This window comes from Eublepharis macularius, chromosome 5 (assembly GCF_028583425.1).
Source record: "Eublepharis macularius isolate TG4126 chromosome 5, MPM_Emac_v1.0, whole genome shotgun sequence".
Classification (NCBI taxonomy): Eukaryota; Metazoa; Chordata; class Lepidosauria; order Squamata; family Eublepharidae; genus Eublepharis; species Eublepharis macularius.
The window spans coordinates 153,706,544-153,778,191 of record NC_072794.1 but is presented as its reverse complement, the minus strand read 5'-3'; the positions used below and the strand labels follow the sequence as shown (position 1 = coordinate 153,778,191).

General features: G+C 42.6%; 3 protein-coding genes across 4 annotated transcripts in view; 1 reads left to right on the top strand and 2 right to left on the bottom strand.

Annotated features, from left to right (window-relative positions):
* Positions 1–23,074: 23,074 nt before the first annotated feature.
* CSTF1 (cleavage stimulation factor subunit 1) lies at positions 23,075–43,316 on the bottom strand. 2 transcript variants are annotated; one of them, XM_054981539.1, is made up of 8 exons: positions 42,629–43,312; positions 41,596–41,778; positions 39,746–39,941; positions 38,363–38,640; positions 35,999–36,196; positions 33,730–34,120; positions 29,475–29,519; positions 23,075–23,822 (listed from the first exon to the last, which is right to left on the bottom strand). In XM_054981539.1, exons 1-8 carry the CDS (start codon positions 42,746–42,748, stop codon positions 23,563–23,565), a joined length of 1,671 nt encoding a protein of 556 aa, XP_054837514.1. In that variant the 5' UTR covers positions 42,749–43,312; the 3' UTR covers positions 23,075–23,562. The 2 variants fall into 2 exon arrangements, with proteins under 2 accessions (XP_054837514.1, XP_054837515.1); XM_054981540.1 differs by lacking the exon at positions 29,475–29,519 and having other exon boundaries at positions 42,629–43,316.
* A 1,150-nt stretch (positions 43,317–44,466) lies between these two features.
* AURKA (aurora kinase A) lies at positions 44,467–60,041 on the top strand. The gene is made up of 9 exons (XM_054980231.1): positions 44,467–44,526; positions 45,864–45,923; positions 49,313–49,583; positions 51,877–51,958; positions 52,618–52,809; positions 54,432–54,570; positions 57,293–57,441; positions 58,130–58,304; positions 59,385–60,041. The coding sequence occupies exons 2-9, from the start codon at positions 45,870–45,872 to the stop codon at positions 59,574–59,576; spliced, it is 1,254 nt and encodes a 417-aa protein (XP_054836206.1). The 5' UTR covers positions 44,467–44,526; positions 45,864–45,869; the 3' UTR covers positions 59,577–60,041.
* A 3,548-nt stretch (positions 60,042–63,589) lies between these two features.
* FAM210B (family with sequence similarity 210 member B) overlaps positions 63,590–71,648 on the bottom strand; it is a 19,509-nt gene continuing 11,450 nt past the window's right edge. The window contains exons 2-3 of the mRNA XM_054980232.1: positions 66,696–66,871; positions 63,590–63,824 (exon numbers count right to left, since the gene is read on the bottom strand). Coding sequence (XP_054836207.1) covers positions 63,608–63,824; positions 66,696–66,871 — 393 coding nt within the window. The 3' untranslated portion in view covers positions 63,590–63,607. The remainder of the gene's footprint in view (positions 63,825–66,695; positions 66,872–71,648) is intronic.

Below are 71,648 nucleotides of genomic sequence, written 5' to 3'. Positions count from 1 at the left end.
AAATAATTATCATTGGAAAAGTGAAACTATGTTTATAAAACTATGGGTTCTCTACATGGGTTTTTCCATTGTTTCTGGCATTATACTGCTTTGTAGCTTTCACTTTTTTTTAGCCCCCCCCCATTCTCTCCCCCCCCCCCATTCTTTTGAGACCGCTTTTACCCCAATCTTTTTCTGGAAGCTGAGATGATTTTGTCTTCCTGCATAATGTTTCTCTTGGTTCAGTCCCACCCCCCCCCCCCCAAGCCACTTTCTGACGACTGGACATTCATCATCAACGAACCGCTGCTACTCCTCACCTTCCTCCCTTTTTTTTTTCTTTTTTAACCATCATTTTCATAGCATTATACTGACCTACGGTTTTAACAATACATGCAGCAGAAGTCTCTGAATTCCCAGCTTTTATTTTTTTAAAAAAGTAAGTCTCTAGCCCATTCCATTGTGAAGAGATGCCTTTTTCCTTATATCTCTGCAAGGGAAGGGGCTAGATACTTACTTTCAGGGCTTTTTTTCAGGGGGAATGCGGGGGAATGGAGCTCCAGCACCTCTTGAAAATGGTCACGTGGCTGGTGGCCCCGCCCCCTGATCTCTGGACAGAGGGGAGCTTTGATTGCCCTGTCTGGAGATCAGGGGGCGGGGCCACCAGCCACATGACCATTTTCTCTGAGGGCAACCCACTGAGTTCTACCACCTCTTTCCCCAGAAAAAAAGCCCTGCTTACTTTTAAAAAATGAAAGCTGGGAATTCAGATAATCTGTTGTATATATTGTTACAATGGCAGATCAATATAAGATTTTGAAAATGATGGGTTTTTAAAAAAAAATTGCTAAAGCCCTAGGGGCCAGGGGGTACTTCTAGCACCAGCAAAGCAACATAGTTTGAAAAGCACATTGCTGCTCCAGGCTCTGTCCCAACAGGTCAGTTTGCCCCACCAGTGCTGGCATGTGCCTCCGAGCTCTGGGTTAGCCCCAGTGGGGGTTTCTGGTTTGGACCACAGGGGGAGGACTTAGGCATGAGTGGTAGAGCTGCTCCCCTTTTAGACTTTCCCATGCAAATACTTCCCCATGTGTTCATTTTAAACTTAAAAAAAAAAAGTTCAGTCCTTACATCGATGTAACATTATAAGCATTCACAAAAAAATAAAAAAGGGGAGGGTAGGTGCTGTGACATCACAGATGATACCAGCAACGACAACGGCACACTCACTTGAAAATCCTGATTATTTAAGGCAGAACAAATAGAACCACAACTGTAAAAACACAAAGTGGGAGCAGACATTCAGAAGAACCATACCTCAAACCAATTCCAGTGGTTGGGAATAGACTGTTAAGAAATCAGGAATAGTGTCTGGAAAAGCCCTATGAAGCACTGACAAAGCCCTATGAAGCACTGACAATCTCACAGAGAATACCAGGGCTTTTTTTCAACTGGAACATGGTGGAACGGAGTTCCGGCACCTTTTGAAAACGGTCACATGGCTGGTGGCCCCGCCCCCTGATCTTCAGACAGAGGGGAGTTTAGATTGTGCTCTGTGCCACTCGGTGTGGAGGGCAATCTAAACTCCCCTCTGTCTTGAGATCAGGGGGCGGGGCCACCAGCCATGTGACCATTTTCGCCGAGGGCGATTTAAACTTTTAAAAACTGCTCCTTTGTCCCAGCTGACCCAAAGTGACATCATTGTGCGGTCCTGAGTTCCTCCACTGAGTTCCACCACCTCTTTTTCCAGAAAAAAAGCCCTGGAGAATACCATTCTGCAACCATAATTATAAACCATCTCCACAACGATGGAGCCATCAGCAACGTAATCCTAGCGGTACTAAAGCATACTGGATGTCAAACTTTGCCACTGTATCCTCATCTTCTCCAGACTTGGAGACAGAGTGTATCTTCAGATCAATGTAATTTCCATGGACACCCCACATTGCTCCATGGGTGACTCAAAGGAATTCCTTCTCAGGCTGAAGTGCCTAATCTCTACCTGAGGTACATTGATGGCCTCATCATCATATGCGCTCTTGGGAAAGAAGCCTTTGAAAAATTCCACCAGGATGTCCATAACAATCTGCTCCTCCAACAATTTGAGGATGAACAAGTTAATGCAACAAGTTCGGTTTCTGGACACCACCTAAATATGTTCACAAATTATCCTTCACTCTTCTGTTACAGCCTTGGGTAGTAGAACTTTTAGGGCAGCCCCCTAACCAAATCAGGCTGCTTACTGTCAAAAATAGACCACAGAGATACAAATCGAAGCCACATGCTGTCCTCATACCTACTCAGGAAGGATACACTGAGCCAGGATTTACTAACACAGGGACTTACTATCAGGAGCTCCTTCACCACTTCGTCCTCCAATGTGACATAGACCATCAACTGCTGAAAATACCTTCATGTTCTCTGCACAGGACCAAAAAGATCAGTCTCTGCACACACATACAAAAATGGATTGATGCAAATGTGACACGACAATTTAAAACTTGCAGAACACTGGAAGAAAATTTACTTTATATCCCGCTTTTCTCCACAATGGGGACCAAAAGCAGCTTAGAACACCATTCATTCCTCCTTCAGGTTATCCTAAGAACAATCCTGTGAGATAAGATAAAACTAGGAGAATGACTGACCCAAGGTTACATGATGGCGGGCATAACTATATGATAAGTATGACATGTTTTGGGTCACAGGTGTGTAATGGGACTTGCAGTCAGTACATTGGGGGAACTCACCATAAAAAAACAATTTTTTCAGTGCTGCGAGAGGGGAGAAGAAGCTTCCAATTTCCCTCCATACCCCAAAGCAATTCCAGTGCTTGGGAATAGACTGCTAAGGAAATCAGGAATAGTGTGCGGAAAAGCCCTGCTTTTGCCAGTGGAAAGGGTGTAGAGGGTGCTTTTCACTCCTTCTCTCTGGCTCCACATGCCCTAGGAAGGGCCTTGGCTATTGTTTTACATAATCGCAGAAACACAGTTTTGAATTAATTCTGATGCTCTCCATTTTATCCTCACAACAACTCTGTGAGGTAGGTTAAGCTGAAAAAGAGCGACAGGCTCCAAGTCACTCAGCAAGCTTTGCTTTCATGGCTGAATGAAGACTTGAATCTTGTCTTCCAAATCCTACTCCCACACACTCACCACTACATGGGGTTGCCAGCTCTAAGTTAGGAAATTCCTGGAGATTTGGGGAGTGAAAACTGGAGAAAGCAGGGTTTGGGGAGGGAAAGGACCTCAGCATGGTGTAATGCCATAGAGTCCCCCCTCCAAAGCAGCCATTTTCTCCAGGTGAACTGATCTCTGTGGCCTGGAGATCAGTTGTAATTCCGGGGGAGATCTCCAGCTACCCTACCACTACACCACAAGGTATTTTGTGAGTTCTTTGGCCCCAGTGTATAGCCAAACTTTTTCCTCCTCTGAGTCACTGTGTATTTTGTGTATTTGACAAAGTGAACTTTAAAGCTGGAAAGCTAACGCTGCAAGGAACTTGTTAGACTTTAAGGTGCCCAAGGCCTCTTTATTGGTTTATTTTGGTGGGAGATGACTGAAGTTTGCTCAAGTGTTTATTCTTTCAGCAACTCACCTCCGAGCAAACAAGCAGCTTTGGAATTCCTGCTGAGATAAGGCTTGAGGTTCTCAGACAAGTCAGTTTGAAACAACTTCCTAAATTGAGTCAGTTAAGTTTTCACAATGCCCAATTAGATGTAAACTGGCACCCATTAATTTTAAAGGATTGCAGAGCAAAACAGGGTGCGGGGAGGACTGGAATGCTGTAATCACAGGAACTAGTACATTGCTTTTCTTTAGGATGTGATCCTTCACCACTTACTTGGGAGTAAATTTCATGGAATGCTTACTGCTGAGTGAAAATATGCACTGGGTACCTCCATGTAGCTCACAGGGTGATCTCGAATCAATGAGCCTGAACTACCTCACAAGAATGTTGTGAGGATAAAAGTAGGGGGAACCCTACCTGTATTTATTTACCCATGGCATTGTTTATGGAATTGTCCTCGATACTGACTGTACTAATCTCACACTGGCTGATTCCACACGTACCGGCATAGTACTAAACTGTCAGGATGCCAGCGTCTTCCTAGCATGATTTCTGACATCATCGTGCGACGATGCTGCCCTCGTGGCATGGTGATGTCAGAAATCGCGCCAGGGAGACGCTGGCATTCCGACAGTTTAGCGCTATGTGGGTACTTGTGGATTCAGCCACTGTGTAATCCGCCTTGAGTCTCAGTGAGAAAGGCAGACTATTAATGACATCAATAAATAAATAATAAAATATGCCACTCTGGGAGGGAGAGAATGAGAAAGGATAGACTGATGGGTTTGCAGGCTACAGGGGACTCCAGTACATCATCCAAAGCACATAAGAAGTCATCTGGATAGGGTTGCCAGCTCCAAGTTGGGAAATTCCTGGAGATCGGGGTGGGGGTGGGGGCGAAACCTGGAGGAACCTGGAGAAAGTGGGGTTTGGAGAGGGAAAAGACCTTGGGATGGCATAATTCCATAGAGTCTATCCCCCAAAGTAGCCATTTTCTCCAGGTGAACAGATCTCTATGGCCAGGAGACCAGTTGTAATTCCAGGAGATCTCCAGCCACTACCTGGAGGCTGGCAACTCTACATCTGGATAGGAACAAAGGCCCAACTTCTCTGTTTCTCACAGAGGCCAACAGAATGTCCTTGAGAGTCCACAAGCTAGCCATAATGCAATAGCCCTCTCTTGCTTCTCCCCCCCAAACCATGTCTTTGGCAGTATAATGAGCAAGAATAACCTAAACTTTACTCCGCAGACAGCTTGGTGCAGTGATTAGAGTATAGGATGAGGATCTAATAGGCCCAGATTTGTGAACCTCCAATCTATTATGAGGCTTGCTTGGGCCACGCACTTTCTCTCAGGTGAATCTACCCTTACAGGTTGCTGTAAGGATAAAATAAAGAAGGAGAAACTGATATATGCCACCCTGAATTCCTTGTATGGAGGATGGGATAGAAATGTACTAAGTAAATAAATATTACATCATCTATGATTTCCTCAAAATAGTCTGCTTCTACCCATAAATGAGTCTGCTGGAACAGTGTTAGTTCAATAACACTTTTTGTAATTTTCTGGGTAGCTCTGCCCCACAATATCCCACGCTCTAGCATTAGGGAAGACTTTATCATCTTTTCATGAACTGCCCCCTCCAGCTGTCTGAAGGTGGGTAGCAATCTGTAAAGACCATAAAATAAGTAAATGTTGATGGTTTGGGAGCCAGTTTGGTGTAGTGATTAAGAGCAGCAGGACTCTAATCTGGAAAACCGGGTTTGATTCCCCATTCCTCGACTTGCAGCTAGCTTGGTGACCTTGGGTCAATCACAGGTCTCTCAGAGCTCTCTCAGCCCCGCCTACCTCACAGGGTGTTTGTTGTGGGTAGGGTTGCCAGGTCCCTCTATCCTCCTGGCAGGAGGATTTGGACCTGGCACTTACCTTTCCCCTGCTCTGTGGTGACCTCTCATGTGCCTGAGTGATGATGTCACTTCCGGAAGTGATGTCATCATGCTGGCTGCGCGGCGCCGTCACTTCTGGAGTGGCAGCTACAGCGGAGGCTGCGTGGGTGAAAGGGTGCTCCCCATGCTCCCAAGGGGCTGAATTGCCCGCTGCGGAGCCCGATTCTTCCCAAAACGGGCCCGCTTCAGGGTGCGATTCTGGGTGCGGGGGTGTGCCACGCCGCCCAGGGAGCGCACCCTGGGGTGCATGCCCGGGGTGGGGGGATGGCACCCCCAGTTGTGGGGATAGTAATAACATAGTTTATAAACCGCTCTGAGCGGGTGTTAAGTTGTCCTGAAGGGCAGTATATAAATCAAATGTTATCATTATTTCAAACAGTTCCTAAAGCATACATAAAAACAACTGAAGTCCAAAGATTTGTCTCCCTAAAGGCTCTGTCAGGAGTCACATTTCTATTGCACAAACACAACATACTCAGAATTTGAATGTGACTTTCTGAATATTATATGTTTTGAAATTATATCCTGAAATTTGACTCAGAGCAATGCTTTTAAAAAATGACATTGTTACAGTCCAGCAAAGGTGGTACATGTGTGGAAGCAAACTTCCATGTCTTTATCCAATGCCCTGAATAGGGTTACCAGCCTCCAGGTAGTAGCTGGAGATCCCCCGGAATGACAACTGGTCTCCAGGCCACAGACATCGGTTCACCTGGAGAAAATGGCTACTTTGGACTCTATGGAATTATGCCATGCCAAGGTCCTTTCCCTCCCCAACCCCCACTTTCTCCAGGTTTCTCCAGGTTTCACCCCCTAGATCTCCAGGAATTTCCTAACTTGGAGCTGGCAAGCCCAGCCCTGAACACAACCTTGCAGAACTCATCTGGACTCCATCGAACTAGCTAGATGCAATTTTTAATGTGGGATGGGAACTGGGGTTGCCAACAACCTGGAAAAAAGTCTTACCCCCCCCTTAACACATGCTATAAAAAGCTTCCCCTACCCCACACTTCCAACTATGAAGCCTCTATAACAACAACAACAACAACAACAACAGTGCTTATATACCACTCTTCCAGACAGATTAGTGCCCCACTCAGAGCAGTGAACAAAGACAGTGTTATTATTATCCCCACAATGCAGCTGGGGAGCTGGGCTGGGAGGAGTGGTTCAAAAGAGGAGGGTATTTTTTTTCCTCCGGGTTGCTGGAAACCCTAAGAGGAATATGCCAGTAGGTTCCATGTGCAATTAAAATTGGATCCCAACCATAGATTTTACATCTCGCTGATAAATCTCCGGAGAATAATGTTCAAGATCAACAGGCCAAAAGCATTTTTAGTTTATTTCTTTTTCTATCCTGGTCTTTCTACAAGGAGCTCGAGGCAGGGTACAAAGCTCCCCCCTCCTCTGTTTTATCCTGGCAACAAATCTGTGGAGCAGATTAGGCGGTGTTAAGTGACTGGCCCAAGGCCATCAGTGATTTTTATGGCAGAGCGGGGATTTGACTCTGGGTCTTCCTGGTCCTAGTACAACATTGTGACCACTCCACACTGGATTTCTCAGCTTGCTTGATTTCAAATCTCTAAATCCATCAGCAATCCTACTTTGCGTTAAAGGGAAATACATTTTAATTTGTGCTAGAAAACTGGAGCAAGCAGAACTTGCTTGAGAATCCACCCTCCCCGTCCAATTTATTTTAGTTCTTGTGCACAATGTTCTTGCGACTGCTTCCTTTCCCTCTCAACACCGACACGATGAGAAATGTTCCTCTTTTATGTACGCAGCGCCATCCCAATGACATTGATTGGCAGTTGATTCTGGCAGAGATGCTTCTTCATTAATGAGTGGAACTCACTGCCACAAGACACAGCCCAGTCCTAGCTTCAAACCAAGCAATCACACAGTAACAACTCTCAATGGACTGTGTACTACTTTAGACTGCAAACAATGACTCACATAGTTGAATGCTGCCTCTCTGCAGAGGAAAATTCTCTGCACACAGAAAAGTAGCAAGTCAGGGGAAAGGTTCCGCTAGAGCCTTCTGCTCTGCTATACCAATTTTGTAACAATGACAATATCAGAGAGGAATACAGCTGAAAGGAGGGGAGAAGGAGAGACTGTGACAGGGGGCACAGAACAGCATTGCAGAAGAACAGCTGTCTGTATTGAAATAGACAACAACAGGCACAATCCACCAGGAAAATTTCCTCCATCAGCATATGCCTGCATTTCTGTTGCTCCCATTCTGTAATCCGAGTCCTACTGCATTGTATATTGGAGGTCTTTGCTGTCTGAATAGCTTTTCATATTTCGTAATCCACTCCGAGTTTCAAAGAGATAAGCAGGCTATAAATGAAGTTAACAACCACAGTAACTTCCTGGTGGATTCCACTGGGGTAGCTGTGTCAAGCTGCTGCCCACAAACAAAAAAAGGAGTCCTACGAAATTTAAAAGACTGCAATTTACCAAAAGCAAATCGTATAGACTTTAAGAAGCCACATAGCTCCTTTTTATCATTTCTCATGCTCACAGTGCTGCTTCTTGGAGGGAGAGGAGATCTTTTAAATTCCCCCTTAGAATAAGGGGTGAGAGATTAGATGTTTGAGACTGAGCATTTGCCAACAGATAGCCAATCAGAAACATTACATTGCAATTACAAGACTAAAACTCAGAAAGTCTGCAAGACTACATATTGGGGTTGGATCCATAGAACATTTTTCATCAGTGGAAAACCCATTACCTTTCCAATCCATTACCTCTCCAAAAGAGCAAAGAAAGGAATCAAGAATTAACATGTACACTTACTATAGTTTTTGTATCCTCTCACCTAAAGAACGAACATGGGAATGAAGAAATGTGATCAGCGATTCTAAACTTTAGTATTAGCAATCCTTTCCTTTGAAAGCAGATGCACCACCGAGCCAAATGATCTATGGGCCAGATCAAGTAAATGGTCCCTGCAATAGACATGTCCCTTGTTGCATCCCATACAGAGTTCAAAACCAAAACTGTGCAATACTCACATTGACTTTCATTTTGCTGTCTTCACCTAAACCTCTCACTTAGTCCATCACCTAATCACACACTCCACAAGGCAAAAAGGGAGACAAACAAAGGACGGTTGAAGCCTTAGAAGGTTGGTTTGCAAACCCTGGAAGTTGAATTGTCTCTGCAGCTCTTGCCCAGCATGGGGAATAGGGGTGGTTTTTTGGTTTGGTTTTTTTTGAGAGAGAACAGCCGTGGTGTGTGTGTGTGTAGGATCCTCATTTGCATAGCCCATTCTCTCCAGCCTTGCAATTGGCCTAGCCTTATCTCCATGCAAATGAGGACATGACATATGGATCTGGGTGGCCTCCCCTCTCAAAGGGGAATGTAAAAACAAACGAAAAGAGCATTATCTCTTCTCACCTATGAAACATTAAGGGAATGTAATGAAAGAGGCAGCGCATTCTGGATTTCTCTACATTTTCTGAGGCTGGGTTCCAGATTCTCATCTGAGAATCTGCAAGAACAATTTTTAAACGTATTCAGCAAGCAGGATTAGAATTGCCACTTTGCAGTATCTCTCCTGACCCAGTATGCGCTTTGCAAAAAAGCAGACGTAAGAGGATAGCCATGACATATTTTGAGAGGCAAAGGGAGAGAAAAAGAAAAGGAGGCAGAACCGGAAAGAACAAGGCTGGACAGGTCCATGAAAATGAAATACTTTCACTGGGGCCTGACTATTCAAATTGGCCATCTGGTCTTCCTGGCTGGAATCTGCTGCTTAATCGCTTTTTAACATCCTGAGTTATTGCACAATGGTCCCTGGTTCCTTTACCCATTACCCTTTTTCTTTGTCTTTGTTGTCCCCCCACCCCCACCAGTGCTTGAATTAGTTCTTCCTCTTCTTCTTTTCTTTTTTTTAAAAAATAGAAAACTCTCTTGAGAATAAAATTTATGTCTCTTAGGATGAGTTCCTTTCACTGCAGAAAGTATGTTAGCTTTAAGAGCCGGTGACAGTAAGTTGAAAGCTATGTTAGATTTGGGCCTATGTGTTTTTTAAAAAATGCAGTCACATTAGAATTATTCCCTCCATTTTACCAACACAACACCCCTGCGAAGTAGGCTATATAGGCAAACTGGCCCAAGTTCAGCCAGTGAACTTTAGTGGCTGATCCAGAATTTGAATTCAGTCTTCCACAATGGAAAAGCTGAACACTCGATCTGCTATATGAAATTGGTTTCCTTATTGATATTAATATGCACCACATAAACATTACATATCAGCCAATGTTCCTTGCATTTAAAATGTTGACTGGATGGGGGGGGGGGGAGGTTTTGCATGTTAAAAGTATTATTTTAAAATGGCCCTCAGCCAATCATTTTGATCTTGGCCACAAATCATTACAATGTCTAGATATAAACTAATTAAATATCGTACAAGACTCCTGAAAAATCTCCAGGTTATCTCTATTTTGTCAAAAGAAAGCAGTATTTTGTCCCTTCATCTGACTGACACTATGCCCGTACTCAAAAGAAAGTCTTTAGCAATTCTTTGGGTCTTACTCAGGGTCTTTTCTGTTATGAGGAAGATTTCATGCAGTAGATTTGGGAGGGAAGGGCTAAAGTTTCTGGTCTCACCCACCCATATCCTCCAGAACTGAAACTAATCTCCTTATCTCCTTTTCCCCTCAAGCATCTTTTAAAACACCACAGCAAGCCACATGTGCCCCACAGAGCTTGCCAAATTCTCAGTGGATCCCTCCTGCTCAGAAGAAATAAGGTTACAACAACAACATTTGATTTATATACCACCCTTCAGGACAACTTAATGCCTACTCAGACCAGTTTACAAAGTATGTTATTATTGATGGTTGTTGTGGATTTTACGGGCTGTATAGCTGTGGTCTTGGCATTGTAGTTCCTGACATTTCGCCAGCAGCTGTGGCTGGCATCTTCAGAGGTGTAGCACCAAAAGACAGAGATCTCTCAGTGTCACAGTGTGGAAAAGATGTTGGCAGGTCATTTATATCTACTCAGGAGGGGTGGGGTTGGGCTGAGTCATCCTGTAAGAGTTTCCCAGGGTGTGGAATGCTAATGGAGGGAGGCTTCACTGTATCCTGAGGAGGTTCTTTTGCAGATGGATTGGTGCTTAATGTGCTAATCTTCTCTGTAGGGCTATTGTCGGGCATAGAGTGTTTTGTTAGCCTGGTGTTTTTCAGGACTGGAAACCATGCTCTATTCATTCTTAAAGTCTCTTCTTTACTGTTGAAATTGTGCTTATGCTTATGAATTTCAATGGCTTATTCCACCATTGTCTGACAACCAGTTACTTCCAATGGGATAACAAATTCTATGAACAGATGGATGGGGTGGCCATGGGAAGCCCTCTCAGCCCAGTTATAGCAAACTTCTACATGGAACATTTTGAAAAAACAGCTCTAGAATTAGCACCTCAGCTGCTGGGGTGCCATCACCCCAGCTGCTGGTGCAATGACATCACTACCAAATGTGATGTCATCGCGATGACCCACTTCCAGGTGCCCAGCTTGCTGGCCACTTCTGGGCAGTGCTGTGCAAGTGCAGGAGGCCACCAGGCCTCCCGGGCTGCTGGCCACCCCTGCCATCATTGTGCGGTAACAGGAGCCTGCCTGAGCGCCTGGCCACTCCTGGGCAGTGCTGCGCAGCTTCAGGAGGCTTGGTGGCCGGGCTGGGCAATGGAGGAGGGGCTGGGCCAGGTGTCTGGTATTTGGGGAACGTTTCCCCGGGACAGTTTCCCCAAATAACTGACTGGGTAATATATGGCAACTGGACATATGGCAACCCCCCCCCCCCAAATACCCGACTATCTGGGTAAAAGCTGGACATATGGTAACCCTACCTTACCAAAACTTCTAAGCCTTCTGAAAAATTCTATTTTTCAGAAGGCTTAGAAGTGAGGTAAAGGTGGATAGCTGTTTAGCCTTGCAGGTGGAGGCAGGGTAGGGGTTGCCAATGTTCAGGTGGGGCCTGGAAATCTGACATGACAACTGATCTTCAGAATACAAAGATCAGTTCCCCTGGAGAAAATGACTGCATCGGAAGAGGGAATCTGTGGCATTATACTCTGTTAAGGTCCCTCCCCAAATCCCGTCCTCCTTAGGCTCTACCTCCAAATCTCCAGGAATTTCCCAACCTGGAGTTGGCAAGTCTAAGAGGGGGATGAGAGCAAACTAGCAGTGAGTGCCCTCAGGCAGCAACGGACTGAGCCTGCCCTTGATTTACTTGCAGATAAATCTCCAGAGAAATGCATCTTTTAATGCTGCAGCATTTTTCACTATTCCATAATGCCCATCTTGCATTCTACATGGATGGGAAGCATCATTACTGTTCATGGGATCGCCACTATCACGAGATCACCACTATCTATAAGGATCAAACAGTGCAATCCTAAGAAGAGTTACTCCAGTCTAAGTCCACTGATTTCAATGGGCTTAGATTGGAGTAACTCTTCTTAGGATTGCAGTGTAAAAGTCCCACCTTTTTGACAGCCTATTTCCCTCTGCCAAAATCATGCAAGTGGCGCTAGTCCACACTGAGGTGACAATGCAAAGCACAGCACTTGAGGATTAGTTAGCCCCACTGAACTCAGTGAAACTTGCTTCTTAGTTGACATACAGAGGCTCCAGGCTGCACATAGGTTGTTTCATGGATCCTGGAATGTATAATGCCCAAGCAACTGGTCGAACATCAATTACCCTGAGTGAACATGGTTAGAAAAATCCTTTACTCCAATGTCTAGTGGATTTCCGCAACAATTTAGGATGGTGACACCTTTTGGCATGATCCAGCCAAAAGTTTAACACTTTTAAATCCTGTTGATTTCTATAAAGCAGGAGTTCCCAACATGGTGCCCATGGGTACCGTAGCACCTTTCCTTGTGCATGCCAAGTTGTGACAGGGTGCCAGCCACAGCAGGTCATCAATATACGGCAAGGGGAATGGAGAAAAATCTGGGAAGACCCCTGCAGGACGGATGTGGCTGGACACCCATTTGAGAGGGCATTGGTGGTTGGCCACCTCCACCTTGGTAGCGGGCAGAGAGGGCGTGCCACTGGGTTGGAGAGAGGAAAATTGAGGGCAGAGCTTGGGGTAGGATCAGAGACCCCTAGGTAGGGCCTGGTTGTTAGAGGGAGCTTTAAGGCAGTCATGTGGCTCTCATTGGGGCATCCAAAGGAAGAGGAGGAGAGCAGAGGAAAGGGCGAGTGTAACTGCTTCTCTAGTGAAGGCCATCTGACTTGTAATGGGACTTAGCAATAACAATAACAACAACATTTCATTTATATACCGCCCTTCAGGATGACTTAACACCCACTCAGAGCGGTTTACAAAGTATGCCATTATTATCCCCACAACAACAAACACCCTGTGAGGTGGGTGAGACTGAGAGAGCTCTGAGGGAGCTGTGACGGACCCAAGGTCACCCAACTGGCTTCAAGCAGAGGAGTGGGGCATCAAACCCAGCTCTCCAGACTAGAGTCCTGCAACCACTACACCAATAGTGTCCTCCTAAGTAGGTAACTGTAACATATGTGCCTCTATAACTCTGCACCCAATGGAGCCACACCCTCTACTTAGCCTGCTGTAGGCACCAATGTGGCAGATACTGAGGGAGGGCCTAGCCCAGGCCACACAACTGCTTTTAAAAAATGGGCAGGGCCAGGTGGGGCTTCTTGAGTTTTTCATGTTTATGGTACAATGCAGGCAGTGGCTTTATGTAAAGTACTTTACCTGTGCAAATTGCATATTCTAAAAACACAGAGGGATTTGATTCTGACTAAACATGAGGTAAAATGCTTAATGCACATCTACTGAATTCATCAGATCTTCCCAGTTTCAATGTATTGTTACTGTATAATTCAGGAAGAAGTTGCCAATAACACCAATATGTCAAATTTTGTTCACTTTTCAAAAATCATTTATGCCCCATGAAAATCTGGTCAGAACGTCTCTTTTACTGTATTCCTGTGCACAGAACTCTCACCAGCCTTTCAGTACCATCATTGTTATAAGCAGGGCTTTTTTTCTGGGAAAAGAGGTGGCGGAACTCAGTGGGTTGCCCTCGGAGAAAATGGTCACATGGCCGGTGGCCCCGCCCCCTGATCTCCAGACAGGGGGGAGTTTAGATTCCGCTCGGTGCCGCTGGCAAGCAGAGGGGATCAGGGGGCGGGGCCACCAGCCATGTGACCATTTTCAAGAGGTTCCAGAACTCCGTTCCCCAGCATTCCTGCTGAAAAGTAGCCCTGGTTATAAAAAATAGTGCAAGTTAAAAATGACTGGGCTCATGAGAGATGAGCTCATGCAAAGGGATAGCCAGGAGAAGAAACATTTTTTTTCTTTTCTTGTTCCACTATTGTGTTGGATGCCTGCAAAATGAAGACAGATACTACCAGTCTCAGATGAAGGTTTCTTAGCTAGCCGAATATGTATTTTGTGTGTGTGTGTGTGTATGAAAATATTTTAAGCAATATGTTAATTTTTAAAAGCTTCTCATTAAACAGAGATTCTGCCTGGACATTTTTATTTATTATAGTCCTCCTTTCTCGCTGAGACCCAAAGTGGATTACACAGCAGTCAATATGATCAACAGCCAGGATATTCAGTGTACAATACAATAGGGTATGGGATGCAGAAATTTAAAAACACTCCAAAACAAATTACAAACATCGAAGGTTATATGTTAAATATATTTTGTAAATATAAAGAACAAGATCATACAGGTTTTCATAGCCCAATCTTGGAGATTTTCCAACTGTAACTACTAGGAAATGCTGTCATCTGAGGATATTTATAGTTTTCAAGCTCCACACAGATATTAACAGCTTTGAAATAGAACAAGAACTAAGAATATATAGTTTACAACTCTGGAATTTGGAATTCAAAGTGGACTGGAAGGATTGGACGATTGATGAATATTTATGATTATTTATGAAGGTTTATTAGCTGTATGTTTATTGTAGTATATTTATTGTAGAATATTTATCACATTTGAGCACTTGTACTTTTGTAAGAATCAAAAATATAAAAATTTACAAAATATATTTAACACATAACCTTCGAGGTTTGTAATTTGTTTTGGAGTGTTCTACACTCGGAGGACCCCTCTTATCTGGAAATTTAAAAACAAGCACAAACCTGAATGCAAGAGATGAAACATTGTCAAAACAAAGCATAGGCAATTAAACAGAGTATATTTAATGACATGGAAACTACCCAGTAGGAGCCTATCTTCATCAACAGACAGTACGCAATAGTATAGTCTACAATTCCTGTACTTTACCAAAGGACCTCTCTGAGCCCTTTCTTACAGTACAGTCTTATTACCTGGGTGGAAAAGCCCTCCTGAATAATTCAGTTTTGCATAGTTTGTGGGAAATCAAGAGAAAATGTGTTCGTCTTTAAGGTCTCGCTGGATTTGTCACAGGCAGAAAAAGGCTGGGGACCCGAGTTATAGAGGAAGAGATTTAAGCGCCTGCTTAACTTTCTGCCGCCAACACTGATAGGACTAAACAGTTTGAAAACTTTGCCTGAGTTTTATCTTTGGGATCTGTGAATGAGTCATTCGAAAGCTGTTATTACAATTCCCCACCTGTCACATACCTATCGTACCCTTTCTTGAGGAGCTCTGGATTCTTTGCATGGCTCTTCCTTTCTCCATTTTATTCTCACAACACCCCTATGAGGTAGGTGTTGTGTGTGTGTGTGTGTGTGAGAGAGAGATGTCCGAGGTCACCCAGGGAGCTTCCCTTTCGTGTGATTTGAACTTTGGTCTCCCCGGTGCTAGCACACTGGGAACTGACTCATTTTCCATTATGACTTTGGTGCCTTTTGTGTCTTTTCCCTTCTGAAACTAATGTGGGAACAATTAATGGTAGTAAAATGTTCCAGCTACTCAAGGAGAATTTCTTCATCCGTCTCCTACACACACCCCGTGCCCATCACCTCAGCAACAAAATAACCAGAAACAAATACAGCAAAGAAGCTGGGCAAAGGCAAAAGTGTGCTCTGTCTTAGTTGTTTACAGATATAATGGTTTTCTCCTAACCCTGACTAGTTGAATCTCACAGCTCAGAAGTCAGGGACCTACCTTGGTTATGGTGAAAGGTCCACTGTTCCTATCCATTGTTGCTCCTAGTAACTGGGGCCACTTCCTTTATCATCATCAGCACTCACTGTGGTACAGCTCGGTTGTGCAAAGTCAGAGTATGCCAGGAACTCTTTCTCAAGATAGAAGCATCCGCTAATTGCATTCTCAAAAAGGTATTTAGAGAGCTGAAGAAAAACGCTTGTGGATAAAGGGAATTTCTAGGAATGCCAATGCATGTCTAGTTTGCTAGGGTCGAGAGAGGAGGCTTCTTGTTTGCAAAAGAGCAGTATCCTCCTGACTGGTTGCAGACTTTCTGCAAATAACCACACACAGGAAAAAAAAGACTGTGCTGCTTTGCTTCATCTTCCTGTAGTTCCTATTTTAGACAACTGATAGGAAGAATGGCATGACTCCGTAGCTGCAGACATCTTGCAAGTATGTGGAATAGGACTTTCTTTTAAAAGGGGAGATTGCTTTAAAAAGAAAAAGCAGGTTTTGACCAATGATCAAGCTGGGCAATCTTTTCTGCGTTGTGGACCACACTGGTCTGAGCAGGAGATGGAGGATATAACTTATCATCTGTGGATTATCGGTGAACAACATCATTCACTGGGACTGTTGTATCACCTGTTTATAAAAATGTATATGCTGCCCTTCGGTCAGGCATCTCCTGGACAGCAAGCAATTCATATTTATTTATACTATGCATTTGTCCCCAATCAGGATCCAAAGTGGCTTAAAACATCATTCTCCCTCTCCTTTATTTTATTTTCCAACAATCCTGTAAGGTAGGTTAAGCTGAGAGAGAGAGAAACAGGCACAAGATCACCCAACAAGGTCCCATGGCAAAGTGGCGATTTGAACGTAGATCTCCGAAACCCTTGTCTGACACTCAACTACTACACCACACTGATTTTGCTAATATAAAGTCATCAATAAAATATCAAAGGCCAAAGACAACACAACAAAATGAAAATGTATAAAGGCAGAACCAAAGAGCAAAAGCAATTTAATGAAGAGGGGGAAAAAACAATATGTTCAAAAGCCTGGAGATTTATTTATTTACATCATTTATACCCCACTTGGGACCCCTGTAGAGCCTGTGATACTTGAACACAGTTTAACTTCTTTTTGTTTGTTTGTTTGAACCTAGGTGACCAGATGTCTAGGTCTCAGGAAAAGTGAAACAAACACACACACAAAACTTTCTGGACACAGCCAATATATCTAATCTAAATGGTGGCAGTGTATAAAGGAGAGAAATACTGACTTCCCTAACTTTAACAGCCCTGGGCATTCAGTTGACTGAGGAGTAGTGAACTGAGGGAATGGACTGCTCGTCTGGTGAAGTCCCTGGAAAGATTAGAGAGGAAACCTTGTGTGAATTTGGGTCAGGGCTCTCTATCTGATAATTAGGAACTAGACAGGTGGCATATTCTGACTGCCTGTGAAGCCCCAAACCTGTGTAGGGAGTTTTATGATGGGTGGCAATGTGTAAGAGAGTCACACCATCAAAAAAGCCAGGGGTAGAAAACAGTGTTCAGGAGTTTTAAGTGATATTATAGAATCATAGGGTTGGAAAGGACCTCTAGGGTCATCTAGGCCAACCCCCTGCAAAATGCAGGAAATTCAGTTACCTCCCCCTTCCCCCTACACACCCAGTGACCCTTACTGCATGCCCAGAAGATGGCAAAACACTGTCAGAATCCCTAGCCAAACTGGACTGGGGAAAATTGCTTCCTGACCTCAAAGTGGTGATTGGCATTACCCTGGGCATGAAAGAAGGGGCCACGAGAATTAAGCACTGATGTAACCCTTCCTGCCCTCCCTCTCATGATCTGCTTAGGTTCACAGGATAAGCATTGCTGTCAGATGGCTATCTAGCCTCTGCTTAAAAACCTCCAAAGAAGGAGAGCCCACCACCTTCTGAGGAAGTCTGTTCCACTGAAGGGCTGCTCTAACTGTCAGGAAGTTCTTCCTAATGTTTAGCCAAAAACTCTTTTCATTGACTTTCAACCAGTTAGTTCTGGCCCAACCTTCTGGGGCAGCAGAAAACAACTCCACGCCATCCTCTATATGACAGCCCTTCAAGTACTTGAAGATGGTTATCATATCACCTGTCAGTCGTCTCCTCTCCAGGCTAAACATTCCGAGCTCCTTCAACCTTTCCTCATAGGACTTGGTCTCCAGACCCCTCACCATCTTTGTTGCCCTCCTCTGGACACGTTCCAGCTTGTCTATATCCTTCTGAAATTGTAGTGCCTAAAAATGAACACAATACTCTAGGTTGGAACCTTCAGTTAAAATTCGGGGTAAAAAGAATTTTTTTGGATCTTTTGCCTAAACAACTGTGTGGTAGTTGCCAAGTGCTCCCCCAAAATAAATAAAGACCCAGTGCCCATAATGAAGGAAATCAAAAGTGGAGCCCCTACAGAAAAGGCCAAGGATCCATGTTTTGACACATCAGCGATTTTCTAGGCAGCTGCTATATACACACAGCCGATATTGTCCTCTCTCAATGTTTATGTGCAAACAGAAGGCTCTAGTTTGGTGCTCCCATTTGTCTTATTTGTTACCAACTGCAAATTGGGATATTCCTGGAGATTTGGGGGTGAAGCCTTGGGGGGGGGGCATTGGGCGGAGGAAGAGACTTCAAGCAAGGTATAAAGCCATAGAGTCCACTGTCCAAAGTGGCCATTTTCTCCAGGGGAACTGACCTCTGTAGTCTGGAAATCAGTTGTACCACTGGGAGCTCTCCAGGCCCCACCTGGAGGTTGGCAACCCTACTTCTAGCCATTGATACTGCATTCATCCTTTTCCACTATTAGAACCAGAATCCTGTATTGTGCTATAGAACAGTACACAATTGGAAAACTCTCTTTTCTTAACTAGGTGCTATTTATTTTCCAGAACTATGTGGATGATGCTGGACCAAACTTTACACTGGTGCAGTCATATTTACAATCTTACTTGATTCCAGGTTTCCTGTTGGCCCTGTTCTGCCTTTTAGATGAAAAACAGCAGTTGACTATTGCCTGAAACAGTTAGGGGATTTGGGGAATGACAGGGTAGCAAAACTGCTGTAAAGCTGCCAGAAATCACACTGCTGCTACAAGACAGGAGTCCCCAACGTGGTGCCCATAGGTACTATAGCATCCCCTGCCACCTATCTTGGTGCCTGCCAAGCGTTTTTTGAAAGTGGGTGGGCTTCTGTTTGGCAACTGGAGATTTGACTGGCTGTGTAGATTTTTTAAAATGTTGCCTTCAGAACAGCTGCCACCACAGCACAAGGATCTTCACTGTATGACTGAAGGTAAGCTGTCTGTACACCAGAAAATATTTTTAAACAATACGTGCAGTGTAAAAGGCATCCCATTAAACCGAGCTTCTGCCAAAAACATTGAAGGGTTACTACTAAAGTTATGCATAACTTTACTCTGTGGCATTTTGTGGTTAAGCTTCGCCCTCGTGGCAGCCATTCTGTGGTTGCACCCACCGCCTTGTGTTAGGATTCCAAAGATGCCCACAGGCTCAAAACAGTTGGGGATCCCTGCTGTAAGGCAACATCACGAGGACTAAAATGCCTGCTGGAATGAATGAAATCAGGTCATAGTTGGCTTATGGCAACCCCTGGTGTGGTTTTCATGGCAAGAGACTAACAGAGGAGATGTGCCATTGCCTGGCTCTGGTCTTTGTTGGAAGTCTCCCATTCAATTATTAACCAACCCTGCTTACCTGCTCTCCTGGGCTATCCAGGCCAGGTCCCTGTAAAAAGAGCTAATTAGAAGTTCTACACAAAATATACGGCAGGTCACGCACACACAGATACTATAAGAGCTTTAGGCAACTTTGCATATGCTGAAACAGAAAAATATGTAAGCAAGTACAGTGGCTGAGTGAGCTGTGAACTAGAAGTCCCCGACGGACATCAGAGCTGGCCTCTGGCTAGGTGGCCTTAAGCAAGCTGCCATCTCTGTCTCAGCTCCACATCTGTCGTAGGGGGATAATGATGCTGCCTCGGCACATAGTGCTGATGCATAGATCATTAAAATAACATATGAAAAGCACTCAGAAGGAACACTAAAACACTATATAAAGCCTCTTTATTGTCTCACTGCAGGTCCAGAAAACCTCTTGGGGAGAGGACCGCTCATTCATATGTAGACAGCACCAAACCTCAGTAATCAATCAAGAAAGGTCTCCAGCCAATTCTCACATGCTCCATAAACTCCTTACCCCTTCTGCCTTCTTCCATACAAATAGGTGCAAATCTTCCAAAGCAAGTTCAGGTTTGGAAGAGGCATAGAAAGCGACTGTTCTGCTGCACAAAGTAACATACATTTTTACCTTGATAGGATAAGGAATCTATCACAAGTCTTTTTCTTTTTTAAAAACCGCCACCATTTCTTGATCTTACATCTCCTCAGTTCTACCCCCCCCCCCCTTACTGGGCACATCTGGTTAAGCCAGACTGAGAGCAGAGAAAGCAGCAGGGGAGAAAAAGGAACCAGCTGCTGGTTTTTCTAATTTATATGCAGGCAGAACAGCCAAGAGAACAGTTAGATCCGTCACCTGGAGCAGCAACCTTGACTTCCTTAGCACTGACTTTATACTATAGGCTACGTAGGTTTTTTGATAGGGGCAGCACCATGTTTTGCTGGCTTTAATATAGAAGGCACTCTCTCTCAATCATCCAAAATTATGCCTATTGGAATTTTCTCCATCAGTTCCCAGGTAATTCGGCAGACTTCCTGCTTGCAGACCCCAAGTAGCCCAGCTAACATTGCCTCCTAGTGACCCATGATCTCCTTTTCTTTGTTAAGCAGCCATGAACTAAGAAGCAGGACTGGCCTATCTGGTTCACACTTGCAAGAGAATGAGGTGGCGGAGTGGGTTGTACAATTCCAGGCTGGTGGTGCAGAGTGTCCTTTGCATAAAAAAAAAAATACTTCCCTGCAAATAACTTGCTGTCCTGATCTGATTTACAAAGGAAGCGGAACATTCCAAAATGGGATCCTTCGTGATCTTTCATCTACAGTCTGGCAGAGCAGTCTATCCCAACCAGACATTCTGCCTACTAGCTCATTCTCACCTCTATCGGCTTCCCGTGTAAATGAGTCTTTTACACCTATCAAGGGAACCCACATGGAGATGTGAAAACGTGTCCCCCCTCCCCACCCAGCAGCATCAGCAAGTAGAAACTGGTAACAAGGACCACATAAGGCATTTTCACAATGGTTGTTGTGGGTTTTCCGGACTGTATTGCCGTGGTCTTGGCATTGTATTTCCTGACGTTTCGCCAGCAGCTGTGGCTGGCATCTTCAGAGGTGTAGCACCAAAAGACTGAGATCTCTCAGTGTCACAGTGACATTTTCTCTGTCTTTTGGTGCTACACCTCTGAAGATGCCAGCCACAGCTGCTGGCGAAACGTCAGGAAATACAATGCCAAGACCACGGCAATACAGCCCGGAAAACCCACAACCATCGTTCTCCGGCCGTGAAAGCCTTCGACAATACATTTTCACAATGATTACTGTAACACCTGCCCCCTCACTCTTCCCCCAGCCAGATGATCAGGCCAGCCCCCCTCCCGCCCCCAACCGGCAGGACCTCTTTCCCCTCACTTGAGGATGCACAGTAGGATTTGTTGTGTCATTTTGAAAGTGGAAATTAGCTTCACAGCTCCTCCCTGTAAAGGCAGCTTCTCTGCAGTTCCCCCTTATGAACCTGATGATTTTCTTTGATCTAGGTTAATGGGGGAAGCTCATGAGTTGTGCCTAGTGGTGTTCCCTTTAAAGGCAGAGAAATCCTACTCTTCATGGGGAAAACCATGTGGAAACAGCTTGTTCCACCATCCATACCATAAATCAAAGCTCTTCCACCTTATGATGGAATAGGTGACTCAGCATGCCTTGGACATTGGGGGGAACTGCATGTCTGAGTTTATGTGTAACTCTCTTGATAGTAAGGCGCTTCTTTGTTTAAGGCAAGAATGCCTCCTAACTCCTCCTCTGTCTCTGTGTCGCCTGGGAGATTTTTTTCTTACCTCATGGCCTTCCAAAGAAGGATGTCTTTCTCAGAGCTCCTGCCGTGAAGACCTCGTCTGTAGCGAACACAAACTCACTGGCAGCCTCACTGCCAGACTATCTGACCATGGTATTTATAGGGAAAGTGACTCTTTAGACTATGACTCTGTTTCTACTCCGAAGATAATGCCAAGAATGGAATCTACCTCAATAAACTAAGTTCTTTCTACAATTTGATTGCCTGAGGATTAGTTACTGTATGTAGGGGATCCAGAGGAGTTAGCCGTGTTAGTCTGTAGTAGCAAAACAGTAGAGTCCAGCAGCACCTTTAAGACTAACCAACTTTATTGCAGAGTAAGCTTTCGAGAGCCACAGCTCTCTTCATCAGATGCAATCTGATGAAGAGAGCTGTGGCTCTCGAAAGCTTATGCTACAATAAAGTTGGTTAGTCTTAAAGGTGCTACTGGACTCTTTACTGTTTTGTATATAAGGGGAAACACTTTTAAGTAACTCTGCTACCAAACAAAATAACTATTTCTTATAGCTTAGACTGACACTTTTGGATTTTGAGAACAGGTAGTGGGCACCACAATTAAATGGCTGTCAAGATAGGGGGCATGGCCAACCACAGGGCCTCGGAGGTTCCAAGCCAAGTTTCCTCTTATGATGGGAGGCACCTGTTTCTCAATGCGTACTCTCTGCCAATTCAAAAGTGATGCCTTCTGGGCTTTTCTGAAGCATACTACTACTGCTACAGGGCAATTGCTGTGCTAGACTGTGGAAGTTCAGATGAGGAAAGCGGGAAATCATTTATCTATCCCTGGAACTCAGAACTTCCATGCTATTTAGGGGGAAGTGGATATCCAGCTGTTTGCCCAAAAGCCCCACATTTAATTCTTTTCAGTAACTTGGCATCTTATCTTTTTCTTTAGTTAAGACTAAATATAACTTTCTTAGGGGCATCCACTCAATTTATGAGAGCCTGAAACAAAAAGGCAAGTTACATTTAAAAGCAATGCAAGAATATCTGGGCAAAATGTAAAACTGATCCAAAACACAGTATCTGATAGCAATCCTCTTGTGAGCCTTTCCCCTCAGAATGTACATCAAAAAATCCTTATTAGGAAGCACCACCAGGCTGTTTCCTCCCTGTCACTGAAGAGATTTTCTAAAAGAAGATTGTTCCATATAAAAAAACCCAACAATTTTTTTTAACTAGGATCTGGGAGATTCCAGGTTCGAATGCCCACCCTTTCGTGGAATCTTTACTGGGTGACCTTGGGCCTGTCACACACTTGCAGACTAACCTATCTCACGAAGTTCTTTTGAGGACAAAGTGGAGCATACGAGAACGATGTAAGAAGCTTTGGGCACCCTCCTTGAGGAGAGAGGTGGGGGATAAATGAAGTAAATAAATAAATAAATGGCAGAAAATTAACACACACCATTTCAAAATCAAGATTTAATAAGAGAACTTTCAGTTAAATTTGTCTACATTATCTGAAAAATAGCCATTTTTAAAAAGCCCAGAAGAATGGCACAAAAATCTATTTCATGGCTAGGTGACGAGAAGGGACAAAGGATGAAAAAATGAATAAAAAGATACAAAATGGCAGTTAACTGGGTAAATCAAAGCAAAGGAGGCGAAGGCTTCTTAAAAACAGAAGACCCAGCCTGGCTAGCAAATGTTGAGTGCAGCCTTGCTTTTAAAGCCAGCGTAGGTAGACCACAAAAACCTGCTTAGCTGTTTTCAACATACGGACTCAACTTTGAAACTATCCTTCTAATAAGGCTTTTTTTCCATTTCTTGTTTGTTGAGAAAAATTAGTCCAAACTGTTTAAATTCAGCCATATTAAAAACAAAAAACAAAACAGAGAACAAGTTTAATAGAAAAAAAGGAATAAAATCCAGGCTGCTATTTCATAAATATAGCTCTAGTCCGTGGTTGACCTTCGGTACCAAAACCGAGCTCTGTAGTCATCACTGCATGTCATGAAGCCAGGATTGGTAGGGGAGTGGACGATACAGCGAACTATACTGTTATGCCCCAAGGAAAGAAGATTCCTCCGTTCAGCTGTTCTCGAGTCCCAGCAGCAGAGGCTGATGGTCCTTTCGTCAGGAAGAAGCACATAGTCTTCTGTGTGGTTGAAGACTGCCTGAGTCCTATGAACCTGACGTCCACTTAAACCAGCTCCTGCAGATGCAGCAACAGACATAACACTGTTAAAACAACTACAAAGCAAAGAGGAGTTTCATGCTTCATCATATCCTAGCAAGTCTTACTCTGCTAAGTATCAGATTCCAATAAAACCAGCAGAATAAGTTTCCCCTAATCATCATCAGCATGCTCATCAGATAAAGTCAGCTAGGACAAAGGAAAGCCCTTCCAACTCCTGCACAGATAAAGCTCAGGGTCCATCACAGGAGATACTCTGCTCCAAATTAAAGGTAACTAAGAGCATGCGGATAGGTTGGCTTCTCAATATGCATGCATAGGACTTAAGACATTTAGGACTTCAAAAAGGTCCTCACCAATATTTCAAATTATAACCCAGAAGCTAACAGATAGTTAGTGCAGTTGCTCAGTACCCAATGTCTTAAGTTTTACTCCACCATAACTTAAAGGAGGCAAGCTGCTGCATTCTGTACTAACTAAACCTTCTGAATGCTCTTGAAGGGGTAATCCATGTACAGCTAATCAACTCGAAAGGTTATAGTAGTATGAATGCTAGGTGATCGACTTCCAACTAAAGTGGCTGATGGACCAAATGCCAAGTGATACTACGCTCTCTTGGTCTCGACGTGCACTTAATGTGTCCAGGACCAAAACCAAATCCAAGACTCTCCCTGCTTCTAACTGTTCACTGATGAAAAGAGGACAGGCCCAATAAACCCATGGGTACTTTCCCTTTCTCCATAACCCAGGGATCATCAATCACAGATCAACAATCATTATCGCATTCACCTCATTTGAACTTCGGCATTCCAGCTTCCTCATCCAATTAACCACAAGCATGAGACATTGTCTCTGTGTCAATATTAATGTTCCATGGACAGTCAAAATAAAGTTAGGTGCTATCAACATACTGTTGACCCCTCATTCAATTCAATATGGAACTCTCTCTCAACAGCCTCATATAGTTATTAGTAAAAAGTTACATAGAATGAAAGCTAGGCAATCTATAATTTGTCTCTCTACAGTATTGGCCTACACATGCCTCTCTTCAAAATTTTTGGCCACAAGCAAATGAACTCAACAGGGTTATTTACATCTACCTAGCTCCACACAAGATCCAACAAGATTTGATTAGTAGTTAGTACTATTAAAGGCTGCTGAGAGATCCAACAGGATCAACGCAAATTGTCTACCAGGACTATGAAGGCAGTCTTGGTCCTGTACCCAGGATGGAAGCTACACAGAAAACTGAAAATAATTTACCTCACATTCAACCCAGAAAGCCCAGAGTTATGATGCAACTGTCTGTTCAATTGTCTTCCATAAAAAGGCAAAGTATAGGAATGGCCAGTAAGTGTCAAGGTTGGCAATACCATTCAAGAACTTTAAAAAAAGATTTCATGTTGAGAATCTACTTTGTTATCTCTTTGTAATGAAGTTCTTACAACAGATTGTCAACTTTTTTGTCAGCCCTTGAAATCTTAACGGCAATTTGATTTGAAGACATCCATAGGTGTTCATATTCATTCCTAAAAGCTCCTCCTGCTGATCTCTACAGATCAAGTCCTTGTTAAAGGTATAAGTAGAGGGGTCTTTTGGGTGGTGAGCTGATAGTCCTATTTAACAATTTAGATTAGCATACAGCCTTTCATCAGGTGTACTGGATAAGAACCTAGACTATACAGTGTTTCATGAGCTTCATACCATACCTTGCAAGAGTGATAGATCAGCTGAAACCAATGCAAGCAACTGTGACAAAAAACACGGCACAAAAGGTATCACAGCAGGCTGACTCAGTCTTGAAGTGGGAGAGTCTAGCACCCATTATACCAATGAGAGCACATCTATGGAAAGATGTCACACGGAAACATGGTGGCAGAAGTGTCATCTTTACCACCATCATTCAAATGGCTTTTCTGCCAAGTTCTGTCAGATTTGCCGCAAGTCTTTCGCCACTTGTACTGAAGTTATTCTATGTTTCAGTGCTCATGCACCAGGATACCAGTAAGGTACTGTGTCAACATTCAAGAGCTGCTTCCACACACGTTGGATAATCCACTTTCAATACGCTTTAGTGAACATTTGTAACTGCTTTTGCATGTGTGGAACAAAAAATCCACTTCCAAAGGATTGCTAAAGTGCATTGAAAGAGCATTATTCAATGTGTATGGAAATGGCCAAGGTCAGCCTCATTCCAGACACTGACAAGGTTACTGACAGAGCAGCCACTGACAGAGCAGCCAGTGGTAACAGCTGGAGAGAGTTCTCAAATCCAATTAAGATTCATACATCCCCGAATGAAGACCATCCTAACTGCCCCATCAACCTTGTGAAAGCACTAAGGTACAAGAGTCTGTGTCTTTCACAGGTAGTGATCTACACATAACAAAAAAGTGCCAAGTAATCCTTTCTACACCCAAAATACAAGTTGGGGAACAGTACTTATTGCACTGCCCTTTCTAGCACCATTGAAAAGGGACAGTGTTTGAAACGAGAGGAGGAAAATGGGGCTGTTATTGTTGACATAGCTGAATGAGGGAGGAATGAGAGGTACCGCTGAAATTAATTTATTTATTCCAGTTTATTACTTTTATAGTGAACAGCCCTCCACCTGCAAATTAAATATTTTAAAATATATTGATATGATATCCCTGGTTTATTATATATGAAAATATATAAACATTCAAAATTATTTTGCTATCCAAAAAAATACTGTAGGCCAAACCTCAGTTATTGAACAAGTTACAGAATATGGAAAAAAAAGTTTGAGAATAAATTTATACTAAAAGTAGTTCTAAAAATGAAGGAGTAACTGAAAGGTTAAAAGGAAGTCAGACAAATGATAGTGACACATTTTGAAAGAAAGCCAAGAATACCCCTAAGGGGGTGTATAATACCTAAAGCGACGCATTTCTTCTGTTACAGGGTAAATCAGCTTTTCGCCCACCTTCACAGTGCAAACAACAAATGTAGTTGTCCCCAAACTGAAGGCTAATTTCCTTTATCAATTTTGCCCCATAGCCTATGCTTGATACGGGTCTACCCTACCCATTGTTTTAAACTTCTGGAAATGCCACTACTACATCTATGCATTTAAAAGTTCATTCAGTATCTCATTGTCCTCCACAACATAATCAGATCTTTAAAGTCTAAAAAACTGCTCTGGGAAGAGCAGGGCAGATGTGTGATATCATAGCCTGAGGTAGATTTGTGATGCTATTAAGTGAAGGCCAATCAGTACCAACTACAGCCAGTTTCTGCTGACAGCTGGCAGAACCAGTTTCCTCTGAGCTTGAACCTGGAAAAGAACACTATATGCCTGACCAAAATTTGGTGAGTTATCTTCCACGGTGGTCCCTACACAGACAGGATAGAGACCAAAGAGCAGATTTCAGGAATGCAGGAGTCAGAAAAGGAGGTTTGAATGAGTGAATAGAAATGGGCTCACAACTAATGATAAATATTTCAAAAAGACTTGAGGTTAGGAAAAGGAAGCTTTGCCTTGTAAATTCTAACTACAGTAAAATTGTAATTCTAGCAAGATAATCTGAATTTTGTTTTTACCAACGTTTCTTTGCACAAAAGGAGGCTAGAATTAATGCTGCTAACATTGCGGGTATTTTCCTTTCTATAATAAATAGATTTGCCTTTGGACTGTATTGAATGCCGGGGAAGAAAAAGAAAGAACTTCAATGGCGTTACTTATTTCAAGTGAGTTAGGTCACAAGATGTAAAATGTTTTGCTATCATTTTCAATACAGACTTCATACTTTAAACTGGCTAATTAGATCCTAAAGAAATGCATATTTGGTGGTCTCAAGCATATTTGGTCCTACCAATCAATTAATGCTCCCCCCCAATCAGTAATCAAAGCAGTGTACTTGATTGTAAACAGGCCATAATTTCTGGAGCTTATGTTACCATCAAGTTGGAATTATTAATGTTCGTATTTCCTCCTTTCGTCAATGCCTATTCTGTTTCTCCTCACAACTCAGTAAGGCAGGTTTGGCTGAAAGATCGCAGCTTTCCCAAGACCACTCCATGAGCAGCATGATGAAGAAGGGGTCTGTAGCCAGGTCTCCCCAACCCAGCAGTTTCCCTTATAACACAGCTGGAATTAGGTGATTCCAGATCAGCCATCCTGGTATTTAAATGAACATTCCATAGCTGGATCTAATACCCAGTTACTACAAAATTAGATCTTCAGAGGTGAATATAAACATCTGTTATTTTGTCTACTTTCTTAGCTTTGAGGGGAAATGCTGCTTTCATAGCAAAGTTTTAAAAATAGTTGGAAAGAAATTATTCAGTTAAAACGTGTGAAGGATACTAGAGAAAAAAGGGGAGACTGTGTACATCAGTTCCAATCAAATGATAAAGTGTGTTAATCATTATGTTTTTTTAAAAAAACGAGTCATGGTAAAATCAGGAGGCAGAGCTCTCTGCCCTCCTATGTTTCTATTGGGGTAGCGGGACAATTAGATTGGTGTGCCCATGGATTTGACGGAATCTATGGAATTCCAAAACTATTTGGAGCATTTTTCCCACTGACTTGGCCAGCTTACTCTATTGATGAAATAGCAGATTGATATCAGCCATCAAGACAATTGCACCAAAGTGGCCTAGGATTAGAACATGCATGGCACTTGACTTGCGCCAAAGCTGACCAGTTATGACATACAAATTTGTTAAAACCTGTAGCACTGGCAAGTAATTCATTTTTCTTGGCTGCTATCACATATACAAAGTGTTGTATGAAACTATTCATAGTAGTGAATGACTGAACATGGGCTCTGCCTCATCTGAAATGGATCCATCTATAATGCCTGATAAGTTTGCCAACACATTCTAGAATTTTTTTTTTTTGCTTGAATTCCATTCAAACTAGTAGCTGCCATTTCAAAAGCAAAGTCAATACAAAGCAATGATTCAGTTTCACTCCCACCAAAACAGACTATGTAATCGGAGCAATAATTATCCAGCCAGACTCACACCTATACTGATTGGTCAAAACTGCTGGGAGAAGTAGGGTTCTTACTAGTTAAGAGTAATCACTGCCTCATTCAGAGAGAATGTTAGCTTTAAGCCTATAATGGCTTGTCTTCTGCGCAAAAAAAAAAAAAGACTGTTGGATGTAGCTGGATAGACTTTTAATAATTCCTTTTTGAAAGCTTGTTGAGCAAATAGTTGCCCTCCAATTCCAGTTGTGATTGGATACCATTTTCTGCACCCTCTGCCAATTGAGTTTTTCACCTGTGTACAGCACTCAGACTGCCCTTATGAACCTGAAAATTTAACCTATGTATCACTAGGGGGCAGATTTATAGCCTTAAGACACTCCTTCCCTATCTAGTCAAGAACTAACAATTATCACATATTAGTAATCTCAAGGCTAAACTACTAAAATCTACCCTATACAGAACTAACTTGAGCGACTGCCAGTTTCATCTAGCTCATGGCAAACTGTTTGGCTTGCCTTTCATAAAACAATGTTAAGCAGGAGTAGGGTGGTGTTTTATATATTTTTTAGAATCAGTTATTCTTGTTTCTTTACATAAAAAACTGTAAACTGCCCCAAGACCTCACACTGGGATGGGACAGAAATGGAAATCAATCTAATTTTGTCAGAACTGGTTAAATATTATTCACAATTATATAGGTCTGACTCACCCCAAGAAAAAGAGGTTGATGCCTTTCTTTCTAACGTCCAGATTCCTAAAATTTCAGATGAGGAAAGGAATAGGATGAACCAACTAGTTACAGTACAGGAAGTAAGGAAGACCATTAAACAACTTAAGAGTAGTAAAACACTGAATCCTAATAGACTTTCATAAAAATGACAGATTGTTTACTGGGATCATAGCAGACCCATTGGCTGAGGAAATGAACAAATATATTTCAACCATTCAGTTGTCACCTTCTTGGAAAGGGGTTAAAGTTACTTTGATCCCCCAAGAGGGCAAATACTTTTTTAGGCTGCAGTCATATCACACTGATTCTCTTCTAAACCTAGATTTTAAAGTATCTTTGTTCCTAGCATGGTACAGTGAATTATTTCAAACCTCAATATATTTTGAATGATATAAAAGGGATTTATTCTCAGAATGAGATTTCAAAGAAAGCCTATTCATAGTAATAAAATTAACTAACAATAGACTGTCCTCTAATCATCACCTTTTGAGACAGTGCAATATCAAAGTTGAACTTTTAGTTTTCTGAAAGTTTCAGCTGGCCTCCGTATTTTCTAGAAGGATAAAATGTGTGATAACAAACCAGTTTCAGTTCTAGTAAGTGGAAACTTGAAAACCGATACATAATAGGTGTAACTCTTTCACCTATTTTATTATTATAGATGTTTTAGCACTTGTTACTGGAGAGGATACAGTTATTATAAGTTGGGAAGGAACAGCGAGAAAGCCTAGTCAAACTGTGCCATCAACCAGCATTACAAAGCACAGTAGGAACTAAAAATTTAAACAAAAGCACATAGCTTTGTATAAGGGATGGTTTTTCAACACTTTTTGGTCGAGAGTGTTACCCCTTTAACATGTCATGATCTCCTGCTGAACTCCCAAGCCCCTCCTCTACCCTTCAAAGTAAAAAACTTGAAATAATTTAACAATTACTAATTTCCAAAACACAAATGTGGTTCAAATAATTATGACTTGAGGAAAGTGAAGTGCCTGATTGAAAAAACTCATGGTACTTGTGGGGAATACTTAAGGACTCTGGGGTTCGATGGAACTATGGTTGGAGAAACTCTGGTATAAACATTACCCCAGTGAAGCTAAGGCAATCCTATGTATACTTATTAAGAAGAACCCAAGCAAAGTAAGTAGAACTTACTTGTTTGTAAACATGCCTAGGTTGGGACTGAATATTTCTGAACTTATGCGGCTGTTATACAAGTGAAGCAGATAAAGCAGGTGTGACACTCCCACTGGAATCATCATTCCATCGACAGTTCGGAAGCAGAACTTTGTCAACTTTTCAGAAATCACATTCAGGCCTTGCTAGCTTACAGAGCACAATGAAAAGTATTGCTGTGTAGATCTTAACGTCTTGATGGTTTAGAAGAACTGTTCTCATAAGCATAATTAGTTGATCTCTTTTTCTTGTAACTATGACAAGATATATTTTATCTAAGTTTTTACAGCAGGGGTTGATCCATAGATTTATATGGAAACCCAGGAGGCTAGGATACAACTAGAAGTTGCAAACCAACAAATATATAAATACTTTTATATATTCCCGCCCCACAAAATAGGATTCTTAAAATTATACATCTTCCACATTCTACTGGATCAAACCAAATGTCAATTTAATTCAGTATTATGGTTTCCACAGTGACTACTTAGATACTTTAGAGAAACTTCCCAGCAACGCATGATCGAAAGAGCCCTCCTCCATCTGGCCTCAGGTATCCAGTTCAGAGACATACTGCCTCTGGACGTGGAACTTCTGTTTACCTATCAGTTCTAATCACTGTTTATGGATCTATTCTTCATTAATCTCCTTTTAAAACCATCTAAACTCTTGGACACATTATCACAACTCTGTAGTAGTAAACTCCGTAAGTTAATTCCATTTTGGTGTATATTAAGGAAGAATCAGCCTGGGTAATTAATACACCTTTGGATGGGATGAAGCGAGGCACTAATTACATCACTTTAAAATATTTGCTTTGAGGAGTATCAAAAATTCATGTAGCTTCAGTTGTACAAATTTAAATTAAGGCTTAAATTAAACTCAACTGACGAATCCTTTCTTCTTTGCAGGTTGCTCTCTCAGAAGTTAGGTATTAAATAGAACCAGAGTCCAAAAAGATTAACTGATTACATCGACAGATTGTTAGTAACATGAATGGCTATCACCCACTATATACAGAAATACACTGGGTAGTATAACAAACTTACGGCACTTTAAAGGTCAAACTCAAACTAAGTCCATCTTCGTCAGATGAAGAGAAATGTGGTTCTTGAAAGCTTATGCTACAGTAAAGTTGGTTAGTCTTAAAGGAGCTACTGGACTCTTTTCTATTTTGCTACTACAGACAAACACGGCTAACTCCTCTGAATATAAGAAACTGAGGAAATTCCTCAAGCATCACTTAGAAGCAACATTACTTCCTTCAGAAGCTCTACCTTCCCCAGGCACGCACGCCCCACCCCCCGTGCAAATGTCCCAGCATCTGCCAGCAAAGGGCTGGGAATTTTAACTGGGGTAATATTTTGGGGACAGCAGTTTGGAGGCACAGTTGGCCAACGCAGGGGGTGAGAAAATTCTGTTCTCGTAGAACTATGGATCCAACCCAAGACATTAATAATACATTCTGCCTTTTCATTTCAAACATACGCCATTCAAGTGAACCAAAATATTTGCTGCTTTCTAGGTTGGATTCAACCACGTTTTCTGCTGGTGAAAAAGAGAGAAGGGTTCCCCCCCCCAACCACCACTTTGACCACTAAGGCTATGCTGTTGAGCATCGTGCCTGCATAGATAAAAGACACACAGGACAGGGGGCTACAGATACAAGGAGAATGGAAGGAGATTTAACAAAAAATTGGGCTGTATCCAACCCATTATATATGAGGGCAATAGAAAGCATGTTCTCAATTAGACATCTAACCATGCATCAGGTAAAGTAGCTTAGCAGGCATGTGTTTATTTAAAGACACAATACAAAGGCTAAGAATATTTAAAAATCAAGCTATTTTCTCAAAGGGAAACTGCAATATGCGTATATGAATGACCTCTGGAGAGTGGCTGTGGCTCAGTGGAAAAGACTGCTTGGCATGTAGAAGGTCCCAGGTTCAATCTCTGACATTTCCAGTTAAAAGGATAAGGTGAAACACCTCTGCTGAGATTCTGGAGAGCCACTGCCAGTGTGAGTAGATAGTAATAACCATGATGGACCAATGGTAAGGCAGCTTCATGTGCGACCAACAGTTTCCTCCAGCAACAAGAGATATTTCAATAAGCTAAGATTTCGCTGCACCCTGCTGGTCTAACACATACACTGATGTCTTAAATTACAAGGTAGACAGTCAAATTCTTTTAGAAAAGGAAATTCAAAGAGTTTAGGTTTTTTGGAGCTCTATCTCACTGCAGCAGTATCTGACACTGGAAGGGAAGAGATAGCATACCAAACAATTATGCTTTGATGTTGCTTCTTCAGACCTAGTGATATAACCAAATGAGCAACGCTATTTTTGTACCAACTAATATTGGCGGGATGCAGATCACTGCGTAACCCTCCAAGGAATGTCTCCTGATCTAAGAAAGAGTTATGCAAGAGTCAAAGGTATGCTGCTGGGCAAAACTGCAGACCATACCTTAGATTCCGCCCCCCTTACATCTACTAGAAGACATCATTTACTTACTAGAGCTATTATTCTTCATGAAGTTATTGCTCATGGATAAAAGAAAAGCATCTGGATTTTTTCCTGCTTTTGAAGACCTTACAGAGAGCCCTTTCAAGTTTTACAATTTTTCTTACGACAATCTCAGAAGACAGACCCTTATTCCCATCTTATAAAATGAGGAGACTAATCTAATGATAGTGACTGGAGACACAAGGCAGACATATAACCCAAGTCTCCCAAGTTGCATGACAGTATTGTACCCAATGAAAATACTATTCCGCTCTAGACAACAGGACTGCTTACAAACTAGTTTACAGATTGGCTCATCCCCTCCTCAAATAAGCATCCAGATTTGAGAAAATGAAATTAAAAATTCTCAGTTCACAAGCAACTAGACTTAGGATGCGAAGCAAAAAAATTCCCACAAGTATCAAAAGGAAATATTAACACAGCTAGACGCAACAACCTGTGCGATAACAGATAAGTCTGTATGAGAGAAAAAGACTGCATTACCTGGATCATTCCAAGAACTCTTTTTGTTCAGGTTAGCTTCTACCCACCTGTATATTTGACCAGCGTTCTCCCTGTGGATATCTCCCATAGTTTAGCTACAGAGTCTTTTCCACTTGATAGAATATATTTGGAGTTTTTGGAGAAAATGGCAGAACAAACTTCAGCTCCATCATGCGCTTTCTCAAAAGTAGTGATACAGCGATTTGAAACACCGTCCCATAGTTTGATGCATCCATCTTTGCTGCCCGTGACATACATGTTAGCACTTGCATTGTAATTAACTGAGCATATGGCATCAGTGTGCTGATCTTGAGGGTTGCAAGATACAAAACACTGGAAAGTATTAACGTCATATAGTCGCAAGGTAGGATGCTGGGTACCAACAAGTATGAAGTCTCCAGAAGGATGGAAAGAGATAGAACGCAGCATTTCTGCTTCCTGTTTAGTTGAAAAATAGGCAATCAACATTAAAATAGGCACCATACTATTACTACTATTCCAGATCTAAGAAGTTTCAATAGCTTCAGCAATTAATTCATTTTTAGGGGCCTAATTTCATGCTGTCCCAGATGCTCCCATAAAGATTATTTAGGTTAGTGGTCCCCGATATTGTGCCAGCGGGACCCCCCTGGAGCTTGTTGCCATGCCTTTCAGGAAAATAGGCCCATTGAGAAAGCAGGACTAGTGACTGCCCTTATTTGTATGATGGGGCTTTTCATCATCTTTCCTACCACTCAATGGACTAGAGAGGGTCCAGGATCGGCTGAGGCAGAAGGAGAAGTTAGCAACCAAGGTAGCAGGTGTTCAGTACCTAAATCAGCTGTCTGGAAGGGGGGAGCACAGTCATCAGCAATGGCTTGATCAGATATCCAGTGTGTGGGGTGGTGCAGTGGCAGCTGTATCAGCTTTCTAGCAGAGGGAAGGAGCATGGGTCCACAGCACCTGGCTAAGCCACCCAAGTACTTCTCAAAGCTGGGGCAGACAGAAAAGCTTCAACTACCTTTGGTAAATGTCCTGACCTGCATAGCCCAGGTGAGCCTGATCTCGTCAGATCTCAGAAGCTAAGCAGGGTCAGCCTTGGTTAGTAATTGGATGGGAGGACTATGGGACAATGAGGACTAGGGTTGCAGAGACAAGCAATGGCAAACCATCTCTGTTAGTCTCTTGCCATGAAAACCCCGCCAGGGGTCACCATAAGTCAGCTATGACTTGAGGGCACTCACACATGCACACTCCTTTGGTAAATAACTATTATTCATTTTCTGATATAGCTGTAAAGGGAACCTGAAAGTTTCAAATAGATCACTACGTAAAAATGTATCATGTGTACCTTTTAAAAATGAAAGCTGCATCTGAGTTGTGAATATGTATAAGGCTGTAACAGCTAGCAAGAACAAAATTTTATGTAGGAAACCATGATTTAAATTAAGTCTTTCTGACTAGTGATTTAAATCATATCCAACCTGCAACAGAAGGCTTCGGCTGTCGTAACAGAACAGAGAAGACATAGTTTCTGCAAACCTGTTATCAAGCAGTGTGATAACAGGGAATGCACAAAGAGAGACTATTATGGCACAAGAATAAATTTCGAAGAGAAGGAAGCTAATTAAAAAGGTATGCCACCTTTGCCTAATACATCCCATTTTGTACATTTCTATACCCAAGCTCTCACTAAAAGAGTCATGCTTCTAAGAAATTGGTAATAACTAACTCGTTAGTTTTAGGGGGGAAAGAGATTAAGAGACATTGATCATCAAGGTCCACGAACATCTATGATTGACCTAGGTCTTCAGGGCAGGACATGCATGTCAGAAGACCCAATTTCCCAGACATGACCAACTCCCTGGAGGGTGGTATGTCAATTTCTTAAATAAGTATCTTCTCTCCAGGAATGGGAAAACATTCAGGAGGTGGGGGGTGAATCAGAGCAAATAAATGTTGGATGGGATAGAATTAAGCAACCCCTTTCCCAGCTATTCTTGATTCTAGTGTTGGAGATTGAATTTTAAGTTTGGGTCCAGGGTGTGTGTGTGGGGGGGGGGGGGGCACACATGAAATTTCGCATCATGTCTATGTTTGGCCTTTAGGTAACTGAAAACTTAAGCAGTTCATAGTTGTAAAAACAGAGATGCAAGTTAATGTTCTTTTAGTTAGGAAACTACGGAACTGAGGTTTCTTGAATCAGGATGGTGTTGATTCTGCGAACACTTGCATAGATAAGTCAATAAAATAAACAGGTCTTCGAAAACAAGCATTTTAAAATGAAAGCTGGTTATTTCTATACTACTGTATAAAATTATAGTACAAGTGTCTAACCTGGATATATTTGAAGGCTCTTTTAGCAGATGGTTTTGAGTAATCGAACAATTTAAGTGTGTAATCCCTCGATCCAGAAGCAAGGATCTGTTCAGTAGGGTGGAAAGCTAAACACGTCACCTCATCCACGTGATCATAAAGAGTTCTAATAACTGGGTGGTTTTCCATGTTTTGCTGTGCAGTTTCATTCATCATGACCTGAAAAACAATTCACAATGCTAGAACCACAAATTTAGGTGCAAGGACTAAAACATACTCTGAATACCCTGTATTACACATTGATCTGAATGGAGTTATCTCCCTGGAGGCCACAGTGGCTCAGCAGGTTCTATGGACTGAGTATCTTTTCAACATAGGTTATACAGCCCTTTTGGAGAGCTTCAGGAACTTTCTGGTACATTCTCACAGACTTTTCTAAGGAAATTAACTATCTATTCTTCAACTAGGAATTGAAGTTGTAAGAGTTTTGAGTAAACATGCATAGGCTTGTACTGCATGTAAGATAGCTGTGCAGTGTGCACCCAATTTTGGATGAGTTGATCTGGCATTTTTGTTCCCACCCATATAATACCCTCTTGAGATGCTACTGCTCTACCAAGGGCACGGTAACAAGGTAGCCGAGATTCTCCTACTGCATGCCTTACAGCAGTGTTCCACAATGTAGTGGTTGCCATAGCGTTCCACCAGCATGCTTGTTGGTGCCTATTTCCTTATCCCTCAAAGCAAAGAGCTATTCCTGCCTTTCTTGCATCTTACTGGTGCAGTCAATACTGTTCTGTGTCTACTTGGAACATGCATTCAGAAACAGCTGCCTCCATCTGGGGGGAGAATGCTCGATTTGGAACTTCCCAACATTTTCTGATTAGACCAGCCTCCATGGCAGTCATTTTGTGCTTCCCTATGCTTTCCCCAGCAACCAATTTGTAATAGTGACAGCTACCTGTTTTCAACATTTCAAAATTTGTGAATCTGTGATTTTGCTAGCATAAGAGGAGCCATTGAGGATGAAATCAGTGATCCATCTTGTCCAGTATTCTGTTTCACATACTGGTCTACCAGTTGCCCTGGAGTGCCAGCAAACAGGGCGCAGAAGCCAATGACTCACTGAATGTTGCCTTCTAGCACTGTTTTTCAGATGTTTGCTGCCTCTGAATGTGAAGGTTATCTTTAGTCATTATGGCAAAAGGACTGTTTTGTTTCAGTATTTTTTTCTTTCAGCTCTGTATTAGATTTCTGCTTATTTTCAAAGTTCTGCTACCCTATTATATTGTTAATTGAATGTCCCAGCCAATGTTCATATTGACTTATACTATATATTCTGCCTTGAGCCTCAGTGAGAAAGGCAGACTATAAATAATGTAAGTAAATAAATAATAAACATAGCATTTGAACTGCAGTCTGACACTCCATCCATTGGCTTGGATACCAAAGAAAATTTCTGCACATGGAAGAGTGATAATTTTCACTGACTGCCCCCTTGTGCTGTAGCCTTAAGAGTAGCCGAGCGGGGAGGAAGGGGGGAGCGATGATGGCAAGAAAGTAATGCTTGCAGACAGAAATCCCTTCCATCTGTGGAAATTTCTGATGGCTCCAAGTAACTAAAATCATCCCCATAAAAGATGCTGGTGTCAAATACTGATGTATCAAGAGTGCACCTTGGCATTCGAAAAGTGTGAAATTAAGAAACGTGTTACCATACCCATATTATTTAAAGAGGAAATGAGCATGATATGAGTACCTGAAGACAGCATTCCAGGTAAACACTTGCAGCAAGACACTTTATCAAAAAAAAACCCCTGCTCTAAACAAAATTGTTCCCAAAGATAATTAGGAAGTTGCTCCCAAGAAACTTTAGACAAGTCCAATGGCTGTACGTTCTCCTATAAAATCTGCCCCATTCAATCTTGCAAAATATGGGAGATTGTGGATGAAGGACAAAGCCAAACAGATGTGTAGGCAGCAACAGCACAACAAAGAAATAGAAATCAGATGCCTAAGTGCCAGTCAATTAAAGAACTGGTTTGACTGAAGCATGCTCATTTTTCAAAAACATTGTAGTAAAGTTTACTCAAGAATATTCTCAAAAGTAAAGCACATAAACATTATAAAGTTTACAGAGTCACATTCAACACATTATCCTTCTCTGGATCAAAGTCAGAACTTTCCCCTTGTTGGCCTTTAGACTGCCCAACATAATCTGGGCTACTATCAACACAGGCCAAAGTGCATCGCAGGACATAAAGCAAAACTCAACAACAGGAAATTTTTTGAAAGTGGGGAAATGGGCTATATACTGTTAAGCTCAACCTGGTGAAATAAAAGCAAAAAATAAAAGCATTTCTGTATTACTGTTTCAGCCATTACCTCAATAGGCATAGCACTTTTTGCCAACATTCTTTCAGTATCAAGTATTTTTATTGAAGCATCAGCTGATCCTGTAGCTATTAGTTGTCCATCTCGGCTATATGTGGCTACACGACACGGTCCTTTGTGAGATGTGACGTAACACGTCTCGTATTCAGAAGCTTCTGGGGACATAGTTTGTACATCTGCATCAAATTCTAAGTCAATTCCTGTGCCTGGAGCGACTGTGTCAGAGCGCCCAATGGCATATTGAACTGCACTGTCGTCATTCTCCATACCTGGAAGAAGAAAGATTAAAGAGTCTATTTTCCTAAAGCAGTCAGACTCAAACTTTGAGCAAGTAAGACATCAGTGAAGGATAACAGTAGCAGTTCTCAAGCCTACTTTGGAGATCTGGCATAAACAGGTTATCTATGATGTTAATCCAAAGATGCTTCACATCTGAGTTCAACAGTATTCTTATAACCCACTCTAGCCAAATTGTAAGTGTTGCAGCTCAAATGTTCACTTTCAGATAATTTTCAGTGCAATCCAAAGCAGACGCAAACCTTTCAGTAGACTTTCAAAGGTGTAATTCTGCTTTGGATTGCACTATTAGTATCATGTATTCTGTATTTGCCTTTCAAATGACTTCAGTGAAGAACTGACGAAAGTAACTGAAGTTGAACAAAATCACTCAGTTGGTAAACACTGAATTATATTATCAAAGAAAAAAGATATCGATGTATTGTCGAAGGCTTTCATGGCCGGAGAATGATGGTTGTTGTGGGTTTTCCAGGCTGTATTGCCATAGTCTTGGCATTGTAGTTCCTGACGTTTCGCCAGCAGCTGTGGCTGGCATCTTCAGAGGTGTAGCACCAAAAGACAGAGATCTCTCTGAGAGACACTGAGAGATCTCTGTCTTTTGGTGCTACACCTCTGAAGATGCCAGCCACAGCTGCTGGCGAAACGTCAGGAACTACAATGCCAAGACCACGGCAATACAGCCCGGAAAACCCACAACAACCATCAAAAAAGATATCGGCACACATTAGACTGTTTTCATTTAAAGAGATAGAAGAGTGAAAGCGTCTCAGAAAAAGCTCCCTACAACTCCTCTGAAAACCTTAGAAACAGTAAACGATGCAAAAGTAGATGAATGTCAGAAAACTTGAAAAAGGTTTATTAGGTTCTCTTCTTTTAAGTCTGGGGTATTTAATGGTTCTATTTGGTCAGCATAATTTCTGGAGTGTCTAGCAATAATACAGAAAGCCCAGAAACAGAAACAGTATGACTATCAAAATACCAGCTACAATAGCTGTCAAAGTGTAAATAATACAGAACACCAGTGTCACATAGCTGATCTTAAGCACAATGTTTTAAATACCTGGTATTACAACTTACCCAGTTTAATAAGATGCAACAGTTGCTCAGACGGTGCACACACAGACTGTGGCTTTACCTCATTTATCAAACCGTTAGCAATGTTGATGTACCCATCATACAACAATTGGCTAATAATGAGCTTGTAAAGCTGTTGCCTGTCTTTCAGGCTTACTTTTGGTCTATACATTGTGTGCAAAGTTTGTCTTCCAACAGTCTGAAACAGAAAAAAGAATTGCATACAAATATAGTGAGGCAACATATACACTCAAAATCAATGTATACAACTGTTCTAGCTTGATAGCCTGTTAATGAATAGCATGGAATAATAAAGTAAAACAGTGTATATATAAAGAAGCATTCAAAATGGCTTATTTTAAAATTAATTAACTACAGATCCACTGACCAGTTTAATTCTACACTTCTACTGCAAAGAGCTCAGTCCTATATATACAAGTAATAAACCTAATTACAAACTCTCTCTCTCTCTCAATTACATTTATTCACCTTAAATATTTTTTTACATTGATAGTCTTCACACCTTAGACTTATGTATTATCTTTTTATTATACCTTTAAAGTATTATTAGTTTAAGAAATCAGTTAACAAGAGGTAAGAACATCAAATATAATGTATACAACAATGTATATAATAATGTAACAACAAATAATTATAATGAAAACATGTTCAATTAGACTTACTTTTTTAAAACAACTACAAAAATAAAAACACAAAAGAAGCAACCATAAAACATTTCGTCCATTAAGAGGATGCCAATAAAGGAATAGAACATTTTTAACATAGAGAATTTGCTACTGTAAGATATGATGATGGCCAGTGACTTTGACAGCACTGAAAGAGTATTTAGGACAGATTAACAGAGGGTAGAGCTATTGGAGAGATCCAGTGTTGTGTACTAGTTATTGTGTCAGACAAAGAGCTGGGAGACCCACGGTCAATTCCTCTCCCCGCTCTGCCATGAAAGTTTGCTGGGTAACCTTGGGTCAGTCATGTACTCTCAGCCTAACCTACCTCACAGGATTGTTGTGCGGGGAAAATGGAGGAGAGAATGACATAAGCCTGGGGGGGAAGGAGGAGGTATATAATACATAAATTTATTATAAATTTATAATAAATTATGAATAAATTCATAATAAATAAATGAAAATTTTCTGGAAAGACAAACAGGGAGGGCTTTGGCTTCCATACCATCTTTGCTGGGTTCCTAAAAGTAAATCTTTAGCTACTGATGGAACCAGATTACCAGACGAGTTAGCTTCTTGGATCTGGTTTAGCAGGTCTCTTGTGTTCACATGATCAGCAGCGTTACTTAAAACGACTTTCTTTAATGACATACTTTACATATGTCAACAAATGAGTGACTCTGTCCATTCAATTCAGCTTCCCTATTAAGAGCCTTTAACCTCCCCACATGGCCCACGCGCCTCCCTCTGAATCCAAGTTGCTTCCAAAATTTCACCCGTTGCCCCTTTCCCCGAATCCCCCAGCCCTTTCCCACCCACCAAATTAACATGAGAAGGATGCCGACCTCCAGGTAGTGGCTGGAGATCTGGAATTACCACTGATCTCCAGACCATAGAAATCAGTTCCCCTGGAGCAAATAGCTGCTTTGGAGAAGGGTGGACTCCTTGGAGCGACCTCATTATACCCCACTGAAGTCCCACCCCAAACCCAAGCCACTTCAGGCTCCACCCCCCAAATCTCCAGGAATTTCCCCTCCTGGAGCTGGCAACCCCTCAGGAGGGGGGGGCAGCTCAGCTCTTGAATAAAGGGGAGTGCCCAGTTTTTTGGGCTGCTACCCGCAAGAGGCGGCCTTAAACCCAACCGACAAAGCAAAGCCCAATACTCACTAGCCCGTCTTTCAGCCTTGGTCTTTCTCCGCTTAAAATGGCTGCTGGTGGAGGGCCGACTGCATCGATCAGTGGCTGCGCCGGCAAAGGTAGCCGAGCAGGAGGCGGCAGCTGCCTGGGCCGAGGGAGGCTGCGCCGAACAGGCGGTGGCATCGAGCCCCCGCACATCGATTGCAACCGCAGCTGAGAGGGAGAACCGAGTCGGGCGGGAAGGAGGGAAATCACAGAGGATAAGTGTGCGCACGCGCTGTCGGCAATCTCCATTGAAATAAAATCCTAGAAGAGTTGGAGTGTTATTATGGCGAGGTCAGCTGCATAAAAATGGATGGGGGTTTGGTCCCGTCAAGCAAGAACAGGGTTCCCAACTCTTTAAAGAGAGAACATAGGCATTATACCACGATCTGAGTCCAGTGGCACCTTAGAGACCAACAAGATTTTTTTCAAGAGTATAAGCTTTTGAGAGTCAGCTCCCTTCTTAAGATACCTGAAACTGTTTTCAGATACTATAGTATCTGAAGAAAAAAGCTTTGACTCCCAGAAGCTTATATATAGAAATTTTTGTTGGTCTCTTAAGGTGCCACTGGACTCAAATCCTGCTGTTCTACTGCAGACCAGTATGGCTACCTACCTGACCCTATGGGCACTATACATTCCCCAAATAATGGATATTGCTGAAAAAGGGTGTTTTCTGGCTGCCTTACTTAAAAGCCAGATCCTAAGCACATTTCCTGAAAATTAATTTAGTGAGTCTTACTCTTGCTTAAGCATACACAGAACTGCTGTGGTACAGCCTAATACTGTACATGTTTACTTGGAAAGAGGTTCTACACAGTGCTGGGGCAGGGGAGGCAGACTACTCTCATGTAAGTGTGAGCAGGCTTGCAACCGTGTATATAGTGGTGGAAGAAAATGAGCACTTTTCAATTATAATAGATACTAGTGTACTTGACAGCAGTCTTAAGCATTTCCTGCCTATGTGTCTGCAGAACTAAATCAACCTTCTCCCCAAGTCTCCAGGAGCAGTTCTACTTACATCAGCCTCAAGGAATGGCAGTCGCACTGGCCAAGATTCATTGGTGGGTGAGCCCATGTTATTCATGGCCCATGGAAACTGCCGCCTATCACATGCTGGCGAAATATGACGATTCGACATTCTTCACTAAAGAATTAACAACCACCTATTCCATGTTCTTCATACAATCCTTTAAAATCTCCTTGTAACTTGTAATTCTCATGAAATCAACACCTGTTTTGAAGGATTACACAGCAGTCCTACCAGTTCCTGGGCCCCTCAAAATCAGTCTTGAAGCCCTTTCACCCAATCTTTCTAAAAGCACAGACAGTGTACTTCTTCAATTCCTCAAGCTGCCGCTACCAACAATTGCTTGCCGTGTGGCAAAATGATTGACCGCTAACTCGATAGAACAATTGGCAAGCCATCCACTTCTTACAGAAGTGACTTTTATTGGGGGAAACCCAGCCAGGCTCTCTAGTCTTTCACACTTCTGTTGACAAAAGCTTCAACTCATTGCAAGTTGCCTCAAGTTTGTGCTCGTAGACAAATGTCTGTACTGCCCATAATTTTTTGAGAATAAAACACCACAACGTGGCAATGTCCTGTTCAGACATACCCTTTTGGACCCCATGCACTGCAGTCTGACATCAGTGGCCAAACACAATCACTGTTTCCTCTTAGAATATGTCCGGAGACCTACATACCAGGAAAAATAGCTCCTGTCAACCCGAGATACCTCTGCTCCGATGGAACTCATGGGCTGTAGCAACAACATACAATTCACAGCTGTCGGAGATGACAGCCAGGACCACTTCCTATTCCATCTTTGCTCTTTGTGCTACAAAGTTCAGAAGACTTCTGAGCCTTTTTCATACTCAAGTTGTGGATTGATGCCTCTTAGCGGAAGTCACAAATGGCCCACCTAAGAGCATCATATATTCTTGGCGAGCCCACAATACCTCACACTTTGTATTTCCATTCACTTTGCATTTCTATTTGGGAAACAGCAAACTGAAAATGGCTGGGTGGGCTTCCACTTCTTGGGAGAAAATTCTTCCTGTAAGTGTAATAATTATAACCATTCCTTTTCCTATCCTATGAGGTAATAATTGCCCTTCTTATAAGTCAGGCCAAGCAGCACCCTCTTTTCTGTCTACCACACTTGGCACAAACAAGCTGCAGCTAACCCTGGCACATCTGAACAGCGCACCGCTACTGTGCCAAGCTAGCTTGGGGTAGCTTATTGCCCCTCAACTGCCAGCCCAGCATCCTTACTGCCCTTCAGGCTAGCCAACTCCCACCAGCTTACACCTGCCCCATAGAAGTGGCCTTAGCTGGAGGACCACAGGTAAGACCCCTCAACGTGCACCCTCCCTCATGAAGGGCCCTGAAGCTGCCTCGTTTGAGAAATAGGCAGTTCGGCGCTTTCCCCTCAACTCGCCCGAACCCCGCGCAGTCCAAAGAGGCTGATGCTCTTGCGCGCCGCTGCTACGGTCGACTGCGCAATGAGGCGATACGCCACTAGCGTAAGCGGGAAAATCAGTTTAGGCTTGCGCAGCGGTGGGCGAAAGCGCGCCACGTAACGTTAAAAGCGCAAACGGATTGAAACCATCCACCTCATAGATGCAATCACTATAGAAGAACGAAGAGAGGAATTGCGCATGTGCAAAGCTAGGCAAGGAGCCCGCTTGCCCTCAGCAGTCGCAATCTTTCCTCCTCCTCACCAGGAAGCCAATGAAACTGGCGTAAAGTAGCCAATAGGCGCGCGAAGAGCTCGGTTACGGTACTTGAAGTGGAGAGATACACCAATCAGAGCGCGGCGGCCGTTTAAAGGGGGTTGGAGGGAGGTGGGACAAAAGGAATTTGAATTCGGGAAGCGTTAGCGGCCGCTGGAGAAGAGCGAGGGGGCGGGAGTGGTGAGTTTCTGAGGGGAGAGAAGCGAGATTGGGGGTGAAATGGGAGGAATAAGGGGCGAGTCGGGGGGCTAGAGCGCGATGAAGTAACCCTCAGGAGCGCTGTGGCTACGCGTCGGGTTGGCTGAAAGAAAAGACTTCAAATTGAAATTGAGTTGGGGGGCAGGTGTAGATGCCTTGAGGCTATTATTTGTTTTCATGGTCTGAGAATTGCTGGCCAGGGCTGTAGACTTCTATTTATTTATTTATTATACGCGTCATTTATATCCCACCTGTGTACTCACTGGGGACTCAAAATGGCTTCGGTTGCTCTCCTACGTTTTATCCTCGCAACAACCTTATTAGTTAGGCTGGTAGTGTTGCCAGCCTCTAGGAGGTGGCTGGAGATCTAGGATTACAAGTGATCTCCAAATGACAGAGATCAGTTTCCCTGGAGAAAGTGGGTGGATTATATGGTGTTATACTCTGATGAGGTCCCTCTCCTCCCCCAAAACCATCCTTCTCAGGATCTGCCCCAAAATCTCCAGTAATTTCCCAACCTGGAGCTGGCAGCCCTATAGGCTCAGTGAGCTTCCATGGTGGCTTTCACGGTGGGGGTTGCGATTTCCGGTGTGTTAAAGTGGTCTCGAGGTGCAGGTAACTTGATCGTTGTATCTACTGTATTGGTCAAATACTACAAAGTAACAGTATCATGGCACCTTTTCTGCTTATCTATTTTAATCCTACCCTTCTCCCAAAGAACTTGGGGTGGTGCACATCCCTTTTCTTCCTATTTTACAATCACAGGTCAGATTTGGATAGTATCATTGGCTCAGAATCATTTTACGTCAGCACAATGAGCCTAAAGTTTAATTTTAAAAGCAACCTTGCAATGACACATCTATCAGTTCCTACATTTGGCCCATGATTATCGTGTATCAAGCTGCATTGCATGATGCCTGGAAAAAATGTTATTGCAATTTTCCAGAAGCTTCCAAGTGAGTTGGTTGAGGAAAGAGGAAGCTCCATGTCAGATTTCATTAGCAGTGGGGTGAGTTAGAGCTGAAGAGAGGGCAGTACAACATATGGTTTAAGCTTACTTTATAACGAAGGCTGTCTGTATTTGATCTGAAGAACTGGGAAAATGTTTTAAAACAACTTGTGGGGCTTGTTGCAGTACAAGATGGGAAGCCTCACTCAGAAAAAATGGAGTCTTAACTTTTTGACGGCAGTCTAGTTTGGGAATTGGAAGGAGGTGGAAAAGCAGTTTCAGATGTCTGGAGGAGTTTTTAGTACAGTCTTCAACTTATTTGTAACCCCCACCCATGGTAAATGACTGACTAAATTTCATTTCTCTGCAGGCAATAATGGACAAAACTGGTAAAGAGAATCTGAGTGGGCTTCCAAGTCATAATGTCAAGGTAAGTGTCCTCCTGCAGGTAATGGCAGAATGCATATTACAATAATAGAAGGCATAGTTCTCACTCCTGGCCTGAAATTAATGTTGATGATAACATGAAGTAGCATCTGTTTTATAGTTTCAGCAGATAATTGTTTTTGTTTTGCATTTGTTGTTACCCACGTTGGCTCCTGACTGCATCATAGAAAGCTGAAATATCTAAACATGGTCCAAAATTATTTATTTATTTTATTCGACTTATATTCCGCCCTCCCTGCATTAGCAGGCTCAGGGTGGATTACAATTTATACAATAGTATAAAATACATATAACTTTAAAACCAATAAAACTCCTTAAATATTTAAAAACACACAACAAAACAGTGTAGCAGCAGATTTTAAGGCCACATAGCAGCAGATTTCTCCAGCGACCATCACCTGACCACCTCCAGAAGTATTTGGCAAAGGCTAGGTGGTAGATACCCTTTGTAGGGGCACAGCTTCCTCTAGGTGGCCGGCAGGGAGGCCCAGGGGCGTCAACCGTACACCTGGCGGAACAGCTCTGTCTTGCAGGCTCGGCGGAAGGATAGCAAATCTGGCCGGGCCCTGATCTCTTTTGACAGAGCGTTCCACCAGGTTGGAGCCAGGACCGGGAAGGCCCTGGCTCTGGTCGACGCTGGGCAGGCCTGCCAGGGGCCAGTAACAACTGTTTGTCACTACATCAAAGTGTCCTCTGGGGCTTATATAGGGAGAGGCGGTTCCATAGATACACCGGTCCCAGTCCGCAGAGGGCTTATAGGTTAATACCAGAACCTGGAATTTGGTCTGGCACTCCACCGGTAACGAATGCAGCTTGTGCAATACCAGTGTTATATGTGCAGTAAAAGGCACTCCGGTGATGACCCGCGCTGCCCCATTTTGGACCAGTTGCAACCGCCGGATCAAGTTCAAGGGAAGCCCTGCGTGGAACGCGTTACAGTAGTCTAGCCTAGAGGTGACCATTACCTGGACCACTGTAGTTAAGTCGCGGGTCGAAAGATAAGACTTGTAAAGATATTGGACATAGATGAATAGGGATTAGGGTATTGGCTTCCCACAGCCAATAGCCTTTGTTGTTCTGTGTTTCTCAAAAGTATGCACCACCACAACTAAGACACCCTTTCATTTCAGATGCCCGATATCTGAGCTGTGTTCCCATCCAGACCAATACATTGAGTGTTCTCCCAGAGTACAGAAAGTGGATGTGACAAGCAATGCAGTTCTAAGCAGTGTTGCATGCATCTCAACCCATCAACTCCAGTGACCTCTGGAGGGTGCATCTCTGCTTAAAGTTGCACCACATGACTTTCAGGGGCTAAGCAAGTCTTGGTTGGTTCTGTTTTCAGTACTCTGAGAGGGAACTTAGTGGTATCAGTTTAGATGGGAGTGCAGCTGAAACTAGGAACTTGATATGAAAGTGACTAAGGCATGCTCTGTGAAAGCGTACACCTTGAAGAAATGTAGAACAAAAAAGAGAAATAAAGTTCTTGCTGGCTGAGAGCAAGAGAAGAAGAGGAGATAAAGGAATGCCACTAGTTGTACGTGCAAAAGCAGCACATGCAACTTACCTTCACTACTTAAAAGAGTCATCCTATGATGACCTGGGATGCAGTAATCAAACATGCCTGCTGCTTCCCAACCTGCTTCTGTGCTGAATATTACCACTGCAGTTGCAAGCCTGCTCAAGATACTGTTCACTTTGAACTATAAGCAAATCTTTGAAGCGATCTAAAGAGACATTTGATTGAATAAAGCACCAGATATTTCAAGATGGATAATAATTCCAGAGGGGTTAATCTACTGCAGCAAAAATAAATAGGAATCCAGGCATTTGAAACGCTAACAAGGTTTTATTCTGGCATAAACTTTTGTAAACTAGAGCACACTGCTTGAGGTGCAAAACCCGTGGCCTCACTAGGATGGAAAACAATAAACATCAAATTCAAAACGGCTGTCAGGTGCAGGAAGTACAGGGTTAGATGTATTTGTACAAAATTCAAGAACAGTACATAGATTATTTACAGTAGCAGTAAATGGCAACTTTTCTAGTGTTGTGAAGCTCGCTAATGCCAGAAAATATCTGTGGCATCTGAAGTGTTACCAAGATTGTTGATAGCTATAATAAAGGAATCTTGAGTCATGCTCAGTGGATTTAGGATACATTGGTACTCAGTGGCCACATTAGCATTTACTGTTAGCCAAGAGTCTCATGATTACTATGTGCCACCCCACCAAACACATACAATATCAAATAGAACTACTAATATTAATTCAAAATGTTATAGTAGTATATTTACCAGAGTGCCTCTAATCACGTAGGGTTGCCTCTACCCATCTCAGTTGAACTTTAGCCAGCCCTTGTACATCTGAAGTGAGGGGAAAGGATTCCTTTTAGCTCAATCAGCATGACAGCTTAGGCGAGAGGGTGGGATTTCCAAGGCATCTGAAGGAGAGCAAGCTGGCTGTGGAGAGAAATATTACTACCCTCTCACTGTGGCCAGGTTGTTCTCTTCCCGATAGCTATCTAGGTGCTGGGATGAGAGTGTGGAGTCTACAAAGGGGGGGTGTTGGAGATGATGGGGTTTGCAATTTACGCGTCAACCACTTGTATCCTCCTTTTTTACAAATTTAAGATAAATGTTTTATGGCACTGTTTTTTCACAACATTGCAAAAGGTAAGAATACAGAGCAAGCAAAGTAGATGCTATTGACTCATTTTTATTTAAGAGCACATGAAACTTTTATGGGAACTGCCCACCAGCCACAAGCTCCATTGGAAAACGGCCTTGCTCACTTCCCTGGACTATGGAGCAGTTGCCACATTAGTGGACAATGCTCAGAAGAGCCATTGGTGGCTCCCGAGGCATCACCGCCTTAGTCATTATAAACTCCACGACCTCTAGATTCTTGTGCATTTCAGTCAAAAAGCTTGGGTATTTGTGGCTTTTTAGCAAAAGTCACAGTATTTCTAACTCTACTGAGTGTTGATACTTTTACAATGAAATCCTAAGAAGAGTTACTCGAGTCTAAGCCTATTGATTTCAATTGGCTTAGACTGCAGTAACTCTGCTTAGGAGTTCACTGTTAATACCTGTTGTTGGGTTACTGTTTTATAAATGCCCTTTGGTGAAACAATTTTTTACTTCTCGTATGGGCTGCCTGTCAACATTTCATGTTTGAGCAATAAAACTGAGATATATTTAATGCCACCTGTGGTCTTTACATTATTATTAATGTGTTTCAGTTTTCTCATACCATGTGCAGAATAGGGTAACAACAAGTCTAATTAACATTTTCTCTTAATTCATAAGGAAAGCAGATTTTTGGCCTATTATACTTGATAGCTGCAGATAATGTGTGCATTCCTTATCAGACAGCTGTTGCGGATGGTCCAAAACGAGTTCCTGTGAGTCAAAATCGGGCACCTGGAAATGTAGTCCAACCACAGCGTGTTTTGGCTGCTTCAAATGTTCCCCAGCGAGTGCCTATTCAGTCAAAGGCACAGAAACCTGTTTCCCATCCAAAACGTCCCAACCAGTTAATTCAGCAGCAGCAGCGTCCAACAGCAACTCAGGTTCAACCAATATCTGCAACTAGAGTTCAAAATAAACCAACTGAAACCTCTCAACAGACCTCCCAGACTGGTAAATACTGCTGCTCGACTATCTAACTTTAAGACATGCACACAAATAAATGTTATACGTGCATACTGTTTCACCTAAAATCAGGGTACATGTACAAAACTGGCAAAGTAGAACTGTAATCATCTTGGAGTAGACTAGGAAAAGCATTCTCTTAAGGTGTATTTCACTGTTTATCTTTCCCCTTGTAGTTCATGATGTTGCTGAGGAATTAGGGCCTGTTTCCCCGGGTGGTCTTAGGAATGGGGCATCAGGGCAGCTGCCATGGCTCTGAGCTGGGTGGGGTGGGGTGGCACCACCCTGCAACCAGCTGCCCCACCACTCTGAGACTTTGCAGAGCAACTGCAATGCTGGCAGGAAGCTGACTGCTGTAAGCGTGATTTTCTTTTTATCCTTCCTCTGTTTGGTGGGGCTATTTTGTCACCCTGGTCAGGGCCTGGTGGGGAGAAGTAAGTTAGCCCCTTGATACAGTTCTTCAATCCTGCCTTCACCACCTCTGGCACCTTGACGCAGTGCTGCAGAGATAAAGCCCAGCCTGAGGAGGCAGAGGGAGCAGGTGGTCAAGCTGGTGAGGAGGGACTGGGGAGAGGAAGAGGATGCCATCCCCCAAGCATGCCCACCATGCAGTGACTTCAGCTGTGTGGTAGTGAGGGGGGACATCACTGAATTTTCCCCAGGGCACTAGAATCTCTAGATTGCTCCCTGATCCTAAACATGTTGCAGCGAGTTAGCTAGTGCTGGCTGTGGAGGTGGGGAAACTAGCTGTTTTTAATAAGTGCCCATCCATAAAGCTCACTAACAGATTTATTTTGAGGAGGACAGAAGGGACAACCCCCTGACCTGGATAGCTCAGGCAAATCTGATCTCATCAGATCTCGGAAGCTAAGCAGGGTTGGCCTTTATTAATAATTGGATGGGATCCTTCCAACAAACACCAGAATCGCAGAACCAGGCAATGGCAAACCACTTCTGTTAGTCTCTTGCCGTGAAAACCCCGGCAGGAGTCGCCATATGAATTCACCGATGAAGGGAGAGCATTGTATGGTACTATAATAACTTGTATAGGATCCTTGAGTGTTCAATGCACTCATTATGGTAACTTTGGTAACACAGGCCATATTGCAAACTGAGGGAGCTTAAACTCAGCTGCTTTCAGTAAGGCACTGTTATGACCTGTACTTTCTTTGGGGTAGATTTTTCTTTTAATCTTCCCCTTACACCCCCTGGGTAGTTTGCTGCCACCAGGAATATATTATTCCAAAATATTTTATTCAAATTTCCCCTTTGGTAACGTGTTTAAGCGTCAGGCTCCTTCGTGGTTCTATGCGGCCCTGAGGATAGGAATGGGATATAACACTGACAGCTACTCTGGGATATAACAAAACAAAATAAATGTTTATTTTTCAAGAAGCATATTGGTTTCATAAAAGTAGTTCTTAGTTCTTAATGTTACTTCATTTAAACTCATTCACACAGATCTCTTGTAAGGCTTCATACACACTTAGCCTCTTTCTCTAGGCTCTGTATTTCTCTCACATAAAACTCCTCAGGCAGCACACAGCTGGCCTCTCTTTCCCTGACTGAGTGTCCTTTCACAAACGTGCTCAGTTCAGGTTCCACACAGGTTATATTTTTCTCATAAAGCACTTCAACATACTCAGGCAGCACACAGCTAGCCTGCTTTCTTCTGACTGAAAACTTTCTCTGTCCACTCTCAGTCTAAACTGCATTCACTCTGCCCACACTCTCAGTCATCAACCAATCACATCACTCACTCTTCCCTCTCTCACCCCCACTCTTCACCTAGCTCAGACCAAGCATTTAAAGACACATGCACACATTTACTTGGAATCATTACAGGCACTTTTATGAGATTGTGACCAATATGATTCCTCTGTGCGGTTGGAAAGTGATTGGAGGGCTTTATTGTACCTTGTTTAATGTTTTAAATTTGATTTGTAAGCTGCCTTGAGCAAAAAGGGAAGGAAAGGAATAAATATTTTAATCAACGAATGAATGAGGGTTGGACCAGGAACTTCCCAGCTTACCACACCAGCTCTGGAGAAAGTAGTTCAACTCTAACAAATCCAGTGGAAATAGGATATTACTTAGCTTGCCTTCAATCTTGAATGCTAAGTTACTTAAATTCTAATGTTATAATTCTGAACTGTCTGTGAAGCATAAAGATGTCCCAGTCTTGCAGGTGGATGGCTTGTGTTCTTCGGCTATTCTTGTTTTAGTGCTATTTTATAAGGCATCAGCTTGATACAAAATGTTCAATTTTTTTCACATGCAGCAAAAAAACCCGAAGCAGAAACTGTATCGAATCAGAAGAGTGAAACTACGGGGGTGTCAAATACAAAAAATGCAGCCAAAAAGTAAGCTCTGTCTTTGGCTTGTCTCTCCATAAGGCAGAATAAGTTTATGCATAATGGCTTTATTTCTTTTACCCTAACAGCAAATCCCAAGGCTTTCTAATCTGAGCATGCTTTCATTTTAATCTTTCATCTTTGTAGCCTGCCTGCTCTTGCCCCACCCCCCCACTGTAAGAAGCTGTGAGATGAGCTTTCTGATCAAGGCAATTATTTTTCTCAAACTGAAGTGCTTCAAATAAATAGGGAAGACACTATGGAATTGCATGGTAGTGTCCCTGTCTTGTCCCTCTCTGCATTACTTGCCTATCTGTCCCACAGCTGTTTTTTTTTCACTGTCTGCAGTTAAATGTGGGCTGGATGAAAGGGAAATGAAATGTCAGATGGAAGCATTAGAAAATCCTAATTCCCTATGTACCTTGGTGTAGTAATCCAGGAAGTAGTTTTTGAGAGTCATGATGGTTAGTACAATGAAACAAAATTTGATGTGAAGTGCTGGTAGTTTAAAAAAAGGCATGTTCCATTGTATAGATGATTAGAAAATGAAATGACAATAAAAGGACCAGTACCATAATATTGAAATGATCAAGGGGTTGGAACACTTTTCTTATAAAGAAAGGCTGAAATATTTGGGGATAATTTAATTTAGTTTCTAATTCTTTTAGAAAACAGTGGTCTCTTGATGATTTTGAAATCGGTCGTCCTTTGGGAAAAGGAAAATTTGGAAATGTGTATTTGGCACGTGAGAAGGAGAGCAAATTCATCTTGGCATTGAAGGTCTTGTTTAAAGTGCAGTTGGAAAAAGCAGGTGTAGAGCATCAGCTGCGTCGGGAAGTAGAAATACAGTCTCATCTTAGGTAAGATTGATATCAAATAGTACATTGCATATGTTGCAGGATTGCTAGTTCTCAAACTAATGTTTAAAACATGTACAGCTAGGGTTCAGTTTGGGGTTCTTTCCATGTAGCAATCCCTGAAGTCTCCCTAAATAAATGGAATTGGTTGGGTGTAGCAGATTCTAAGTATTTAAATGTGTACTTTTAAAAGGGCTTCCCTTGCTGTTATCAGTTAATTGGTACGAAATGGATAAGTAAATTATGTGACAGCAGTGTGCTGGTAAATGGATTTTTTAATCTTCTTCCCCCAATGGTGTCCCATGGTGCCCCAGGAGGACAATACTGGAAAATAATAAAATATTTAAGGAAACATGTTTCTCTTCATATTTTATATATTCCGCAAGTGCAGTGGGGGTTGGTTATGCCCTATTGGTAAATTTCCTTCCCCTTTCCTCAGGTTTTATTTTAAAAACTGAGGTTACAATCTGTTTGAGGTAGTATTTTCATTTATAGGCTGCCTTTCCCACTGTGTCCCAAAGTAGATTACAAGTATGATAAACATCAGTCTCTCAGAAGACAGATTATAAAATACGACTTTTGACTCTAACAGCACAGCTTCCTGATAAGACACAATGCAGCTAGGCTGAGATTGTAGAACGGGGAAAAAATAGAATGTTTACAATAAGACAGTCAATGTAAGAAACTTTTCCCCCTAGCAAAAGTCACTTCCTGAGCTACACTGCAGCTTTGCTTTTATAAGAATGCCTTCCTGCTGGATTTCCTGTTAGAATGAACTGGAAAATAAATGCTATGTAAATCCCAAAGCAGAGGTCATATTGACCCTGAACAAAGTGTGGAATTCCTTTTTAATATATTATTTTTTGTATTGTACTTTTTACAAGTGTATTGGCTGGTAACACCCCAAGTGCAGAAGTTTGACTACAGAGTTATACATTTTATTCATCCATTGTATATTCTTTACACAGCGGTTAATAGTGAAGCTACCAGTGGTTCAAAGCAGAATACTTGGGATGGAGATGGAATATACTTGCAGAGGATTTGAATATATTCAATACATAAGATGATAGTTCTCAAATAGCAAATTAAACTTCTGGATTATGGCCTGGATTGGGCCAATGGGCAACAGGGGCAGCTGCCCAAAGCCCCATGCTGGGAGGGGCCTTGTCCACTCGGAGCTCTGCCCCCTCCTCTAAATAGAGGGGAGAAAAGAAAAGCAAGCTCCTGCTGCCACTTCTACCCAATGTGTCTGGTCCTCAGGCAGGAGGCTTGCAGTGGCAGCTCCTGCCCACATAGCATGGGGTGATGGCTACTCCTTGCTTGACTGCACTGGGGTAGTGGCAGCGGTGGCAGTGATTCTGGGGCCCCATTCTGGACTTCCCCAGAGTCATTAATACCTCCATTGAACTGAAACTGAAGCAGAACAATACAACGCCTGCTAAGTAAAGTTACATCCTTCTATGATAATTGCCTTAAATTGATTTAGAAAGACATCACTTTTCTTAGGATTGCACTCCTGATTGGTCAGAAAATGTTCTATTACAGCCTTGGAAAAGGAGAAAGTAAATGGAAACTCTACATTTTATGATGCTGCACTTGGAAAACACTTGCACACTTTCTTGTAGGCATCCCAATATTCTCAGATTGTATGGCTATTTCCATGATGCTACAAGAGTCTACCTAATCCTGGAGCACGCACCTCATGGGGAAGTGTATAAAGAGCTTCAGAAGCTTACCAAGTTTGATGAGCAGCGAACTGCTACGGTAGGTTTGGCTTGGATTAAGCTTTCCTCGTTTTCTCAATACACCCCCCTCTGAAACATAAAACGACATTTTAAGTCTGATGTTTTCTTGGTGGTGATGAAGATAACTGCTCCAAGAAATTCTTCTTCTGTTGACAGGAGGCATGGCTATGCAAAATAAGCTTTGTTCTTTTTTTGGTGAAGTTTCTTCTTTCTACAAATTCTTTACTTCAGGGCAGGGCAAAAAAATGTGGGTTCCAGTTTAAGATGTAGAGCCCAGTGCTGTATTTACTCCAAACCACCATCTAAGCATAGCTGCTGGGCAGAAAAGAAAGGTTTACAGTCTTTCCAGTTGACAACTGTATTGAAATGTGGGATTGCTGTGCCCTTGGGGTCTTTTAGAGGGTTTTTACCCTGCCACTTTAAACAGCTAGTTGGTAAACCTGAGGAGATGGGTGTACAGCACCTCTAGTTTTACTAAGAGCCAAGCTACAAGAGACGAATTACATGAAGAGGAGCACGTGAAGGGAGTCCCAATGTTAGCCAGGAAGCTGGGGTTTAAAAGAGACATTAAAAGAGAGTTTTAATTTCCCCTCTCTGCAGAGCCAGGGAGATCCTTGCTCAGAGGATTAGTTAAATTTGTCTTTGCCTCCCAAAGGTTCTGTCAGTTTCATCCCCCCCCCCCTTCTAAGAGGCCAAGAGGAAATAAACAAACCTTGATCTCCCTGGTTCTGTAGAGAGGGGAAATTGACAAAGCCTTCCGATCTCTTTTAGAACTCAGCTTCCCAGCTAACATTGACTCCCTTCTCATGCTCCTTCTTGTGTAATTCATTTCTTGTTAGAGCAATGGAATTTCTTAGTTATGGGTGAAGGGTCTGATGGGTGGCACTGAGTTTATAACTCCGCACGCTTTTAAATTTCTAACCGCCCACTTCCCTTAAGGACAAACATATTCTTCCTCAGTAACTTTACATGGGGTGTGAGTATTAAGTAGAATACCCCCACTCTAATCAGAACACCAAGTTTTATTTCTACAAAACCACAACAAATAGAATTGCAGTCAGAAATAATGAAGAAAACCCTTTCTAGCTCTAGTATACTGGTTAGAGCATAAGAGCAGTAGTTAGAAATTGGAGGCTCTGCCTTCTTTGTAGAACATGAATGAGGGAATCTGACATAGCGTCAGCTAACTCAAGACTGAAGATACTTAAGAGGAGGCTTGGCTATCTGGCTGATAAATTGGGCCAGAACACTGGTACAGTAACAGAACCTGCTTTAGGAAGGTTCCCTGGGTTTAGGATATAGGCAGAGGCAAAGCAGGGCTTGTCCTAGGTCAGGGGTGGGCAATTGTTTTGGCTCGGGGGCCACATTGTGGGAGCGGAGGTTAGCGGAGGGCCGCACCTTTTAAAATGATTGCATTCATTAGTTAACTTTGCATTTCAGAAAAGGTATAAAGTGTATCATAAAAATCAATAAATATAAATTAAATAAAATAGTGGTAGTTTTATTCAATTTATTTATTGTGCTAATTTCATGTCATCTATAGCTGCAAGCACATTTAATTTTAGAAGGAAATCTCGGTTCAAGGCAGATTTTTCTGACTGTCTTGGCGGGCCACAAAAAACTCTGTAGTGGGCCGCATGTGGCCCGTGGGCCACAATTTGCCCACCCCTGCCCTAGGTAATACACAAAGTTTTGTGTACATTGAGTTTTTCAATACAGGTGAATTGAGGTTTATATGCAATTTTAAAACTTTGATAACTTACTGTACAGTGGATGCTCTGATGAAATGTTGGCTGTAGTTCATTCAGCCAGGGAGAATGAACTCTCAATGGTAACTTTCATAGCTTGAAAATTTCCTTCATCTTCAACTCTTGCAAAAAATCGCACACTAGCATTTTCCAATGTTTTTGGCTGAAGTTACACAAACTTCCCATAGGGTGGATCAGCGCTTGAATATTTGGCATGAGATAACAGGATCTTATACAGTTGCTATAACAAGGTTGGTTCTGCAAACAAGAAAGTGCTTTAAAGTTAAACTGGCTGTAGTCTTTTGTGACTTCAGAGCTGCTCCAAGTGATAAAGATAATCCTATTCTTCAGAAGGCAGATCAGTAACTAAGGGCAAGGCATATTCTGCAGCCTTGCACCTTTTACCCTACTGCAAGCAGTGAAAAGCTAGTTTTGTAATTGCTATATTGATGACTAAGAGCTTATGCCTGGTCTCTTGGTTGTTGCTATTTTGCTGTAGGAAAGAGGTGCTTTAATTGCTTGATAAGTTTGCTCTGTTAACCCAATGGTGCAGCAAATGCCAAAGTATTCCACCTTCCCTTTTCTTTTATACTCTAAGCCTGGATCCTATGACATATTCCCCTGTGTTTCTTTCTAGCCACTGTGTAGGTTTTTCTTCTGTTGCGGTGTTCACCTTCTCTGCTGCTTGCACCTGTGCATGCATAAGGGCTCCTTGAAAAACCTTGATCTTGCATGCCCAAAATTACTAGAGGCAAAGGGTGCGAATGCTGCAGCACAGAAAAACCTCTGCAGCAGCTGGAGAGAAGTCTGCAGAGAACAGTGTTGTAGGATCCAAGCCTTGGTATTTTCTTAAAGTTGTATTCCGTGGGTTCTGCTACAGTATAATATGTCACTTGAATACACAGAACATTATCCATAAATGCTTAGATTTAATCTTAAATTCTGTTAAAGTGTTCATGTTCTCTCTCTCTCTCTCTCTCTCTCCACCCCCAGTACATCACTGAACTGGCAGACGCGCTGTTATATTGCCACTCAAAAAGAGTAATTCATCGGGACATAAAGCCTGAAAACTTGCTGCTGGGATCAAATGGAGAACTGAAGATTGCCGACTTTGGGTGGTCTGTGCACGCTCCCTCTTCAAGGTGAGCGGTTGAGCTTCTGAAAATCAGTGTTAATTCTGTGAAGATGCACCAGCAGCAGAAGTTGCCTGGCCAGCAGGGACTTGTTTTCTATCGGCAGTAAGGATATGTGAAAGTGGCATAGGCCTTGGGTCTGGTTCTACAAGCCGAGGGGAACAGGGTGAACCCGTTTGCTTGAAAGGACTGGGATATTAAGGCTAAGGAGATCACAGGATGGAGGTCCAGAATAGATGCTAGTATAGCAGTTAGGACGTTGCAATGGGCATGAGAAAAGCAAAGTTTGTTTTTGTGCTTGCTTGAATTAGTCTCTCAGCCAGCTTATCTTGCGGGGATGAACCGAGAGAGAACTATGCATGCTGCCCTAAGCTTGGAGGAAGGGTTGGGATAAAATGTGACTGACACTGAAGCTTCCCCAATAAGAAGCTATTCTGAGTATTTAGCTGTGGTTAATTAAGCCAAACCTACCTTGACATTGCAGGAATCGCTAGTTCGTGGGAACAAGGAGATGGCAAGGGTTTACACTGCAGGCACGATTAGAGAAGTGTTGGCGAATGTAGCTCTAGAGGAATGCCTTTGGGGGATGGGGGGGGTCAGCCTAAGAGCTGCATCTGCTTTGAATACTCTATTTCTCTGGGCTAGTAACATTTAGCATGTCACACTGTGTATGTATATATATATATTAATACTCCAGAAGATCAACTCTGTGTGGTACCCTTGACTACCTACCGCCTGAAATGATTGAAGGGAGGACGCATGATGAGAAGGTGGACCTGTGGAGCATCGGTGTACTCTGTTACGAATTTCTAGTAGGAAAGCCTCCGTTTGAAGCAAAAACCTACCAGGAAACATACAGAGCCATTTCAAAGGTGAGTTAGAATGCCACTTGACTACTTTGTCCATCTTTATTTCAAAGAGAAAACTTCCTCTAATAACTCTTCCAGAATTCCCAGGTTTCCATCCTTCAGAAAATAACTGTATGACAGACAGAACTAAGAGACATGCTGAGAGACATAGCAGCCAATCAGAAGTGTTAGGAATCCATCAACAAGGGTTTTATGTGGTAGAGTTCAGTTTTGAAGGTTGAGAGTTGAACGGTTAGGCTGACAGGAGTGAAAAGTAAAGATCTGAGGGAATCTCAGATCTGTGATTAAAGTTTCCCTGATGAGGGAACGAAGTATACTGAAGTGTTGCAGTAAATCAGCAGGATTTTTCTGGGCCTGGAATATAATTTAGTGGCTGCAAAGAACGGTGGTGATGTGATATAAACCTACCTGGGATGGTTTCCCTGAGACATGTACAGCATAAAATTTAACACATCTCTGTTTCATTGTTAATTCTTACCTCAGTCTGTGTTTTTTAAATTAAATTTTATTCTTGTTTGCTTTACACAGAAGTTCTTCCATGTCTGTCAGTTTTACCTCAGTGATCAATCCGTGTGTGTGAGGGGGGGGGGATGTTCAGGCCCAAATCCTGTCTCTTTTGAACTCAGTACCTTTTCATTTCCTGCCAAGAACCCCAGTGCAGTGGGGTAGGTGATAAACTGAAATTGTGATAGGACAACCTGTTAAAAGAATTGCCACTTGCTATAAATGTCTTTTCTATAAACATCTAGTTTACTGGAAAGATCTCTTTTCCCTACTAGAGCACAGTAGTAGGAGGTTGGGGTGGTTCTGAAACACTCTGCAGCCCCCCAATCTACTTCCCACTTGAATTCTCCAATAGAAAAGCATACTACATTGTGTAAGCAACGGGAAGGAGGGAGACAAAGCTAGTTATGTAGCAGGCTTAGCAGGATTTCAAGAAGACACACAGTTGCCAAAGGTCTAGTGAGTGATAAAGATGGTGGAGACCTAATGGCAATCACTGTTTAAAAGTGTTCATTGCATCTTGAACTTGCTTTTTCCCACTATGTTGTATCTAATGGTAGCTATTTCTTTGGATTACAGGTGGAGTACAGATTTCCTCCTTTTGTAACAGAGGGAGCAAGAGATCTGATTTCAAAGCTCCTGAAGCATAATCCGTACCACAGGCTGCCACTGGAAGAAGTGCTCAAACACCCCTGGGTTACAGCAAACTCTACAAAAGCTCCCAGGCAGCAACTCACTGAAGCCACTAACACTAAAGCAATCCAGTCATAGTCCAAGGAGCTCTGCAGGACTGTAGCTTGTGGCAGGAAATAGTTGTGATTACAGCTATTGTAGCGCACCCAACATAGGCTGCTGACAGTTGGACTCAAGAAAGGCAGAGGAGAATACGAATTACAAGCTGTTGATTGTGAACTTGATAACATTGCAGCTCAAACCTTATAGGGCTCTCCAGTGCAATTTCACAGGGCATGGGTACCTTTTACTTGAAGTCCAGTTGCACATGATCCAAACACACCCGGGTACAGTTGGTCGAGGCCCTCAGCCATTTGGCTGATATCCACCAGGTGCCCTTTTTGGGGTTATTGGAACAGTGCAATAATACTGAAGACTACGGAAGTGTGGTGATGTGAAATTGATTGAATTTGCCTCCAAATGTGTGCTGATAATTGTGAAGTCTCTTTAATTGTCTGTCCTGTCTTTAGTTGTAAGGCATTTGAAGCATTTATTAAATAAAGATTTGTTTATAAACACAATCCGCATGTTCAGGCAGTTTTTTAAAAAATGAATCTGCTGCCAAAACTATTAAGTCATCCTGAAGATCAACACATGGCAGCACCAGCAGGGCCAATGGAATGGAAGATAGTAAGCACGGCTTAGGCCCAGCAAGGTGGTCTAGACCTGGGCAGCTGCCAGTCAAGCCCCAGATGCTGGCTGAGTTGCTAGGGCTAGACTTGTTGCCAGTATGAATGGCCACATACAAGCCATGTCTCTCCGTCCCCTCCCATTATGTACAGACATACTAGCACCTTCAGAGGCCCAGAGGAGGGTGCTTCTTCTAAGCCAACTTCCTACCCCTATTCTAGAAGGCATGCAAAAGTACAGGCTTTTGCAACAACAAAGCTCTTCACAGGAAGTAGGCCTATGGTGGATTAGTTCCAGGGAAGTCAAGAAGCACCATTGACTGTTTCTGTAGCCAAATTTTGACTTTAGGAGTGGTAAAGGCAGGTTCACAGAATCACAGAGTTGTAAGGGGCCATACAGACCTAGCCCAACCCCCTGCTCAATGCAGGATGAACCTAAAGCATCCCTGACAAATACTCATTCAGCCTCTTCTTGAAAACTGCCAGTGGAGTGTTTTAGGTTGTTTTAGATGACCCACTAGATCTAGCTGACTTCCACACTGCAATTGTGTGTGCACAAGCGCACACGCGCAGCTGGTCTGTCAATGGCTAAATAGATCCTTGTCCTCAAATTATAGCCAGAAAATAGGATAATGATCTGAAGACAGGCAGCAGGAGTCTTGGCAAGATACCAGAAGTAGAGAGTTCTCAGACTATTCTATGGTAAAGATAACTTACTGTCCATTGTGTCTACAGCATTTCAGCTAGCATGGCTTTTCTGTGTTTTCCTTAATTTCATTTCCAGGTTTATAATCCTTATGTTTGAGCAGATCTCTGGAGAGGCAGCACGTACATCCTTTACATAAAACAGGCTGTTAATCATTTTTGTAGGCAGAATCACCTACCCTGTTTCCTTGGTCTGAGTTGGAATGCAGGTTGGGTGATTCTGCCATAATTGTCTAAATAACTTTGAATTACTGCTTCTGATGTTGCAGTGTTGCATCCATCATGTTTACTAGCTGTGTAAATGTGTACTTTAACAGGAAGCCTGGGAATTTGCTGCAAGAATTGCCCCCTCCCCTTCAAAAGGTGAAAAGAATTGGTCTCCAATTGGATACTGTAGCTATTAGCAAGTTATTTTTGCTTATCTTTGGTAACTTGAAGGATTACTATAGTTGTATTTTATGCAAGGCTCTTCTTCAGCAGTGTTCAAAAGCTTCAATGGAGGCAAAGTTGCAACTGCTTCCCTCCTGCCAGCAGCACTAATATAGCCAGCCAGTTTTGTGACTACTGGTTATAGATACTATTCATGGAAGGTAGTTGACTGTGTTGGTAATTCTGACAGCTAGTTCAAGTGTTATTCTTCCATTTTGTAAACAACTCTGGCCTTTGCAGACTTGAGCAGGATACAAGCAGGGAAAAAACACAACAGACTCTGTTTCTGCTCCATATCAAGTTCAGCCTGATTTGATGCAGTTTGGTTTAGATAGAAGCCCTGTTCACAAGTTACAGTGCACTCACAATCCACGTTCAGTATAAACTTGATCTTTACAAGTGGACTGAGTAATTTTCATGTTATATTTAACACACGTACTGCTGAATATGTGACTGAAACGCTATTTCTCCAGATAAATGGATACACTTCTGGATAGTGTGAACAAGACCTTAGGATGGGGATGGATGGGGAGCTAAATATGAGCAGTCAGTGTGATGCAGCAACTAAAAAGGCAGATGCAGTCTTGGGAGTGTATCAACAAAGGGCGTAATCTCCAAATCAGGATGACATTGTCCCACTATATACCATGTTGGTTTGCCCCACCTGGAATGTGTGCAGTTCTGGAAGCCTCATTTCAAAAAGGATTTGGACAAATTGGAATGAGTGCAGTGGAGAGCAACCAGGACGATCAGGGGCCTGGAGACCAAGCCCTATGAGGAAAGACTGAGGGACTTGGGAATGTTCAGTTTGGAGATGAGGAGGTTAAGTGGGGGGAGACAGGATTGCTCTCTAAGTATTTAAAAAGCTGTCACTTAAAGGAGGGAAGGCAGCTGTTTCTGTTGGCAATAGAGGATAGGACTGAAAACAATGGGTTTAAGCTACAGGAGGGAAGATACTGACTGGATGTTAGGAAAAAGTTCATGTTATGAGTAATTCAGCAGTGGAATCAGTTGCCTAGGGATGTGGCGGGATCCCCCTCACTGGCAGTCCAAGGACCAGCTGGACAAATACTTGTTGAATACTTGTTAGGGATGGTTTAGGCTACTCCTGAATTGGGCAGGGGGTTGGACTACATGGGTCTGTAAAGCTCCTTTCAACCCTATGATTCTAATGACCCCCCATTTCACCTGTAGAGTGAATGCACATGTACTCTTAACATGAAGTTTTTCCTAACATCCAGCCAGTACCTTCTGTAGTTTGAACCCATTGTTTCGAGTCCTATCCTCTGTTGCCAGTAGGAACAGCTCCCTTTCCTCCCCTAAGTGACAACCTTTTAAATACTTAAGCATTCTCTGTAACATGGAACAGAGCTAAACTGTATCAGGAATAAGATATTCTCCTGGGTGCTCAATGCAACTTTATACAAATAACTTTCCCAGTACATAAATTAAAAAAACCCTGCAAACATCAGTGTATATTAACCAGCAACGTTTTTACGTTCAAAGGCTTTATTTCTTCCCAAACAGCTTGTGTAGCTTCATGCATTTATTCAGAATCCAAGTCCTTCACTACTTCACACACAGGAGAACCAAATCAACGTTTTAGAGCTACCTGCTATTAGCTCCTTTCACAAGTTAGTAAATACCCATATAATCCACATATGGCATACACCTGATTTTGTGTGCTGAGTAAGTCTCAGTTATATTCAGCACAGGTACTACTGAATGTGTGATACAAACCACATGTTTATACAGGTACTGGTCCTTGGTTTCATTTGTAAATTGCATGTACACGAAGAAAGAAAATTTATGTGTGTTCACTGTAATGTGAACAGAACTGGAGCAACTCCTAGTAGATTAGGCTGTGAATTCAGTTTTTTGGAAGAGGATATTAGATCCCAAATGGGAGAGGCCAGAGGTGCTATCCCCAGTTCAGACTCTTCCAGCCCTGTTTATGCTAAATGGCAGCTTGTGGACAGCCAACTGCTTATTGTGGTTACTATCCCCATATCTGGAATGCAATAAATGTACCTTCAGCGTATCTGACTTTTCCACTTGCTTATATAATAAGGTGCTTAAAATGCACCTCGCCTTTCTGGATAGAAATCTGTATAGTACCTTAATTGTTAATCCATGTCTAGACTTGAAGAGAGCCCCCCCCTCAGCTTTTTATGTGAAAAACACACACCTCCTGCAGCACCCTAAGAATGCACTGTTCTGTGAGCACAGAAGGCTGCCACCACCACACCCAGTTTTCAAAGGCTTATAATAAGAAATGAGGAGTCAGTCTGTTCTCCTAATATTTAATCAAGGGTTTGGAGCCGGAGGTTTGAAGATGCCCGTCTTCCGAAAATATCTGACTAGGAATGGCACCGAGACTAAAGTGATGCTGATTCGGACCGGAGCAAACAGTTTGTGGATAGCGTAGGCCAATACAAAAGTGCTTGTCCCAGCAGCCAGCTTGGATTGTACAAGAGCTTCGTCAAATCCCAGCTTGAAAAGCAGTGCAGTCATATCCACTCCACTAAAGCGGGGGAGGGGGGGGAGAGAGAAAACAAACGACGCTGTTAAAATGCTCAAGCTTTAAAAAAAGACTTAAGTCATACTACTACAGGAAGATATACTATACACTGGCTGCTTCCACACACGTTGGATAATCCACTTTCAATACTCTAGTGAAGATTTGAAACTGATTTTCCATGTGTGGAACAAAAAATCCACTTCTAAAGGATTACGAAAGTGCATTGAGAGTGCATTATTCAACGTCTGTGGAAATGGCCACTGCCTCCTTTCCTGTTCAAGGGATACAGGTGGGTTTTTTTCTGGGAAAAGAGGTGGCGGAACTCTCAAGAGGGAAATGAGGAAGAAATACATGGGATTCTTTGAAATAATATTATTTTCAAGCACTATTACCAAGTACTTTCAAGAGGTTCCGTACCTCTGTTCCACTGCGTTCCCCCTGAAAAAAAGCCCTGGATACAGGTTCAAATTCCCACACTGCTATAAAGTTTACGATGTGACTGAGCTACTGTAGCCCTGTTCACAAGTTAAAGTCAAGCAACTCATGTGCAGTGTACACTTTATTTTTCTTTCTTTATATACACACCGAGTAATTCGCATTTATATTCAATTCAGGTACAGCTGAATGGGTGATATGAACTGCACATTTATCCAGGTATTGATCTCTGGTTTTATTTGTAAAGTGAATTTGCTTTGACTCTTTCTTACAAACACATGTACAACCAGGAAGTACATGTGTTCACTGTAACCTGTGACCCGGACTTCACTCTCTACCTCACGGGGCTGCTGTAAGGATAAAATAGGAGGAAGAGAGGACCGTGCACACTGCTCTGAGCTCCTTAAAGGCAGAGTAGGATAGAAGTGTGATAGCTGCAGTAGGAGTCTGTCTCTTGCCGGCCTACTTAACTAAGCATGCAGCCTTCCTCCAGAAAACGGACCACTTCTATTGGAAGAAGGCATTGCACTTTAGCAGAGGAGAGTAGTCAATACAACCCAGCATAAACTGGAATAAGGTAAATTCATGGACTCATCAGCTAAAAGTGAGACCTGCGTTCAAAGGCAACATTCCTTGGATCCCTTTCTGCAGAGGACAAACAAATTGCATTTGGTAAACATCTCCCCCCCACCCCCGCCGCCAGTCTCAACTATCTGAGGACAGGGTGAATTGCAGAAGCACAATCCGAGGAGTTCAGTTGGATTCTTGCCTGTCCTGCAGCTAACTGATAAGAAACAGTGAATATACAGCCCACAAGGAGTTAAGCATTACATATTTATTGAGGGCCTTTGGACTCACCATTCCCTCTAGAATTTGTCGGAATTGTTTGTAACTGGAAAAAGAAGCCAGCATTTAAAGGAGCAGCGGGTTGAGACACAAAACTGGTATATTCTAACACTGGGGAAACGAAGCCATCAAAGGGGAGCAAACGGAAAACCACACCAATCTGCAGGACTTTATGTCAATTAGTCTTTCTTAGTTAAAACGGCTCCTCACACACACATAATCGCCACCCCAAAATTCACTCTGTTGCAGGCAAAGAATGATATATTTATATTAGGATTTCCCCCCAATGACCCATGCAAAGGCTTGTGTTGAAATAAAAGGGGAGGAAAGGACTGTGTGCATCATCCGTTTTCTTCTTTGCCTAAAGATTTTTAAATAAAGCTGATGGGCTATGAGTGCAAGACAGTGTCTTTACACTGTGTGGAATAGGGACAGGCGACTCCTGGCTTGAACGCAACACTGGTTGCATTTTGCTTGGCATCCAGGGCCAGACCCCCACCCAAGCAGCCCATGCAGTGGTAGTACTGTGGGGGTCCGCCGTATGGGAGAAGGCAAGAAGCAGTCATCACCTCTCAGACATGCACAAGGTGAATTCTTGCGATGCTGAATGCCGCTGCTGACTTGCTCCTTGTCTGTCTTCATCTACAACCCTTGTCTTCATCTACAACCTTTGTCTCACCCCCTACCCATTCTGTTTGCTGGCATACTAATACCTTCACAGCTAGATGTTGCTTTTTTTGGCACTTGGGCCAAAAAAAAAGTTGCCCGTTCCTGGTGAAAAATGTATGACCTGTTCCCACAAAATGTAAAGATGTTCACTACCTACAATTTTATGCCACTCTTCCTGAAAGGAGTTCAAGGTGACATAAGATGGTTCTCCCTTCCCTAGTTTATCTTTGCAGCCATCTTTTGGGTAGGTTACAGTGACTAGCCCCAGTTTACCCAATGAGCTTCGCTGCAGTGTGTGGATTTGAATTCAGATTGCCACATCCTAGTCCGGCATGCCAAACATAGCACAACACTTATTCTAGTTAAGATTAGGCAAGCAGATGGAGAACAGATAAAGGATATTAATTACAATACCTAAGAGGCATTTTTAGAGCAATAGGCCCCACCATAGTGCCTGCCGTTGTGTTTCCTGGTGCTCACATCTTTATTCCCCATATCTCTACCCAAAAACAAAGAGACGGTCCTGATTTTTTTCCACTTAAGAGTAAGTAAAACCCAGGAGGCACTGCCTTTGCTCTGAAGGGAGCACTGAAACTACCACCTCCCTCAGAGGTAGACACTTGTCTTGTGTTGCAATTAATTGATTGACCCCTTCCCTCATAAAAGCCATTTTTTTGTTAGCCGTGGCAGCCATTTTGAGATGGTGGCCATTAAACGTTCTCAAAATTCTAATAGCACCCACACGCCCCCAAAGTTGTAGAGTCATCTAAGCTAGTTGTTAGAGGAAACCAGATGCTAGATTAGATAAGGTTTAGTCTGACTCAACAACTCTGCCCTCTCATTCAACAATCTGATGCAGGACAAAACATTATATGAAATACCCAGTCCCTCATAAACAATTATGGAACGCTATATAAACTATACCTTGACACAGCCAAGTAGAACATTCCCAGGGACATCAAGGAAATTCCAACATGGAAACCCACTGCTACTGCTCCATATTCCTTAAAAACTTTCTTCAGCTGCTGGGATTTGTTTGATTTCTTTCCGTTCTCCTTGCTAGGATCTGGTGCCTTGTTTTCTGGGGATCTGCTGATATCCTACAGATCAGGAAAGAAACGATGCTTTAATTCAAATGCATAGGCTGCGTTCAGGCATGGCATCAAGTCTGCATTATGTTTGCATGAGAAGGGAGGAGGAAGGCACGTGCATGAGCCCAGAAGCAAACTAGAGCTGTGTGCACGTGGGGGGAATGTGCTTGATGTGACGGCTGCAAACACAGCATTGTTTCTAGAGTGACAGATTTACAATTCTGACATCCATGCAGGAAACTCAACCTTCATTACTCATAGTACACACAGTGCTTCGTTCAAACTCTGGGCACATTTCTGCACAATAGTATCCCCCCTTAGCCACACTGTTAATCTGCTGGCAGAGGGGAAACCAACTGGCTCATCAGAGAACAGGCAGCCCTCCGTTTGACCTGCTCGCTGCCACCACAACTGTGCTGTCCTTCACTGTTTTGCACTGAGGTTACATTGATTTTTTAAAAAATCAGCAGGCTTGAGCATATTATTGGAAAGGTGAGATACTTTCAGGCCCCACTGCTGATTCATCTGGACAAAGGATGATCTCTTTATAGGGAGGCTATGGAGGTGTTGGGAAAGAGAAAGAACATATGGAGGGACAAAGCAGCAGGTAAAACCACAGGTTCAGTTCCTAATATCTCCAGTTAAAAGAAGTTCAGGGACCTCGCCTGGGAAAAATATCTGCCCAGGTCTCTGGAGAGTCCTGACAGTTAACGCATTTACAGTGAAATCCTAAGCAGAGTTACTCCAGTCTAAGCCCATTGAAATCAGTGGCCTTAGACTGGAGTAACTCTGCTCAGGATTTCACTGTCAGAGGGCCTAAGGGGCTGGCTTGGTGGGAGGCAGTCACCAGATTTACTTGAAAGGAAGGAAGGCAGACCCTAATTATACAGCTGAAAACTAAGAACAAAATTAAATTAATAAAGAGAATGAGAGAAGGAAAGAATTAGGTAATATGCTTAAAACAAAAATGTTGTTAATAAAAATGTTATTAGATATGAAGACAGATGGTAAAGATAGAATAAGATATTTCAACTGAAGTAAAATATCAAAAGTAGGTTTAGGTAAGTTCCATTTCAATGTATATATATATAATTTTTATTTTAGGTTTATGGGATTATAGCATATAACCTATGTTTGGAAATTGAAATAAAATTATAGAGAATTTTTTTTAAAAAGGAAGGTAAACTCTGAATGTAAGACACACTTGCACACGCACGCACTGGGCATAATTGTATCTTTTTTTTATTGCATACCTGGGGAGAAAGTCTAGTCTTGCATTTAAATAAATAATATAGATCTAGATTGTAAAACTTTTTAAAAAGCATAATAACTGGGATTTGAACCCACATCCATGGCTTTCTCCCAAAGAGCAGCAGGTCCCAGATCCAGAAGCGCCTCACTGATCTGCTTCTTACAAAGGCAACTGTGGAATCTAAATCTACTATGGGATTTTTTCCCCCCTTTGCTTCAAGCTTCAGTGGTTCAGCCAAACAGTGCAAACCCTATGGGAGAAGAGGAAGTGCTGTATCACCGCAGGCAGCATGACTGAGAACACAGAAAGCCATTTGACACCACTTAGAGCGAGAAACACTAATGTAAAATAACTCAGCGCTCCATAAAGACCTGCATTTCCAGCCCTGTTCTGTTATGCAATATGCTTGTAACACACACGGAAGATTCAGGAGATAGATCACTGGGGAACTGCTGTTTACGGCTTGCTGTCTATGAGCTAAGCGGTTCATTTGCAGAAATAACGCAGCTATTAGAAACAGATCTGGAAGAGTGAATTCAAGGCAGGTAACTGTATTGGGGCCAAACTGAATGAAATACTGGGAACCAATCTCTGGTGTGTTTTTTTTTATTGGAGGACAGCAGCTGGGGGAAGGGGGCAGAACCCTGGTTTGGATGGGAACCAAGACACAGGAGGAGAGGTTTAATTCTCTCCCCCCCCCATGCTGTTTCCCCAACTTCCAGTGAACACATGAAGATCCCTTATACCTAGTCAGACCATTGGGTCTCTCAAGTTCAGAACTGTTTACTGTAACTGGCATCAGCTCTCCAGGGCATCAGGCAGAGGTCTGTCACATCTACTATTACCTAAGCCTTTTAACTTGTAGCGAATAGCCGAATCTCACAGATATGATCTGACTCCTTCCCACCTGGACTTATGAGAAGACTAACTTTGCTCCTTTCTCTTAATATTGCCTCCGATGGTGCAGGGGATCGAACCTGGGAACTTCTGTATGCAATCCAGATGCTCCACCGCTGAGCCACATCCCCTCCCATAAATACCTTCAAGAGAAAACATTAGTTCTCAAATGCTCAAGATGCATTGTCCGAAGCAACATTAAGAGGAAGGAGCAAAGTTAGTCTTCTCATAAGTCCAGGTGGGAAGGAGTCAGATCGGATCTGTGGGATTAGGCTAATGGCTGGAAGTAATTTTAATACAGTTCTTGTGGGTCAAACTACACAAGATGTGTAATGCGCCAGTCGCTCAGATCACATAACTCATGGGCTTTTCAAGCATTTACTTAGAAACGAATCCCTAGCCAAGGCACAGTAGAAAGGCTAATTTGTTTCAATTAAAAAAAATCTCTCTCCAACAAAAGAGACTGTAGGATCTTTCACTTACGACTAGAAAGTCACGAGGAAAGGACAGATAGATGCTTCTCAGTTCAATAATGAATTTTGCAGAGGCTGTGCCAGACGGATACACAATGTGGTTCTCGTTCATTAGGACAATCTTTTGGAACAAAGTCTAAATGTGCACTGATGCGCAACGGCCACTCTCTGGATGATAGGCGGGCAATCGATCCCTCTCTTCACTCCCTTCCCCTAGTATATGGCCAAGCATTTTTCAAGCTGGGGCCCGCCTTTCCTTCACTTCTGAGGGCACCTGCACACTTAGAATAAGAAGGATAACATCTCCAGATCAGACCGGTGGCTACCTAGCAAGCCTGATTCCTGGTAAGCCCTTTTTCAAGAGGCAAACTGATGTTGTCATTATAGCAGGCAAGAATAGGGGATGGGGGGGAGATGCTAAAAGGAAGGCTTCTGAAGAGTTAGGCCCTGATCTGTGAAACCTTCTGTCAGAGGATGTTCATAAATACACATCTCTTTTATTTTGTCTGGAAGCAGCTCTCTGGGATCTCAGGTGGACCACTTCTACACGACCTACTACTTGTTTCTTGTAACCGATACAACGAGGATAGAACCTGGGTTCTTCCCCATGCAAAACAGATACTCTACCATGGAACCAAGGCCCCACCACCCACAGATTTGTATGATTAGGGTAAATCTTCTTTTAATTGGTGGTAGATACCATTGGGAGAAAATCTAATAATAATTTTCCATTAAGGAGATACATAGAGATAACATAATATGTTTCCAGCTCTCAGCTATTACTTCTTTATTCATATATTCCTAAGGTAAAGGTAAAGGTAGTCCCCTGTGCAAGCACCGAGTCATTAGAGACTCATGGGGGGACGTCGCATCATGACGTTTTCTTGGCAGACTTTTGTTATGGGGGGGTTGCCATTGCCTTCCCCAGTCATCTACACTTTACCCCCAGGAAAATGGGTACTCATTTTACTGACCTCAGAAGGCTGTAAGGCTGAGTCAACCTTGAGCCGGCTACCTGAACCCGGCTTCTTCCAGGATCAAACTCAGGTCGTGAGCAGAGCTTGGGCTGCAGTACTGCAGCTTACCACTCTGCGCCACGGGGCTCCTTTCATTCCTAAACGTACAACAAAACACACAAAAATGCTTTCCTTCTAACAATGACTGGTAACTTTTCTTTATTGAATTATAAACTATTTCCTGTACTTCCCCCCTGTATTTCAAAAAGGCACCTATCTCACAGTTTTGGTAGTAACTTTATGCATAACTTTGATCACAACAGAAAAGAATTCTGAGCTTTCTAATGCCACATATCCTGGCAAAAATAGCAGCAGCCTAAAACACTTTTTTGAACTGCTTGGGTAGATAATAACTTTCTCCATCAACCCCAAAATTTAGCACTACACAGGAAACTGGGAGATACTAAGGTTAGTAAAGCATCAAGAATCGAGTTTTGATAACAGGTAATTTATTTAAATCTATTAGTTATAAGGCAGAGGAGCAATCAACTAAAAATGCAATAGTTTTGTACTGCTAATGGTGGAGTCTTTCTCTAGCGCACAGCTGAGGAAGATTCTGCCCTTAGCAGAAGGAAATCACTGAAGCCAAACAAATGCATTTCTTAGTTTACTGCCTACAGTTTGCTGTTCCGTAGGGCACAGTAGGATTAAAACTGTGTTTGGGGGCAAGGGTCCAAAAATGTAAACCAGCAGTCATAAAATGTGACTATGGGGGGAGGGGAGACGGAGATTCTGCTCAACAACAACAATATTTTTTTGAGCTATCACTTGCAAACACAATGCCCCTAAAAACAATTTCCTCATCATATTTGAAACTTTTAGCAACAACACGGTCACACCAGAGGCTCCGATGAAGCCAGCCAAGAGAGGAGCAGGTGCTAAAAGCCTACAGACTGGTAGGTGGTCTAAAAAGGAGGGAGGAGAAAGGAAGCCATGTCAAGAGCTTTAAGTGATGGGGATTGGCAGTTGTTCAACTTCTTACTGTAGCACTCTTCTCCTGCACTTCTGCTCAAAATAGCAAGTGCTTCCATCTGAAAGGAACCAGGCCAGCAATTTAAGTGACACAATGACTCTACAACTGCTATTGACTTCCATCACGAATGGCAATGAGAGGGAAGGTGAAGATTTGGGTCATCAACTCTGTCCAA

Excerpts from the sequence above, each read along its gene's own strand:
- CSTF1 (XM_054981539.1), bottom strand. The coding sequence starts at position 42,748 with ATGTCGAATCGTCATATTTCGCCAGCATGTGATAGGCGGCAGTTTCCA. Across the intron at positions 39,942-41,595 it reads CAAGGCTGAAAGACGGGCTA|ACTGTTGGAAGACAAACTTT; the intron begins GTGAGTATTGGG and ends TTTCTGTTTCAG. Across the intron at positions 34,121-35,998 it reads GAGCCTTCAAATATATCCAG|GAAGCAGAAATGCTGCGTTC; the intron begins GTTAGACACTTG and ends TCAACTAAACAG.
- AURKA (XM_054980231.1), top strand. The coding sequence starts at position 45,870 with ATGGACAAAACTGGTAAAGAGAATCTGAGTGGGCTTCCAAGTCATAAT. Across the intron at positions 52,810-54,431 it reads GAAATACAGTCTCATCTTAG|GCATCCCAATATTCTCAGAT; the intron begins GTAAGATTGATA and ends ACTTTCTTGTAG. Across the intron at positions 54,571-57,292 it reads ATGAGCAGCGAACTGCTACG|TACATCACTGAACTGGCAGA; the intron begins GTAGGTTTGGCT and ends CTCCACCCCCAG.